The 72089-nt window shown below is 42.0% G+C and overlaps 4 protein-coding genes across 5 annotated transcripts; all 4 read right to left on the bottom strand.

Moving 5' to 3' along the window:
- Positions 1 to 2422: 2422 nt before the first annotated feature.
- LOC308282490 (methylsterol monooxygenase 1) lies at positions 2423 to 9396 on the bottom strand (the record flags this gene model as incomplete). Its single annotated transcript, XM_080722855.1, has 6 exons — positions 9378 to 9396; positions 7239 to 7525; positions 5711 to 5859; positions 4993 to 5119; positions 3799 to 3953; positions 2423 to 2612 (listed from the first exon to the last, which is right to left on the bottom strand). The coding sequence occupies exons 2-6, from the start codon at positions 7491 to 7493 to the stop codon at positions 2423 to 2425; spliced, it is 876 nt and encodes a 291-aa protein (XP_080578981.1). The 5' UTR covers positions 7494 to 7525; positions 9378 to 9396.
- Positions 9397 to 13042: 3646 nt separating this feature from the next.
- klhl2 (kelch-like family member 2) lies at positions 13043 to 30855 on the bottom strand (the record flags this gene model as incomplete). 2 transcript variants are annotated; one of them, XM_080722851.1, is made up of 14 exons in its annotated part: positions 30762 to 30855; positions 29971 to 30077; positions 27251 to 27372; positions 25240 to 25402; positions 24257 to 24366; positions 22565 to 22681; positions 19734 to 19883; positions 19144 to 19261; positions 18342 to 18539; positions 17487 to 17588; positions 15535 to 15663; positions 15036 to 15176; positions 14489 to 14632; positions 13043 to 13071 (listed from the first exon to the last, which is right to left on the bottom strand). In XM_080722851.1, exons 1-14 carry the CDS (start codon positions 30797 to 30799, stop codon positions 13043 to 13045), a joined length of 1668 nt encoding a protein of 555 aa, XP_080578977.1. In that variant the 5' UTR covers positions 30800 to 30855. The 2 variants fall into 2 exon arrangements, with proteins under 2 accessions (XP_080578977.1, XP_080578978.1); XM_080722852.1 differs by having other exon boundaries at positions 27233 to 27372.
- A 3522-nt stretch (positions 30856 to 34377) lies between these two features.
- On the bottom strand, positions 34378 to 38052 carry med28 (mediator complex subunit 28; the record flags this gene model as incomplete). The annotated part of the gene is made up of 4 exons (XM_080722866.1): positions 34378 to 35255; positions 35928 to 36040; positions 37083 to 37149; positions 37888 to 38052. The coding sequence occupies 4 exons, from the start codon at positions 38050 to 38052 to the stop codon at positions 35052 to 35054; spliced, it is 549 nt and encodes a 182-aa protein (XP_080578992.1). The 3' UTR covers positions 34378 to 35051.
- A 5358-nt stretch (positions 38053 to 43410) lies between these two features.
- On the bottom strand, positions 43411 to 52169 carry LOC308282480 (cytosol aminopeptidase-like). The gene is made up of 13 exons (XM_080722839.1): positions 52001 to 52169; positions 51232 to 51347; positions 50412 to 50466; positions 49542 to 49647; positions 49066 to 49228; positions 48150 to 48314; positions 47228 to 47386; positions 46644 to 46768; positions 46263 to 46351; positions 45855 to 45957; positions 45540 to 45619; positions 44884 to 44996; positions 43411 to 44129 (listed from the first exon to the last, which is right to left on the bottom strand). The coding sequence occupies exons 1-13, from the start codon at positions 52094 to 52096 to the stop codon at positions 43943 to 43945; spliced, it is 1557 nt and encodes a 518-aa protein (XP_080578965.1). The 5' UTR covers positions 52097 to 52169; the 3' UTR covers positions 43411 to 43942.
- Between the last annotated feature and the right edge of the window lie 19920 nt (positions 52170 to 72089).

Below are 72089 nucleotides of genomic sequence, written 5' to 3' on the forward strand. Positions count from 1 at the left end.
TACACTCTCACCAGCATGGCTTACCTGTGCAATCTGTACTGTAGCTATGGATATAGCAGCCTCAAATGGGACACAGTACATGTGGTGAAGAAGGCTCAGCATCGCCTCGGCTGCCAATCAAATCAGGGTGAACCGCTGCATCCTCAGTGTTTCTCAACAGCACCGTCGAGAGCATCCTGACGAGTGGCATCACCGCCTGGAAACCAGCACTACAGCAGGTGGAGCAGACAACCAAGCCCTTCATAGGAGAGGTGAGCTTCTCTCCCACCAGGGAATACAGGAAAAAAAAAGGTGGTAGTCAAAGGTGAATCATAAAGGACATTCATGACCCCAGCCAGGCAAGCAATACTGGAGTATCAGAAGTAGCACCAGCCTTCTGAATAGTTTTCATGTTCCAACCATGAGACTGCTCTGATATTGTTTTACCTGCTGCAATTTTCATATACTGCACGTGTTTTCCAAGACATTTCTGCCTTCCATAGTTCCACTGCCACCTAGCCATTGCAAAGTTTTTAATCATGCACCTTTCTTAGTCTTCTCTATGATGGACTTTTTGTATTTGTATTATTTGATTTGTCCGTGCCTTTCTGTCATTTGACCTGTTCTGTGTTCCTTTCCTCTCTATTCTCTCTTCCCTCTTCTAGCTCTTCCTGTAATTGCAATGTTGAGAGATTCACACGAAAAACATTATTGCACCCATTCTGTTACACCTGCAATTGTGTGATGTAAAAATACATTTGATTCTATTTCTTGATAATAGTCAGTGGTGCGCCAGAGAAAGAGATTCTGAGAATATGAATTCATGAAACACGACAGATATTCATACAACATGTTCCCAGAATGTGAAAAATATTCAACAAATAAAAATAAATCACAGCGGACAGTACACATACACAATAATTTGCATACATATGGACGAACGCTCTCCTAGTAGACAGCTTGGCATGATGCCATAAAAAAAAAAAAAAAAAAAAAAAAAAAATATATATATATATATATATATATATATATATATAATAATAAAATACATACGTTGGTTCGATGAAAAGGCAGGCTTTGGGCCATTTAAGTAAATCAACTAAACTAATTGAGATTACTGGACCATCCCCATGAATCCACAGTACACCCAGATTCAACATGGTGGCCCTACCGTGATGGCTCCACAGGGAGCTCCACAGGGTGCTCCCTCCTGTCCCTGATGGACAGTTCCGGCAGCAGCAGGTGCTTTAGGAGAACAAGAGGAATGACAAAAGACAGGAACCACCCTGGAAACTGACTGTTTGCGAAAATGAGGTCTGGTCTCTCAAAGCCCAGGGCTCTAGGCTGAGAGAGTTTGTTACCAGGCAGCTGTTAGAGCCCTGACAAAGGACATGGACGATGAACAAAAAACAAACTGTGTTGAAACTGTGATTAATCCTGTATACATATGCAATTTACTTTCAGGCTCATTTGTGATTAGGTGTTAGCTATGCACTATGCAATGCTGCCTTTTGATGGGTGGCTGTAGGCTACCTCTTGTTTGTTTTGCATTACTGGTTTTCTAATAAGAACACTGAGCATGATTTAATGGCAAACACAAAGTCAAACATCTGTTTAGGTTTGTATTTATTCCAGCAAGAGAAATACAGTACATCACAGAACATTTGGATGACTTTTTCTTATAAAAACCAAACTAAACGAAACATTTGCCCATACTAATAGTCATGAAATCAGGACTGTCCAGCCCAGCAGTTCCCTATAATCCATTGCCCTTTTCGTTTAAATGTAACATCAGCACACTTAAAAACATGCCTGTCTTCATTCCCAACATCTGCTTCCTAAACATGAGACAGCTGAACTGAAACCCCACTACAACATGAATAGCTGATCATAACTCATTTCAAATATTAAATCACATGGAAAATAAAAAGCTAAAGTGCTTTATGGAATCATTCAGGTCATTTCTCTTTGAGAAAATGGGCCCAGAGGTAAACGGAGGCATTTCACACCACCATGGCTTTTAAGCACAGCTTACTTCATTCGAGGACAAAGCAAAGCGACAGGTCAGATCTGTGCTCTACAGGGTTTTATTCATTCAAAAAGCCATGGAGAGAAGCAGACAGCAGACTTCTTTAAGAAGACAACAAGGCACGGAAATCCAAGTGAGATTCAACACCTAGAGGTGCAGTCACGCCACCACACTGCTCCTTACAACGCTCAGTCCGGAAGATACGTGTTTGTGTCACAGAGATGCACGTGTGCTGTGCACGTACATACACAGACAGTGTGTGTGTGTGTGTGTGTGTGTGTGTGTGTGTGTGTGTGTGTGTGTGTGTGTGTGTGTGTGTGTGTGCGTGCGTGCGTGCGTGCGTGCGTGCGTGCGTGCGTGCGTGCGTGCGTGCGTGCGTGCGTGCGTGCGTGCGTGCGTGTGTGTGTGTGTGTTTTACTCCTCCTTCTTGCCCTCCTGTTTCAGCAGGTGTTTGTTGTACTGGCTGTTTGTCTTCAGCAGCTTGTCCCACCAGGTGAACGTGGAGGCGTAGTTGCCCACGAAGTTCATGTGGTGGAAGTCATGGAAGCGAGCGCCGGCGTAGAAAGGGATGAGATGGAGGGGATTGAGAGGAATGTCATAACCACTGAGAGAGAGATGGAGAGATGGAGAGAGAGAGAGAGAGAGAGAGGAAGGAAATTTAGGGAACAAGTTATTTCACCATTTCTACTTGTTCTGTGCCCCCTCAGTGGGGAGCAAGCGATCACGTTTTTTTTCTTTCTTTTTTTTAATCGTTTTAGCACACAAACGACCACAAAACAAAGCAGATGTGTCCAAGTGAGTTCTGTCACTTATATTTGAATGAACTGGCTCTATTCATGTATTCCTGAATAATGCAATCGTGACATCATTTCAGACTCTGTGATGAAAGAGCGCATCAGTTAGGATTAATATACTGTATTTGTGGACATAGAGTTCGCTTGTCAAACTCAAACTGTATTATAAAATGAATAGTGTGTTTGTATTTAGGCTGCTGCCTCCTGAACCTTATATTCCTTGTTGAACAGTAAGAATCTTCCATTTCTTAAATTAGCCCATGTTCTGGCCTGTCATATAAAGGCTAATGAAAACTGGCCACTGCCAAACTTACCACATACCACTAAAGTATCTTGAAACTAAATTAGAAATATTTGAGAATGCATTTATAACTAATTTAAAGCCATATACATCTATAGTCAATCTGCTGACTTCTATCACCCTCTTGTGGTGGATTCAGGTAATGGCAAGTTCTTATCATTAGCATGTCTGCTGCTGCAGTGTTGCTCCATGGCTGCGAGGAAATGTAAAAAAATAAAGAAAAAGAAAGAACTCTAATTTTTGTCCTTGAGTCAATGTTTTTAGTTGACAGGTTATTGTAATAGCCGTGTTTTCAATTTCTATACACTATAGGTTGTTTAAATAAAGCTTTATTGTGTTCTTGTGCTTTTTTCCTTTGTTTTTAAATGGCACTGCTGCCTGTTGTGTCCCAGAGCTCCATTGGAAAAGAGATTTCTAATTTCAATGGTTAAATAAAATAAATAAAACACCAGCCATTTAGCCTTTTTGAGTTATTATCCGCTGGACTTCATTTGGACATTGGGCATGTGTCCTATTTAAATGTAATCGAGGAAGACACATGCCCTGTGTCCAAATGAAGTTCAACTGAAGACACAGGATCTGTCCAATTTAAATGTAATCAAGGAAGACACTAAACCCCTGCAAGCTCTCTCTCTCTCTCTCTCTTAAATTCTGGCCAATGAGGAAAGAAAGGATTTCTTTCTTTCTTCTTTTACCTGTGAACGTCGATGGTCTCCAGGAGACGGAAGGCAACCCAGGCCCACAGCAGTACCACGTGGTTACAGAAGATCATGATACCGATGAAGAAGCCAGATCCCAGGATCAGAGTCTCGGCCGGGTGAGCGTACTCTGCCTGCATGCCGAACGGAGACTGGAGGACAGAAATAAAAGAGGTCACATAGGTGTTTGTGTGGTTGGGCTTGTGGTACACTATGTGTGTGTGTGTGTGTTTGCATGCATTCAAAGCACAACTTTGTTTTTTTACAACAAGGGTTCATATTTTAGATTGTAATTAGAGAAGATGAGTGTTAAAATGTTTTCATTTACTGCTTTCAATTGACCGTTTGTCAGCCTTCTGATTGGTCCCTGAGACTCCCTGACTGGCCAACCAGAAAAAAACATTCACTTTTCGCTACCGGGGTGGAGTTATGCAGTGGGAGAAAGTCCTTTCGTCTGCCCTGGCTGTTTTGTCCCACGAGCAAAATGGGGCGGGATTTGACAAAGAGTGAATTGTTTTAGCCATTTTAATGATTTTGATTTCAGTAGTTGGGGGCATGCGTACACGTCGCTAATTATGTCATTTTAGACACAATAAGACCATTCCCAAGATGCACCTCAATCTTCCATGGACAGATGTGTTACTGTAAATAGTAATAAAGAAATCTCCGGCTTATTGTGTCTAAAAAGACATATTTAACCACTTGTACGCATGCCCCCACCCACTGAAATCGCTAAAATGGCTAAAATGACAGAAAGTACATTAGATTTGTTTTCTTTTTTCATCTTTTCTTTTCTCTAATTACCTTCTAAAATATGTTTGTTGTCCTTTAAAAAAGATCAGAGGATTTCTAGGCCTTAGTTTAAGCATTTGTTCTGCATTCCAATGATTTATACTGGGTCTCCCCCTAAGGGGAATATTTAGACTTTTAAGCCCCGGGCTACTCTGCTACGAGCTCCTAATGCCACCACCTGGAATCGAATCCGGATCTGCCACTGTAAAACTCAAAACAGGAATAAACCTCTCAGCTAAGGGAGAATCCCTCTCTAGCCACGGTTAAACTTCAGGGTTTCAGGCAGGACAACTCTGCTAGACGTACTCCATGGAGCTTGTTTGTGTGTGTGTGTGTGTGTGTGTGTGTGTGTGTGTGTGTGTGTGTGTGTGTGTGCGCATTATTATTAGTATTACTCACAGTAAACTCATGGTGGACCTTATGGATGTATTTGTAGATACGGCGGTGGTGCAGCGCCCGATGAAGGAAGTAGTGCCAGGTGTCCTCGACCACAGCACAGCCAAAACACTGAGCCAGCAGGTACGACCTGGTGGAGAGAGAGAGAGAGAGAGAGAGAGAGAGAGAGAGAGAGTATATCATTATCATTATTAAACTGTTAACATCAGAGATGAAGACGTTTCACTCAGATTCCTGAGCTCACTATATTGGTACCAGTGGTTCTCAACCTTTTCAGGCTGTTACCCCAAAATAATCATATTTTAACTGGGGACCCCCCTACCCTGACGAGCACTAAGAGTTGAGGAATTACATTTTGTCAATCAATTTCTGCCTTTGACAATTTGGCCAATGTTTAATTTGTCATTTAGAGGTATTAAAAAGCCCTTTAATTGTTACTTTAGAAATGTGCATAAACCCTCTATACACTTGAACTTTAAGTTGGTTTGTTTACTGTTGAGTGAGAAAACATCATTGTACATTAAGTTAATCATCTGGGGACCCCCCAAAATAATTTGGGGACCCCCCTGGGGGTCCCGACCCACAGGTTGAGAACCACTGTTGTACACAATCCCGACAGACTTTCGTCATATTGAATTCTACTCAACTCTAGGCATTGTGTACTGAATTGTAGCATATCACAACTCTGATGTGTACTGTATTATGGTATGTTGCCACTGACCAGCGGGGCATGGAGTCCCAGTCGTAGGGGATGTTGAAGAACTCAGTGAAGTAGTACGTGCCACAGATGAGAGGCAGCTGGATGCAGAAGTGGTTGAACAGCAACATCTTGAAACACTTCCATTGTTTCTCCCAAGTCTCAGGCTTGTCCTGCATAGCCATGCAAACACACATGCAGGGGGGGGGGGGGTCAGTTTAGTTAATTTGCACACTTACACTCAGTCTAAAGCCCTTTGCACACAGGCGCGTTTAACCGCACGGATAAAACGGACAATATAATTTTTTGAAAAGAAAACAATGATTCTCTATGACCTCATGCACACCGGCTCCGAATTAGCCGTCCGACGAGTGGCTGCCGCCGTGCGTTTTTTTCTCGATCGAACCCAGTTCGATTCGTGCATCTTGTCGCATGCGGTAAAAAACTCATCACTCCTTTTATGACTCCTTTTTGGATCCGCAGCGCCGATTCCGCACAGCCTTGCACACCAAATCCAATGCGTTTTATTCATGCCGCAAACGAAAAAAACGCAACTCTCCTGTGTGCAAAGGGCTTTACTCTCTAATACAGCATTCACGCCAGTGGCAGTCAAGAGTTCTACTGTATTTCTGCTAAATGGGTGTGTACAAACTAAGCATCTGAAACATCGGCCCGGACCACTGGCCAGGAGGTGCAGGCACCAAGGCTGCAAAGCCCGATCTGATTTCCAGTCTAAACTGTATACTATCAATAAAGCCATATAAAAAGCCAAAATGTGATGTGGATCGTGGGTATGCTTCTGCTTGGCTGCCGCTCTGTCTGACAAAGCTGAACAAATTGCCGCACAGCCTCCTGCTGTAGTGAGGAAGGTGGCAATCAGTCCTCTCCAAAGAACCTTCAGTTCAGTTCAGTTCTTGAGCCATACGACTGTTTGTGTGAATTTGATGTAAATGTCATTCTCACTCGGCGTGAAAGTCTAACATCTTAACCATCAGACCAAATAGATATCCCTGTGGACTGTGGGGAAATATTAGACTTATGAGGCCATCAGGCTGAGGCAGTGAGTCACTCTGCTACTAGTCTCGCGTGGCCAGACTGTTGCCTCCGCGATTTGGCCAAATGCTCCCGGCATACAGTCTGGCAAACCGGAATAGAAATGATGAGTGCGAGATAAAGCGGATGTGACGCAACCGCTCACTTGGTGCAGTAGCAATAACAAGTCCTACTGGAAGCGTTATGTCTCCTTTCTTTTTTTTGTTGGGGCATTATTTCGTCTTTCTCTGGTGTTGTTGGTGTTACTTCCATGTTGTTTTCAAATGTTTTCTTAAACAATACACTCATAACAAGAATAGGCCGCTCGAATGACTTTGTCTGAGCTATTGTGTTTCTGTTATGTTTCCAGTGGGACTACAGTTCAGTGCAGCACTGGCTACTTCCCATACTCGCCGTTCGGGAGCTGCCGTTCCAGACTCTATATAGCATTCGGAGATTGTGGAATAGTTGTCTGGCTACGCGAGACTACTCTGCTACACTCACACACACACACTCCTACCTGCTGGATCTTATACTTCTGCATGAAGGGCATGAACTGGAACAAGAAGCCAGGTACGCAGAACAGGAAGTAGATGAACTCATGAACGAAGAGCGACCCCCAGGTGGCGATCTGGAACTTGGTGTAGTTGTCCAGCATGTAATCCCAGGCCTGCTTCAGCGGGGGCTGGAAGGGGTTGGGCGGCAACACCGCATCTACGTACTCCACCGCCAGGTACGCAGAGCCCAGGATGTTGGATGTGCCGTTGACTTCCATGATGATGCAAGGTGAGTGTGTGAGGGAGACGACTGGAAGGAAAGAAACAAAAAGCTTTTTAGTAGGAAATCATTTTTAGTGTTTTCGGTGAGACACACAGTCTTATGACAAAGGATGTAAATTCAGCTTAAAGCCTAAGGTTTTAAAGCATCCTTTAGTTTATTATATAGTAGTACTGAGTAGGGGTCAGTTTTCTGACCACAATAGTGATCGTGTGATCACAGATTTTAAAGCCTACAAGCCCATGTGTTGTGAGCTTTTGGCATGAGTATATAAATGAAGCGTAACTGAAGACCTGTGTTGCATAAGTCATCAGCTCTCTCTCTCTTTCCGGGAGAGTGTTTTCTGCTGGTGATTCAGTCAGAGTGTATCAAAGGGTGCGTTCGTAAATGCGCACCGGGTGTGGTTAGGGTTAGGGGTTAGGTTTAGGCATAGTTTTACTGAGGTTAAGGTTAGGGTTAGGCATAGTTTTACTGAGGTTAAGGTTAGGGTTAGGGTTAGGCATAGGTTTACTGAGGTTAGGGTTGGATCCATATACACTCTCTGAGTTATGGAGGTCCTTTAAAAAAATTAAAAGTTTGAGAACCACTGACTACTTTTGTGAGTAAAATACTAGGTATTATACTCTTTATCAGGTGTGTATAATGTAGAATGCTCCGATATTGTTCCGATGAGTCCTGATTAAATTCTTAAGCATTCTACATTGGTCTGAATTGTATTGCACTGCTCCTAGTTTCCTAGGGGATGTTATATATATGATTTAAAAACACAAACACCTCACGTATACCAGTAATAAATAGTTAAAATGACAGCTGCAGGTGAACAAAACAGGAATGTACAAAGACTTGGTGAGGTGAGAGGTGGGAAACAAGAAACATTAGTCTATATTAATATAGGCCTACTTATATAAAGAATATAATATAGCCTACTGGCATACACCTGTAATAACAGTAACATCATGTCAAAAGCACTCATCCAACTCTCCAAAAGCATTCTTTCACAAAGCCTCGGCTTGGATCATGACGGTCATCGGTCATCAGTCTTGTGTCGAGGCTATCTTTCACACTAGCCATAAATTATAACTACAGGAGAGGATGCTAATATGCGGAGGTTATGAGAGACAAAACGTCCGAATATTAGCACCCTCTGCTGGAAGTTATAATTTATGGCTACTTTCACACAATGGTCTGAAAGGATCGAACACTGTGTACAAACTGTTTCACTAACTAAAACAAAAGAAAACCAGCAGGCTTTGCTCACGCACATGAAACACAATCGTAAAAATAGATAAAATGTAGACTACATCGACCGGTTAAACATGCCATTTACATAATTACATAACTGTTACTGTATAGTACCTTACAATGGGCAACAACAAGTCTATTTGGAATTCAATACATGACATTATCACACGAATTATAACTTAATACAGAACAGATACAGTTAATATTACTCAAGTATTTATCGGTAATATTCATCTATTAAATTGGGCAAACTGACAAATTCTGACAAAAGAGAATAGGCCTAATGCATATTGCATTTAAACATATCTAAAGATTAAAACACGCGGATGTTTCCCTTTTCCAGTTATTCTGTGGAGAATAGATCTGTCAAATCCAAATCCGAGTATATTGACTGGAGGCCGCGAGTACCGAGAATAACACATAACACACAACTTATTTTCAAACAATAAATTATTCAGTGTTTATATCACTTTACAGGCCGACATATGCAGTCAAATAGGCTATAATAACACGAAATTCACAGCCGAGCACCGCGATCAAGCTCTTCCTGTCATGCAACAACAATCAGGCCATCTAAATATTCCCGCATCAATGCAATATTCAATTAAATTCATTCATTTTGCACAATAAAAGCTCTCACCTTGCAGCGTCTGCTCGGTCTACCTGGAAGCGAAGAGACAGCCCGTGTGGCTGAAGTGCAGTAATATTCCGGATTCCGATTGGTCCAGAGGAGAGGAGACTGACGTCGGAGGGCCGAACGGCAGCGCTGATTGGCCAACGGTATGGACTGATGATAGTGAGCAGAGAGTTTCTACAGCGACAGCCAATCAGAGGCCAGCTGGGCTTTCATACCACTTGGAGTGATGTTTAGCAGCAGAGATGGGCTGGATTATTTTTGTTATGTAGCCTGTAAGGGGGGCGGGGGATCTATGTATGTAATTAATATGCCATTTAAGTTGATTACATTTTAAGTGAAAATGCTGTTGATGAAAAAGGTGTGTTTTAATTTGGAAATGAACAAGTTAACTTATTACAAAACAGCTGATACATGTGGAAGTGATGTAGAAATACTGTGGTTCTCAAACTTTTTTATCTTCAAGGATCTCCATAACTTTGAATGTACAAATGGAGCCAAACATGCACACATAAACATCAAAGGGGGCTTGAGCCCCTGCCCCTTTAAGTGCTCTCTCCAGACCATGAATGCAGTTTTCACTATGGTGAAGGAAATGCAAATGCTCTCTTTGCATGCCATACCTAAAGGCAGCTTTCAAGACAATTGCCTTGTCCAAACTCTCCTGAACTTGAATGCAGCATCTTATGTTGAAAGAATTGCCCTCTCTGTGTAGAAATCCATTTGGCCATTTCCAAAATCCTTTCCTGTGCGCCCACATTCAGCAGAACTACAAAGTATGGTAAATGAAACCAGGGGGAAAACTACAACTATACTCATGTGCTATAATATGCTTTTATGCATTTTCTACACATGGGTGGTAGTAGGGCTGTCACGATTATGACATTTTACATGACGATTAATCGCCACTCAAATAATTACGATTAACGATTTAATTGTGTCTTTGTCGTTGACAATTCCATTTCTGTTTGGCTTGTAGGCTTTGAAGTTGCACATGGCAATCATGACACATAACCTAAATATACAAAGACATTACTGACATATCTGATAATTTTATACTTAAAAAAGAACATTAATAGTGGAAATAGCCGATCTTCAAGCTCACAACGCGTCGCAATGCAGATCTGCTATTTCCACTACTTTTTGAAAGTGTTTGAAACAATATTAACATTTCTCAACATGGAAACGATTATGACGTTTATGCAAAAATAATTGCCATTACCTCGAATAATTGCGATTAGACGATTATGTAATAATTGTGACAGCCCTAGGTGGTAGTGAAGTATTAGGCGGGTAGATCCGTTTGCGACTTTAAATACAAGAAGCATATTTATTAATGATAATATAAAACAAGTAATGAAACATTTCAAAGGTCATTAGCCTACATGACATTCCTCAATACACCGATAAGAGACAGCGATATCAATACTTAATAGCAATTATCAAGAACAGTAGAGAGGCTAGAGAGAACAAAATCAAAGAATAGGTTTGGTCACGTTCCAGAGATAGAGCAAAGATAGAGGGACAGAAACAGCAGAGATAGAGATAGTCAGGGAATTGTAATAAAACCCAGGGAATACATTTGTTACCAAACGATTTATTCACCAATGTGTTCGTAGAGGTGTCTAGTAACATATCTAACAAAGATTGAAATTCAACATTCCTAGCAAAATATTTGACAGCTAGGGTAATTCTGGGTAATTCTGTACTATAAAGGGGAAAAATATGCTTTAATTAGCATGTTAGGGGTCTAACTAGGTGTTTTTAATTATTCTGAATCCATTGCAAGCATTTGTTTCGCACGAAAAACATGGTTTAGTGATGAGTCATCACTTTTCACAAGGTGTATGGGGTCCATTTTTGGCCCACGGAATGTTTTTCATGCAAAACAAATGCTTGCAATGGATTCAGAATAATTAAAAACACCTAGTTAGACCCCTCACATCCCACTTAAAGCATATTTTTGGGAGTGATTTTTTCCCTTATAGTACAGTGTATAGTAAGTGAATGAGACCCAGAATTACCCTAGCTGTCAAACATTTTGCTAGGGATGTTGAATTTCAATCTTTGTTAGATATGTTACTAGACACCTTTACGAACACATTGGTGAAGAAATTGTTTGGTAAGGAATTTATTCCCAGATTTGACAGGTATTCTGCTAATTTTCCCTGACTAATAGAGAATCAGCACACACACAGAGAGAGAGAGAGAGAGAGAGAGAGAGAGAGAGAGAGAGAGAGAGAGAGACAGACAGACACACACACACACACACAGGAGAAGAGAGTAATAAGAAACAGAAATAATAGAAGACATTGAAATTGGCACATTCATATTAAGTCAGAGTGTGCAGTAGTTAATAAGGGGCTGCTACACGAGGAGAAAAGATCAAGGGTTAGGAAGTTCAGTGTCTTTTTTTTCATGGTTCAAGGGTAGGAGGTCAGAGATTAGGACCATGCAGTTAGTTCAGCCCACAATCACCTGCTGTCAAACAGTGGCTTCGACGACAGCAACAAACATGGCTGCCGGCGGGCGACAGTTAAGCACAAATGAAAACACAACTGCTTTAAAAAAGCAGCGTCGGACAGTCACTTGTTTTGGCACCATGGAACGATATTTCAGCCTCTGCCGGAGGAGTTGAGTCCTTGGCTGCAATTTACCTCATAAAGGTCTCAATATATATATATTTTTTCTCTCTCGACTTAAGAAATGTACATTTCCTTCTACAACTGCTTTGTGCAAGGCGAACACATGCAGGCTCAGCCAACATCCTCTGGTAATCAAACAATACAAAGTGTTTTATCAGGAGAACGTTTTCCTTCAGAACAGCGGCACACACACCTGAAATCCCAGCACCCCTCCGTCAAACAGCACAAAAATAAACGGGAGGGTGGTGTGGTACAGGAAACTAAATAAAACACTGATGTCACTTGGCATTCAGCCACTTTCCTTTCTTTTCTTTTTGACACCAAAGAGTTTAAGAGGTCACGCTCTTCATCAGACCAGGAGGTGCACCTCTGCACATACATAGTACATACATACTGTACGACATACATACATGCTCACATGCGCAAGCAAGCACGTACTGTATGCATACATGCAAGCACACGCACAAACACACACGCATGCGCACACACACACACACACACGCGCACGCTCACTTCTCGGGAAGATGAAATAAACGGTAGAGGGGGGAAAAAGGAGAGAGATAATAGTCCTAAATGCTCCTCTTCCTCGCTCGCAGGACAAGGCTTAAGTAAGGCGATGTCCGACAAAGTTGGCTCAGTGACGTTACTTTTTAAGTACAGCAGGTCCTCAGCATCATCAGTAGTGTTTCGGTTACATGATTAGTGGTAGTCAGTGGTGCTTAAAAACTGGAGGTAAACTGCACCCTCCCCCCACTCTCAAATCTCCTGTTCGCTGTTGCAGTCCTGTTTGGCAAGAGGATAAAAAAAATCATTTTCATTCCCGCTTTTTTAAGTGCAATAGTCTTCATCGTCTAGCTACTCCTCATCAACATCCTAATCGTCATCATCATCAGTGCCCATGTGTGGACACAGAGCCTCAGGTGCAGACGTTGGCATCATAGGTATAGAACCCAGGTCAGCGGTCAGCGGAAGGAGATCAACTTCCGCTTCAAAAAAACGGTCAGCAGACAGCAGCACTCAGCGCAGTCATAAGGGCTTGTCAATCATAGTGACACCTAGGAGGGAAGAGAAAGGTGTTAACGACAAGGCTGCTTCTCTGTGTCCCTTTTATCTGCTCTTAAAGTTATACCATGTAACTTTTTTTATAAAACAAATCTTAAAATTGTCTTAACTGTTAAATCGCTAACGTTTTAGAACACCCACTCCATTATTTTCAGCTTCAAAAGCCTTCTCTTTATATGTTTTCTATGAGCCGTGAGGGGGGGAGAATTTCGCGGCAAAATGACGTCATCATACACTACCGGCCAATCACAGCGCATCTTGAAGTGGGGTCGCTAGGGCGTGGCCAAATAAATATCATTTTGGGGGTCCTTCACATGAAAAGGTTTGAGAACCACTGACATAGTAGTCTCTCAAGAACAAACTAACTGAGCTCCATTTAAGTGAAAAACACCTGTTCTTTGACGATGGCGAGCCAGATTGCGGACATAGAAACAGGTTTTTCAAAAAGTCTTGGAAGGATTGAAAAGAGACTTATAGAATCGGGTCAAAATTCAAATTTTCACGATTTTTCAAAAATAGCAGATCTACAAGCTGTGAGCTTGTATATCTGCTATTTTTCAATAGTTAAAGCATAAAACATTGATACACAATAATGTGTACCCGTTCTAATTAAGCCTCGTATCCACACGGCTCTGTGTTCTGTCCATCAGTTTATTCCATTCATTCATTATTATTATTCTTTTTTTGCCATACATAATTTGCTACACATTGCGTTTCAGGTAGTCAATTGCACTTTACATTAATTAAAAAATGATCATTAAGATTCATCCATAAAATTAATTCATTTTCCTTCTGTATACAGTAGAGCGTGAATTATACACTCAGCAGTGGTTCTCAAAGTGGGGACCAAATACATAATTAATTTAGGGGGCCCTTGACATTAAAACATTTTTGTAGTAGTTGTAGTAGGAATACAATCAACTAGAAGCGGAAGTATTAGTAACAGTAGTAGAAGTGCTAATGCTCCTGGTAAAAAGCTCCATCAGAACTGGATACTGAGATTTACCACTTGATGGTGCTATAGAGCTAGCTAAGGCAGAACAGAGCATGTGAAATTGTGAATGTGGACTTGCAGTGTATTCTGTGGACTGTATGTACACAGCTGCGTGTGAGTACACACCTGCTACTGTATGTATGGTTTCAGTATAAAGAGTGGACATTCCTGCTTAGTACAGTAGTTTTAGTAATTATTTTATTATATACAAAGCCTTAAAATCATTATTCAAAGTTTTAAAACAATTTTAATGTTCTAGCCCGTTGAATAAAGGACTTTTATTTCTAAATCTGTGCCTGAACCTGGATTTTTGTGCCTCTGTGGCACATTTTGTCCTCTTTTGCTCAACACACACAAATTGTTTTAAAAATTACAACTTTTTTAAAAATCAATAGCCGTTTGTGTATGTTGTGTACCTGCGTAGCTCCGTCCCGTGCTCATGCAGGCAGGCAGTAGTGTCCACTTGTCAGAGTTTGGGTTGTAAAACTCAACAGAGGCTAAGTTACAGCTGCCATCATCTCCTCCCACCACATACAGCAGGTTGTTCACAGCACACACACCTGAAATGCACACACAGCTACATAAAGATACTGTACACATTGACTCCCATATACACAGAGATATATTATATACTGTAGTGTACATACTATTTCACACATAAACATATAATCTGTTTGTTGGTATAAAATACATTTGGACTTGGCAACAACAACAAACATTACAAATACTAATACTACCACACGTTAAACCTTATGGTTAACTCCTAAAATCTTTTCGCTGAAAAGTGTGAGCTTGTAGATCAGAACATGTTCAAATGTTTGCCAATTTTCCCCGAATGTTTGCCTATAATGCCATACCCTTACGCTAGGGTTCACGTGGTGAATACTGACAGACCATGATCCTTGCTACATCCCTACGAGGTCTTGTGTCTGACAGCGTAGCAGTGTGACAGGTGAGTATTACCTGCGTTGCGTCGACACATGTTCATGTCTGCTACCTGTCGCCAGCTGTTGGAGGCGGGGTCGAACACCTCACAACTCTTCCTGACCAATGGGCCGTCATGTCCGCCAACCGTGTAGAGCAGGCCTTTCAACACGCCCACACCTGGAGACAGAAGTGGATTCAGCCGTGCTTCAAATAAAACCGTCCATAAGCCACACAGATAAAATAAAAATCCCAGAAAACAGGCTTCTCAATTATCCGAAATAGTAATTGATTGAATAATCGCTTAAATATCAGCTCAGTTTCTTTTTGTCCCATAACAAACCTTGTCAGGGTTGATGTAGGATAGATCACACATGACATTTAAATTTACATTGTAGTTATAGAGGACAATTATAATGTATTAAGGCATATTTGTCGTATTAGCCAGGGATCCCTTTAAGCGCATTTACTGGACCGCATAGAGGACTTTACTATTTCAATATCATTTGTGAAACACTTTGTCATATTCCAAACACACCTGCCCCACTACGTCGTGTGCCCATCTCAGTAATGTAACTCCATGTATTACTGTTTGGGTTGTAGGCCTCTACTGTACTCAGACACTGTCTGGTTGCTCCATCATAACCACCCACTGCATATAGGATACCTGGAAAACACACACACACACACACACACACACACACACACACACACACACACACACACACACACACACACACACACACACACACACACACACACACACACACACACACACACACACACACACACACACACACACACACACACACACACACACACACAGAGAGAGACAACAGACAATAAGCGAAACATTACAGGACTAAAGGTCTGTACAGACCGGCGAATTATCGAAAGCGACGTGAATAAGCGAACCAAAAAAGTGAAGTATTCGCGATTCGCCTTTTTCCATACACACCAAAAAGCGACGCGAATATGCGTATAATATTCACTTAATTCGCCTTAAAACGAGGGGGTGATATCTGCCTGTAGCCACAGGAAAAGGAGAAGAAAGGAGAGAGAGGAGAACGGAGACGGGGAAACAAATAAAACAATGGAAACTACATCCTCAAGTGATGATGACCTGGCCGTGGTTGTTAGCCTATTAAATAAGAAAAAGAAAAAGAAGAATAGGCGCACACAACCCATCACATCACAGAAGAAACAACACACGTTCACCGTTCCCCCTCCGCTCCGTTCCCCCACAGATAGGCAGCTCGCAGCAGCAGTGGTGTAAAGTAACTAAAAGTACATTTACTTGAGTAGCCTGTACTTGTAGGTATTTGTACTTGAGTCCAATTCCCAGTACTTTCCTTCTACTCCACTACATTTCGGATCCTATTGTATTTAATACCCAGCGATTTATTTGAAAACATTAGTCTTTTTGCAGATATAAATTAACAATAGAACATACATAAACCATGCTTTTACCAGAGTACTTTTTCCAAGCAGCCACACAGACGAGAGACACGGAAAAGAAACACCGTTCCCATCGGCCTTAATGCAAAGGGAAGGTCTCTCGACCATGCTCTCTCTCTCTCTCTCTCTCTCTTCAAGTAGGATAGAGTGAGCTTGATTTAATACAGAGAGAGAGAGGAGTTCACCAGCGAATGTTCGCTAAATTCGACACCGCTACTCACCAGTTAAGAGTGGGGTGGCTCAGAGTAGATGACAGAGTACAGCAACTTGCAATGGGCCTGGTGTACAAGATACACTACACCACTATGATACCCAAGTACCTGTCAAAATAAGGATGTCCATAATTACAACACCAGAGGCAGCGCCACAGATCACTTTCAACCCAGAGTCAAAACCAACAAAGGGTCAAACTTATTCTTCTGCTATACCACCAAAATGTGGAAAGCCTTACCGAAGGCCATAAAGGAGTGTGGATCCCTAGCATCCTTTAAAATTGCCCTGAAAAACCACTTACAGGCAGCAGCCGTTCGCAACTGGTAAAAAACAAACCTAGCCCAGCCCTACCCTCCCCTGCCCCTTCTTTGTATATACTTTCTGTTTGTTTAGACTTACTGTTTTCTTTTTGTTTTTTTTGTTCTTTCTTTTTATCTTCCTTACATATCTACTGCATAGTACTGTGTTCTATTCGTCTGTCATTCAATGTTATATGAGATACTTAAATGGTTTCCTGTGGAAATAAGCTTAGTCTTTTCATGGATCTCCTTTTAGTAGACCTTGTACCAGTGAACTGTACCGTCATGAAACTGCACCTTTTCCTATGCAAACTTCTAATAAAGTCTTCAATCAATCAATCAATCAAGGGCGAATAAAAAACAGACGCCTTTTCGCTTTTTCGAAATTCGCGTTTGTTGTGGACGCTTCCATTGACTTTATAAGGTTTAAAAAAAAGGCGAATTATACGCTAATTCGCCGGCGGTGTGTATGGACCTTTAGAAAACGGTAAAAAAAAGTTCAAAAATATGACTTATTCACCATTGACAACTCCAACTCCGACACTGCTGCGTCTCGTGCTCATGGGTAAAACGTGGAACCATTCATCTGTCTTTGGGTTATAGGCCTCAACCGTGGACAGACCTGCAAATAACGCACACAATCTCACATTCATAAGATAAGAGCTACTCATGTATCAATGCCGTCTTTAATAGGGCATGTCGTTTCTATCTAGGTGAGGGTAAATATACTCCTAACGCTGCTATACAGGGCGACATGGGGTGGAAAACGCCATGGCAAAACCAGTGGTCTTGTATCTTTAAAAACTGGCAGAGGCTTTGTAGCATGCCTGACACCAGACTATGTAAACGTGTATTTTTGTGGGTGGACCAGACCAGAAATGTGAAGAATTATTCCCATACTGTTAGAACTTTCTTTGGCTCGCTGCACTTACCTCATCTTGCCAAAACAGATACTGTTCTCTCAAAAGTGATATAAAGTGCCTTGATCAGGCTGCTGCAGTGGCAGATGAGGAGAAGTGGCTTCAGACCATTAACAAGCAAGAAGGAAATAAACTGCGTACCTACTGTCTCTTTAAGAACAGATTTGAAACTGAATCGTATGTACAAAGTATTATGTCCAGCGTGTTTGCCAAGTTCAGGTGTGGAGTGGCTCCTTTAACTTTAGAAACAGGCAGATACACAAACACTCCAGCAGATAGCCGTTTCTGTACACTATGCAATAGCGGTTCTATTGAATCTGAGCTTACAAAGCCTAAAAAGGCAAACAGAAATGTCACTGTTGCCAAAACCCACAATTCAGTCACACAATTATTAGAATGACATTCAATCATCAACTAAATTGTCATGATGGTGACAACCCGTCACGCGTACACACCTGTGCTGCCATCGAAGCCTCCTACGGCGTACAGCAATCCGTTGAGAACAGCTGCTCCGAGAGTGGAGCGCCTATCCTGCATGCTGCTCACGCATGTCCACCTGTCTGTTGCGGGGTCGAAGCAGTCCACCGTCCGCACGCGCAGGGAGCCATTAAAACCTCCAACCGCATAAACACACCCACCCACGTACACCACCCCTAGCACAGGGCAACACAGAGGACACACAGATTATCTACAATGACAACCAACCGCACAAACAAGTACGACTGCTCAAGAAAATGTATGGGCATACATTATCGTACATCACTACAGGAAAAATGCATGCTTTTATGCAGTTATAGTAGGATATCGTTGTTGTTGGCTGGAAACCATGAATATTCATATTTAAACTTTTTTTTTGTAAATGAATGACCTATTATTTCTTCATACTTTTGTGTCAGTGTACTAGCAAAAATAGATGTTCTACAAGCTCACAATGCGTCACAATCCAATCGCGACAAATTCTGACCTTGAAGGTTTGCTATTTTTGAAACCTTTTTAAGTCTGTCTGTGGATTTTATAACTATTTAATGACAAGTATTAAAAGGACTTGTGACTTAAACTCACTGGATCAATTGGAACACAGGTTATTTTCTCTATTTCTTGAAAACCGTTTCGACATACACGGTTTGTACACCACAGCGACGATATATATAGATATAGTAAGTATAGCATATATAGTATATACAATTCTGTGTGTAATATTATTGCCAATACGAATAACTGTTAAATGCAGATGTTGAAGTGTTAAATGTTTCCTACCTGCTCTGCACCTCCTAGTGGGGAGCTCAGCCACTTGGTACCAGCGCTGCTCCTCAAAGTCATAACACTCCACACTCCGGATGGCCTTGGGAGCCTGGCCTCCGACCACAATCATCACCTAGCATACAAACAACAAGATCAGAGTGTGTACTTCTATTTCTGTGAGGACCAAATGTGCCCAGGAGAGAAATGTGAGGGGAAATCACAATAAGTGAGGACATTTAGCTTGTCCTCACCCTTTACTGTAGGTCATACATGGGCAACTGGCGGCCCGGGGGCCACACGCAGCCCCCACATTCACTTAATGCAGCCCGCAGGTAAATATCAGAATACTGATATACTAGTAAGAAGCATAAGCATATTTGTGTGTGTGTGTGTGTGTGTGTGTGTGTGTGTGTGTGTGTGTGTGTTTATCACAAGTAGCTATTACTATAGTAACTTGTGAGGGCCAAACGTCCCCACAAGTATAGATTAATCGATGCTTAGTTGCGTGTCTGTGTCGCGCACCGAAAACATTCGATCTACAAGCTGAGCGTGTGTGTGTGTGTGTGTGTGTGTGTGTGTGTGTGTGTGTGTGTGGGTGGGTGTACCTTTGGGCAGGAGGCAGGGGTCCTCATGCGTGTGCGGGCGGTCTTCATCAGAGCGCGTTGGTCTGCTGGCAGCAGGTGGTACTTCATGGCCTCAATCAGGTAGTCTTTACACGCACTGCTGTTTTTAACTAGAGACTCCTCCTCCACCCGCTGACCCAGCCAATCACAGAGACAGAAAGAGAGACATACAATAGAATTGATGTACCGGTACTTAAAATCAGGGCTGAGGGCCTACAGTATATGGTGGCAGGGAGGCATTTCTATAGAATCTGAGGGTTGGTTTGTTGGAACTTATACACTCACATAGTGCAGTGGTTCTCAGGGAGGTCCCCAAATTATTTTGGATGTCCCCTAACTTAAAGGACAACTTTAGTTTTTTACAACAAGGGTTCATTTTTTAGATTGTAATTAGAAAAAAGAAAATATGAGTGTTAAAATGTTCTCATTTACTGCTTTGATTTCAGTGGTGGGTGGGGGCATGTGTACAAGTGGCTAAATATGTCTTTTTAGACATAATAAGCCCTTTCCCAACATGCACCGAAATCTTTCATGATTAGGTGTGACTTATGGGGGCTAGTAGTGTTGCTGTAAATAGTAATAAAGAATGTGTCGGCTCATCGTGTCTAAAAATACATATTTAGCCACTTGTACGCATGCCCCCACCCACTGAAATCAAAAGTTGTCCTTTAATGTGCAACATTGTTTTCTCACTCAACAGTAAACAAACCACCATAAAGTTTAAGTATATGCACATTTCCAAAGTGTCAATTTAAGGACTTTTTAATACCTCTAAAATAACAAATTAAACATTGGCCAAATTGTCAAATATTAATTAAAGGAAGAAATTGTGAAAATAGCCGATCTACATGCTCACAACGCCTCCCAACGCGAGGCGTTGTGAACATGTAGATCTGCTATTTTCACAATAGAACTGTGTTATACAAAATGTAATGCCTCAACTCTTAGTGCTCGTCAGGGTGGAGGGGGGTCCCCAGTTAAAAAAATATGATTATTTTGGGGGTCATGGCCTTAAAAGGTTGAGAACCACTGATATAGCGAATACTTATGTTGACAGACATATTATAATGTTATTAAATCTATTTCCTGGACAGCTATGCAATTGTAATTGCTGGGATGACAAAATACAGTGTGCGTCAGCACTGCGAGGACAGCCTATACTAATGTAAAAGGCAGGTACGGTAGACTCATGGTTATAATTGTTAACTTACAAAAACAAATTGCATTGTGTGAAGTTAGAAATTGCATAGCACTTGTGTCAGCGCAGCCAAATAACAAACTACCCACGCGTCATCCCTGCAATGTAAACATCTATGCAGTCTAACAATAATACACGCCATTCCTGTCTTCATCATCGTCTTCCTTCATAGGTCATAAACAAGCAACATTTCCTATCCGCTCTTTAAAGAAACAACTGGAATCAAACTGAGAGAAATATCCTCTTCTTTTTTATTAAACAACCGTCATAGAATCAAAATGAGGGTTGTATCTTCTTTAAGAAACACCTGGAATCAAAAACTGGCACTACTCTTTTGCATCTAAAAAAAACAAACAAAGACAAATCTTTCTTCTGATCTGCAGTTCTTGTGCCCCATCTCCACTGAGAGGATTTACACATAAAATGACAAAAACGTAAAAACTATTTATCAACGACAAACCTTTTGAACGCTAACTTTTGCGCAGATGGGTGAAAAAGCAACACAGTTTCAAACAGGTTTTGAAGCATGATGCAACAAAGAGCAATGGAGCACCTGAGCTTCTGGGACGATATCAACACCACTGTAGCTCTGAGACACAAATCAAAACATGCTGCAGACATCAACAATGTTGCTTGTCGTGATGAAACTCTCGACCATGTCAAGAAACATGTGTGTTGCATTTCATTTTTTTTTCTCTTTCTTTTTTTCATAATTTTTATCCCACGATTTTGAAACCCATTTTCACCCAGTGCCAATTGCCTATGTAATCTCCCTCTGCCGCGCCTGGGGAGACAACGGACTGACCTCATGCTTCCTTCAATGCATGAGTAGTCACCTGACAGGGGGGATTTCCTCGGGATGGACGTAGCGCGTGGAAGGAACACGTTATTCCAACCAGTTCCTTTCCCCTCCATCAAGCGCCCCGGCTGGCCAGGGGGAGGCATTATTGAGACCAGGATTACTGCATGTTTTTGTGAGGGCATCAACCCTAGGAGACACGGGGAGAACATGCAAACTCCACACAGAAAGGCCTTATCGCCGACCCCACCTAGGGTGTCGGCGCTGATGACGTCAGAGGGAGAAACACGCCCCCAGCACCCACAGCGTCCCCCGGCGGGAATTGAACCCAGGACCTTCTAGCTGTGAGGCGAAGTGCTAACCACTGCGCCACCGTGCCCCTGTGTGTAGGGCTGTCACGATTATGGCATTTTACATGACGATTAATTTTCTCTCAAATAATTGCGATTAACAATTTAATTGTGTTTTTGTCGTTGACAATTACGTTTCTGTTTGGCTTTTAGGCTTTGAAGTTGCACATGGTAGATATGACACATAACCTAAATATACAAATAAATTACTGACATATTTGACAACTTCATACTTAAAAAAGAACATTGATAGTGGAAATAGCCAATCTACAAGCTCACAACGCGTCGCATCTGCTATTTCCACTATTTTTGACATGGAAAGATTATGACGATTATGAAAAATAATCACGATTATGTCAAATAATCACGATTAGACGATTATGTCATAATTGTGACAGCCCTACCCTGTGTGTTGCATTTCAGCGCAGCATGCAGGGTGCACTGCAGAGCAACATAGTGTACGTACCTGTACCAGGTATTCCCTGGAGAGCAGCGGCAGGCGGACATGCTCCATCAGGTGAGCCAGGTGCTCCTGGCGGACGTCTTTGTCGTGGTTGACCCAAGCAATCACTGCTTCAAATACCTTCACATGAAGCACACAAGCATTCCAGAGCTTAACCCATTTAGGCCTAGGATTATTGACTGCTTTAACAATTGAAAAATAGCAGATATACAAGCTCACAGCGCGGCACCGAGTGCCGCGCTGCGAGCTTGTAGATCTGCTATTTTTGAAAAAGTTGTGAAAATGTGTGCAAATCTTTGAATATACTGTATGTATTTTCAAAGCGAGCATTTGTAACTCAAGTTTTGCTTCTGGGGGGTCCCTGGAACTAAATATTTTGAGATGCGCGTCCGTGGCCAAATAAATATCATTTTGGGGGTCCTTCACATGAAAAGGTTTGAGAACCACTGACAGAGTAGTCTCTCAAGAACAGACTAACTGAGCTCCAGTTGAGTGAAAAGGACCTTTTCTTTAACGATGGCTGGCCAGATTGCTGACATGGAAACACAGGTTTTTCAAAAAACCTTAGAAGGATTCAAAAGACACTTATAGAATCGTGTCAAAATTCTTTAAAAAAAATAGCAGATCTATACAAGCTCGCAGCGTGGCACTCGGTGCCGCGCTGTGAGCTTGTATATCTGCTATTTTTCACTGGTTAAAGCATTCAATAATTTTATGCCTAAATGGGTTTTAATCTATACTCCATCACACGAACATCTGTTTACACCAAGCGACACCGTCATGTACAGTACAGAGAATAAAAGATAACTGAAATGGTGTTTGGAAAACCCTGGGGTGCTCCGAAATTAATAACACCTGTACTAATGAGGCGCATACACACAGCACTCTAAAATGTATTAGCTTTAAATAAAGTTGTGAAGAACAAGCATAGAACTGCCTTGCAAAGGCGCATTTAGTTGAGACCTTTAAAAACAGCAATTAGAAAATGTAGAAAAGCTGACACATGATTAGATAGAATAGGAGAAGCTCCCCACCCCCCACCTCTTTTAATGACACAAAAAACTCACAACGAGACAAGAATTATCTGAGCTGGCTGGCACCAGTGATTCCAAAAATAACAGCTACATCCCACTGTTTCAATGTAGGTCAAATGAGAGACCGAAATAGTATGACTATTTTAATGCTTTATTTCAGATAGGACAGTGTGACAGGAAACCAAGGGCAGAGACACGATAGAGACAAGGGGGTGGTCCTTACACTCAGTATGGTCGACCCACCTGAGCCAGCCTAATTTAACTCTCAAAATGTCATTAACACTCTGGATTTGATTGTGTATGCCAGGGGTCTTCAACAGGGGGTCCGGGACCCCTAGGGTACTACAGGGGGTCCTCCAAATCTTTGTGAGTGAAAGGTCAAGTTTATTAACTACTGAAGGTTCAAGTGGTTAAATATCTGAAAACACAAATTGACATGAATCCAAAATTCACTGATGATCGATCGTGCTGTCAAACAATGAAGCTATATGGAATCTATGAAAAGGTTGTGGGGGTCCCTGCTTCATCTCTCTCTCAGCTAAGGGGCCCTTGGCCTGAAAACGTTGAAGACCCCTGGTGTATGCTGTGTGTGTACTGTGTGTGTTTGTAGCGTGTGTGTGTGTGTGTGTGTGTGTGTGTGTGTGTGTGTGTGTGTGTGTACCTTCTCCTCGGTGGGGATGGTGAGTTTGTCACTGGCAATGAGGCTGGACACCTGCTCCATGCCCAGGTTGAGGAACTCCTCGGTTCCAACCAACTCAGCAAAGTGTTGTTCTGTCAAACCAAACCAAACATGAGCGTTCTGATCAACACCAACCTCTGCCCTCCTTCTTTCTCTCTTGTGCACTCTCTTTTCTCTCCATCTCAACTTTACTGATTACTACTTTTCATTTTCCAGTTCTTGTCTCTCTAGGACTCCAACCTTCACAGTCACACACAGACACACACACACACACACACACCACATTAAAACAGAGCATCTAGCATGGAATCTCGCTCTGTAGTAGGGCATTCACCAAATATTCGAATATTCGAATATCAAAGTCACTATTCGACGTTGTTCACAGAAGTCGAATATTCGCCTTTTTATTTTAATTTTTTTCAATGCCCCTGGTGGATGAATTGATGAATTTGTTAATGCTCTATACCAGGGGTTCTCAAACATTTTTAGGCTGTGACACCCAAAATACAAGCACTTGGAATTGTAGGTATTACATTTAATGTGACTCGTTTCCGCAGAATATTCAACGCCTGCGTTGCGAGGCGTTGTGAGCATGTAGATCGGCTATTTTTACAATTTTCGCCTCTTGCTTACTTAATATTTGACAGTTTGGCCAGTTCTGTCGAATATTCGACTATTCGAATACTTTGAGGTCGAATAATTCGAAAACTAAAAATCACTATTCGTGAATGCCCTACTCTGTAGTATTAACATTTGGTTAGATTCTCTCTCGCAGCTCTATCTCTCTCTCTCTCTCTCCTGCAGCTCTATCTTTCCACCTCCATCTGTTTCTGTATCGAACTCTTCTCTCGCTCACGTTCATCTTCACTCCTTCCCCTCCCCCTCTCATTCCCTCCTCCACTCTACCCCATCTCCTTCTGTCTATTTCAGAGACACATGCACACACACTGCAGGTCTTCACATACCAGCATAGCAGTTGGCCTGTGTGAGGAGTTGGGAGCAGGCGTGGAGGTCTGCGAAGGCTCGTATTCCCAGACAGTTGGAGGGGTGGAGCTGAGAGCTGAGGAACTCACAGCAGGCCTTCCTCACCTCCGTCAGCTGGAGCAGCCCTGCCGCGGGCAGCAGAGCCTGCACACACATGCACAAGCGCACAAGCACACACACACACACACACACACACACACACACACACACACACACACACACACACACACACACACACACACACACACACACACACACACACACACACACACACACACACACACACACACACACACACACACAGGCCTTTGTTCATTTAACCTGCAAACGTTTGGTGTATCGCTGTTATTATTGTCAACATGTAATCTTTCTTATGTGTTACTATAAAACGCACATTTTACAGTAACACAAGTTTTGTTTTGGAGAAAAGGTGTGTGACTAAAGCCCTTTGCACACAGGACAGTTGCGTTTTTTTCGTTTGCTGCATGAATAAAACGCATTGGATTTGGTGTGCAATGCTGTGAGGAATCGGCGCTGCGGATCCCAAAAGGAGTCATAAAAGGAGTGATGAGTTTTTTACCGCATGTGACAAGACGCACAAATCGAACTGGGTTCGATCGACAAAAAAACGCACGGCCGCAGCCACTCTTCGTACAGCTAATTTGGATCCGGTGTGCATGAGGTCGTAGAGAATCATTGTTTTCTTTTTAAGAAATGAAATTGTCCGTTTTATCCGTGCGGATAAACACGCCTGTGTGCAAAGACCTTTACTGTAAGTACACATCGCACTGCATTTGGGGGGCATTATTTGCAGGCATGGAACATTTTATCATTACACAAACAGTAGCATAACTATATGCCTGAAACCTGCATGTTTTACTTGTCTTGAGGTATGACTATATACTGCACCTTTTTGTATCACCAAAGGGGAAACTGACAAACTGAGACCTGCCATCAGTATGGGTACATACACTGTATGTGCCGAGTATATCTACACAGTGTGTGTGTGTGTGTGTGTGTGTGTGTGTGTGTGTGTGTGTGTGTGTGTGTGTGTGTGTGTGTGTGTGTGTGTGTGTGTGTGTGTGTGTGTATCTACATAGACATGGTATCTTCTACATCAAGGGTATTCAACAGGGGGTCCGGGACCCCTAGGGGGTCCTCAGAGTTACTACAGGGGGTCCTCCAAGTCCGAATCTTTGTGTACTAGAAACTTTTTCTCCTTTTTTTATGAACCACTTGAAACCTAACGTCCATATTCTGAGAACTTTAGCCAAAAATAGCAGATCTACAAGCTCACAACGCCTCACGCTGCAAGAAGTTGTGAGCTTGTAGATCGGCTATTTTCGGCAAAGAGGTTTGGTGTAGAGGGGAAAAGAGAGCAGACTAAGTACAGAGTGAAATGTCAAGTTTATCAAGCATTGACCGTTCAAGTGGTTAAATATCTGAAAACACAAATTGACATGAATCCAAAATACACTGATGATTGTGCTGTCAAATAATGAAACTATATGGAATCTCAGGTCGTGGTGGTCCCTGCTTCATCTCTCTCTCAAGTAAGGGGTCCTTGCCCTGGAAACGTTGAAGACCCCTGTTCTACATTAGGGCTGTCACGATTATGGCATTTTACATGACGATTAATTTTCTCTCAAATAATTGCGATTAACGATTTAATTGTGTTTTTGTCGTTGACAATTACATTTCTGTTTGGCTTTTAGGCTTTGAATTACACATGGTAGATATGACACATAACCTAAATATACAAAGAAATTACTGACATATTTGACAACTTTATACTTAAAAAAGAACTGATGGGACGCGTTGTGAGCTTGTAGATCGGCTATTTCCACTATTTTTGACATGGAAACGATTATGAAGATTATGAAAAATAATCACGATTATGTCAAATAATCACGATTAGACGATTATGTAATAATTGTGACAGAACTATTCTACATTGTACACTGTGACACTAACTGTGTATGCATTCAGTACCTGTACATTGTCCTCAGTGACCTGTATCTCAGCAGTGTAAATGTAGTCCACCAGCAGACCCAGAGTCCACCCATCCATCTCCTTAATCCTCACCCTCTTTGCTCTGCTCTCTGCCATCTCCCCTGAACACACACACACACACATTCAAATTGAGCATATCGTCGTTGTCGGGTGTAAACCTTGTATGTCCAAAACCGTTCGTTTTGCATTTTTCCTTTTAAAAATGATTCAAACTAGTGAAAACAGCCGATCTACAAGCACACAACGCCTCGCACCGCGAGGCGTTGTGTGCTTGTAGATCTGCTGTTTTCACTACTTTTGTGCGACGGCCTTGTATGGTGAAGCAGGGCTTTACTTTGCGATAACATGTGTACACATTTGAAACTTGGAGATACGAGGTTTCTGCCCGACAGTGACGATATAGTCCTCTGTAGTGTTTTTCCACGCAGCGGTTTCTGGTTTAGCGTGACATATGTCACCCTGTATGTATGTACACCACGTATATACGTGGTGTACATACATACAGGATGTGTTGGCCTTCCAAGGATTTGTTTGACATACATTACAGCCAGGATATGATAGCGTTCCATTAAGACAAAGCCACCACACGCAGGCTGTTATTATGGTGCAGTAAGCACATACAGTACACATTAATGGACTTAGCACAAACACAGACACAACACACACATTTGGAGACACACACATAGCCATAGAAAGACAGACAGACAGACAGACAGACAGACAGACAGACAGACAGACAGACAGACAGACAGACAGACGCATGTAATCCTTCCGGATGTCTGACTGTGTAAATACACATTACAGTTATGTTAATGTTTCAGCCCTTCGTTGGCACTCTCATCCAAAGCCACTTAAGGAACAATAATCTTCAATTCCCACAGCAGCACCTCATCAACATTACCAGCAGCGAACAGTAAAGCACAGTGGGATCAGAGAACTTGGGGGCCAGACAGTATTCGCATCATCCTGAGAATGATGATATTAAACAATATATCTTGTACAAAGAAACTCTCTGGTGGTAATAATCTTGTCTAAGTGGAGTGAGGGGCTTGAATGTGATTGCAGGGTGTGTGATTCTTTTTACCCCAACTTCTTTGATTTAAATCTGTCATATATTTTCCCTGCGATCTTTTGACATGTTGCTGCTAGACACTAGGGTGGGGATCCATTAGGATTCGAACGATTCCTAAACAACTCCCTCATGAACGGTCTGATTCCTTAACGATTTCTATCTTTTAATCAATATAATTTTGGTCTTCGTTTAATTTAGGCTTATACTGTACATACAGTATTGCATACATATTATTGTGAAAGTGAGGTCCTGGGTTACTTGACGGGGTTCCAAATAGACCCTTACAACTGTAACCGGCGGCGCTGTTGACTATGGGGCTTTGGGAGAACGTCATGTCACAGAAGAAGCGTCTCTTGGCAGAATTTAGAGTGAATATTAAAGTTTGACTGTGTTCCTGACACAGTGGGACTTCGCCCTATGAGTGCGATAAACCAGTTACAGACACGGAAATCATGGAACCGATTCCGGTTCCTCAATGTTGGATCCGGTTCCTTCGATTCCGGATCCCAACCCTAGTAGGATGTGATCCAGCCTGTGTGTGGTAGGGCTGGGACGATAATCGTTATTATCCTTTATCGTGATAAAAAACACTCACAATAATTGTATCGTGGAGATTTAAATTCATCGTGAAATGACTTCCTCCATCATAACATTCTATTATTGTCGTTTATGATTTGAAAATGCAGACACTTCACCTTTTATTTGCCGAGCTGCATATCCAGTACCATTTAAACACTCTATAGGCTGATTTCCTGAGCGACACCCTGTAGAGGGCACCGCCGCCATTAGCTGTGCTGTAAACAGTAGTGTGAAGTAACTTGTAGCCTACACTCACTTAAGTGCTGTACTTAAGTACAATTTTGAGTATTTGTACTTTACTTGAGTATTTCCCATGTTCAATCATTTTACTTCTACTCCACCACTGGATTCTGTTTACGGGAGAGTGTTTTCTGCTGGTGTTTCAGTCCGAGTGTATCAAAGGGTGCGTTCGGAAATGCGCACCGAGTGTGTGCTCAGTGTAGTGAGTGCCTAAACCCAACCCTAATCCTAACCCTAACCTCAGTAAAACTATGCCTAAACCCAACCCTAATCCTAACCTCAGTAAAACTAACCCTAACCCTAACCTCAGTAAAACTATGCCTAAAACTAACCCTAACCAGACCCGGTGCGCATTTCCGAACGCACCCTTTGATACACTCGGACTGAAACACCAGCAGAAAACACTCTCCCTTCTGTTTACACCACGGCAATGGCGGCGGCGCTCTCCACAGGGGAGAGCTCAGGAAAATGGTCTGTAATTGGTCAAACGGACCTGGAAATGACGTACTTGATACAGTCTTTTTTCCACTCTCTACCAAATTTCTTTGCAAAAAAATAGCAGATCTACAAGCTCCATAGTCCATACACATCACAACGCGTTGTGAGCTTGTAGATCTGCAAATGTTCCGCCCCCAGGACAATGGATGTTGGGGATATTTTGATTATCGCGATAATATCGTAAATCCAATTTCTTTGGTCACAATAATTGTGACATGAAATGTTCATACGGTCCCATCCCTAGTGTGTGGTGGCTTTGTCTTAATGGAACACTATCATACCCTGTAGGGTCAGAAACAGCAGCGGTTACCTGTAAACATGGCGTGGAAGTAAGGACTCCCCGCAGCCAAGACCACCCTGTGAGCAGCAATCTCCACATCCTCTGCGACTATGGTGACGTCACACAGCAGGCTCTGACTGGAGAGGCATGATGCAACAATGATGACATGATTACAAAACAGAGAAACAGAGAGAGAATACATGCAACCATACAGAAAACAACAAGAGGTACAGTGGGTATTGTATAGAAGAGGGGGCTAGATGTAAAGACAGAGTGCGTTCACGCCACGGCTGCTTCAAAGCTGCTTACAGGACAAATCTAACTAGAAATACTGTTCCTACGAAACAGTGTGGGCTTGCATGTAACACCATGTATGGGCATAAAGATCTACCCTTTGGTTTCACCTCATCTTTTATATTGTGTTTTGTACTGTACTGCCTTTGTACTGTCGAGGAGAACTTGACTCTACTGCCTTTGTACTGTCGAGGAGAATAGGTTACGTAATTTTTGAGGAGAACTTGACTGAAAACTTACGTAGTTTTTGAGGAGAACTTAATATATAAATAATGAAGATAACATAGTGTTCTCGCTTTCAGCGAGCCCACAATAAACGATAGCATGGGCCTTTCCAGGAGCACACTGGAAATGAGTTGTAAGACTTATTTGTGAGAGTGAGTCTGTATTATGAAAATATTCACACGTTTTAAGTCTGATTTATACATAGCTGCACATGGGGTTTGCGCACATAAAGTAGCCAACCTACAAACTCACAAAGTGTCAGTCACAGAGAGAGTGAGAGTGTACTCAGATGTGCATGTTACCTGCGCAACTCATTCATGACTTTGAAGGCTTTTCGCATGTGTCGTGGGTTGAGAGTAACAGGGCCTTGTCTCTCTACACCATCCTCCTTGTCCAACGGATGTGGACAGAGTCTGGTACAGCTGAGAGAGAGACACACACGCACACGCACACACACACACACACACACACACACACACACACACACACACACACACACACACACACACACACACACACGGACCCAAATATTATGGTGCAGCAAGGTTACATCCACAAAGTCAAGGCATGTGTCATGTCAACCAGCCCTCCATGGGCACAAACAGCAGTGTCTCCACATGGCGGCTGACAGTTATAGCAGAGACAACACAACACTCTGCAAGCCCTCTGCCTCGTTTCTGGGCATCCCAAGTTAAGTTGCTGAAACCCCCTCTAACAACCATTCTGTGGCCATGTCCCATTGTACCAGGCTGGACCACCAGAGGAAACAAAGTTCCCAGTCCACTACCGTACAGTACCGTAGTGCTGCCCGGTGTCAAAGCGTTCTCCGTAGCTGCTCCCATGGGCCTGAAAGTCCACCCATTGTTGTTCCGCAGCTAGCGGACAAACTGTGTGGGACATTCTGGCACAGTAGCACTACAGACTACAGGGTCTAATTTTTAGGTAATTATATATCTGAGTTTCTCAGGACTCCATATTAGGGCCTCTTCTGTACGACAATCTACCTGCTCACCCTGGCTCAGATTATGGGAAACAACAACATAATGGCCAAAGCGCAAAACCTCCTATCTGCAAATTTCATGATTTTTGGGTTTCACTTGAAATGAGGACAACAGGCTATGCTGCACATGGTCAGTCTGTCTGCAACATCGTTCTGCCCCTCATTTTGCCAAAAATGTCATGTGACTAGAAATATTAGATAATTAGATTTAATGTTGAACACACATTTTCTTTTTAATTTTCCCAACAAAGTGAATTTTTCAGATAGGAGGTATTGCGCTTTGGCCATCGAGAATTATGCTACAATACATGAGCAGATCATGCATAAATTATTAAGTCAGCGCTTACATCGGTAATGTAAAAAAACATAACCCAAGTTAGAAATCTTATCTAGAGATGAATTTCAAGCCACATAAGACAATTCCAAAATCAGCCTACTATAATCACTTGAACATATCAAGAATGAAAGGACTTGGGCAAGATGAAAAAACATTCCAAAAACATTCCAAATTTGAGTATGTTCATTCATAGTACTCAACTACTGTAAAGACACCTTTACAGTAGTTGAGTCTCCCTAAAGGAAAATCGATCACAGCAGTTGATCCAGGCGCTGCAGCTCAAGTCAACATCCTTATAAGTGTTCATTTTTGTTATGCTGTTGATACATTGAATACATGAGACCACACTGGAAACAAGTCCACACAACTTTTTGGGGTTATCTTTTTAGCCTTAATGTCTTACTGTACCACATGCTGTTTACATTGTTGGACTAATAAAGTATTCAATCAATCAAACAAAATCAATCAAACAAAACTAATATCCAGAAGGTGGATCACATGATTAAATGGCTCTCTGTCTTTGAAAGAATTGATTTCAAAATACAACTTTTCTTCAATAAAACATTAAATGGTTTATGGCCAAAATACTTGTGCTATACATCATCATAATAATAATAATAATAATATTTTTATTTTTAACGCACTTTATATTTTGAAACAAAATCTCAAGGTGCTAAAGATCTGGTAAACATCATGAACCATCCATACTTCTCAAGTCATCTGGGACAGGTCTGCATGCCTTACTGAAATCAGAGTGGGAACTAAACGTGGAGTAGCATAGTTTCTATGCACCAGATATCTGGAACAAACTCCCAGAAAACTGCAGGTCTGCTACAACTCTCAGTTCCTACAAATCAAAGCTGAAGACCTCTCTTGGCTTTTTTTTCAGCCAAGGTTTATTTTTTGCCATTTCCTCTGCATTGCACAATTGTATTTTTCTCTACAGTTTTATTTCAACTTCTTGCATTCAAATGGCGTTTTACAATGTGTTTTGCACTGTTTAATGCTCATTAATGTTCTGTGAAAACTAAAAGCACTGTTGTTGAAATGAGCTATACAAATAAACCATTAAATTACCCTAAATAGCCCTAAAGAGAATTAAGCTGATAAGAGATTGCATCCTTGTTAGGACTTTTAATTCAAGAGCGCACACAGTGAATTTGTAGATCATTGGTTCCTCATGACAGACATTAATTAATGGTATATGTGAGCATCTATTCTATTGCCTTCTCTCTCATTCAATAGACTATACGCACACATATCACATTCTTGCGTCAGAACAACAAACAATAAACATGACATTTTCAGAAACAATTAAACCAACATCCAAAAATATGTAAAAACCTGTTAATTTCAATCCGAAGGGGTACAAAATGAAACCGACCCTCCCTCCCTTTACCCGTTTGGAACTCTGAAAGTGCACATATGGGTCCATTTGTGCACTCTCAGAGTAAAATGAACACCCAGGATTTCACAGTGTCTGTACCAATGCGGCATCATCAGTCACAGCAGCAGATCTACTATGATGATGAACCCTCAACCCCTCTCTACTTACAGAGGATGAACATCCATGGTTGTTTGCTGCTGCCTGCTTGCTGCTGCTGCTTCTCAGAGTGTGGCAGCCTGCTGGAGCAGCAGCATGCACCAGTCCATATCCACCACGGCGTGTCTCTTTTGTTATTAGATCCCCTAAAATCCAGAACCCCGGGTCTAATTCTTTTCCTCGGGCGACGACACGGGCTCCTCCAGCCCGCAGCCTCCTCCTCCTGCCCGGCGTCTCATACAGGAGGGTGACCAGACCAGCCTCGCTGCCGTGCCGCGCCGGGGTGTTGGCCCGCCTGCTGTTGCAGCTGCTCCTCTCACGTTCACCAGAACCGGGGCGGACGGACGGAGCTTCAACTCCGAATGCTGCAGTCGAGTCACGGACTGATCCGTCTGTCTGGCTCCCAGGTGGATCGTAAGCTACCGGAGTGGAGGAGCTGCTGGCGGGGAGGGCTAGGGGAGGGGGGGGGGGGTATACCTGTTATTTTGCTATCGCGGATTGGAAATGCAGAGACAAGGACGTGACGGCAAAGACGTTCCTCCGGGTTGACCGGGTGTCCGTGAAGAAAGAGATGTCTCCCTCTAGCTGTGGAAGACTGGTGGTGAACCTGGCTTCATAAGTGATACACAGTATAAACATTGAAATACTTCTAGTAGTAATAATCATAGTAAAACTTTCGTTTAACCTTTAATTTGTTTAATTGTGTGTGTTATAAGCAGCAAACAGGACAGATATGATTGAGAACAATGATTATAAAAGGGGTATCACTGGATTGACTTTATGGTTGAGTAACACAATGTTAAAATTAAACTCTGTTATAAATAGCCTTAGTTCATTTGCAATAATATCCTGGTAAGAACGCATACCACATTATAATAATAAGGCTATAGTTCTTCCCGCAGCTGGCCTGGGCTAGAATTAGACAATAGATTCTTTGAATATTTGCTGAATCATGTCATCTCCTCCTGTCACTTTAGAAATACAGCACAGCAAAAATCCTTATTTGTGCATTCTTTCAGGTCACACGGGCAAGACAAGTACGATTCAAAAGACACATTTTATTTCGGGTAAAAAAGAAAATGTTCAGATATATTTACAAAAGCCATCAAAAATACAGAAAACAATATTTAAATAAAACAATCTATAACTGAACTTTGGCTAAAGACTGAAGTGTGGGTACATTTTTTGTATTATTATTTTTCCTCAGGTAACTTTATACTAGGGCAGTGGTTCTCAACCTTTTCAGGCTGTGACCCCCAAAATAATCATATTATAACTGGGGACCCCCACGCCCCGACGAGCACTAAGAGTTGAGGCATTACAATTACATTTTGTATAACACAGTTCTAATGTGAAAATAGCCGATCTACATGCTCACGCCTCGCAACGCGAGGCGTTGTGAGCATGTAGATCGGCTATTTTCACAATTAGAGACAGACATTTTCACAATTTCGATAACAATTAGACAACAATGTTTAATTTGTCATTTTAGAGATATTAAAAAGTCCTTAAATTGTCACTTTAGAAATGTGCAGATACCCTCTGTACACTTAAACTTTATATTGGTTTGTTTACTGTTGAGTGAGAAAACAATGTATCACATTAAGCTAATCATCTGGGGACCCCTCCAAATAATTTGGGGACCCCCCCTGGGGGTCCCGACCCACAGGTTGAGAACCACTATACTAGGGGTTTAGGTCTGCCCTGTATGTTTAGCTGGGTTTTAAGGGTGCAGGGGGCAGGCTGGCAGAGGCCTGTTCCAGGAAGGCCAGAGGTCCAGGAGGAGGCAGGTCAGAGGGCTTCCGATGCTGAAGGCTCACATCCTCCAGAACCTGCTGCCAGTGGTGCAGCTTGGACAGGTGCTTCTGGACCAGCAGCTCCTTCCTCTGGAGCTCGTTACGCAACTCTGACACATCCTGCAGACAGAAAGAAATGCATGGATGGATGTCTATGAGTCTACTGTCCTTACTCAGAGTCTGGTAGATTACAAGGCGGTCTTTATTATTATGTGTTGTTTACGGTACACAAGAGTTAACATTCCTTTTTGTTTGACTCCTCACTCAGAACTTTTGCATTTCATTTAAAATAACAACAATAAAGAAAACGTAAATAACAGTTAAACTGATAGTAGACAATAGTGGGAAAGTAATGGTCAGGAAAGTATGAGAAATATGCAAATATAGATAAATACAATGGCATTAAGCAAGATAAAAGGAAATAAATGCAACACAACTGAACCCACACATATTATTGGTCAGACTGCAGCTCCCACAGGTTTCACTGTCTAGACAATTACAATAACTAACAAAGAGAAATGGACTCACATTGATTGATTGCATTTCAATGCTTAGACATTCTGTTGCTTTGGAGGTGACACGGTACACAAGGAACTCTTACATTGATGCTCCTACATATTATCATGCAAGCACCAGTTAAAGTTACTTTCCATCCCTCATATACTATGTGTGCACAGTGCACACCCCATAACCCACACACTGCACATCATTTCGGAGCTCATATCTTTGAACGGGTAAGGGCTATAGCATAAATCCAGCAGATACAGGCAGTGTGCATGTACGTGACATTACCTCTTTCACAACCTGTTCTGGCTTCTGCACAGATAACTGAAGCCGTTTCTGCAGGAAGAAGCATTCCGTCTGTCTAGCTACATCCAGGAACTTCTGGATGCACTGGTCCACACCTTGGATAAACAGAAAGGCAGATGAGTGAGGTCATATTCTTACTAAAAGACAAGCATTGTTTTTATTTTAAATTTGATTTATATTCTTACTGTGGGTGTGTTTTTACAAATTTTACTCTGAGACATAACTCATTGCTTTTTCCCCCCTTCCTGTTTGTTTTCTTTTGTTCTTTCTCCAACAGAGAATTTGAGTACTTAAGAGTGCTAATGTGAGATATTATAAGGTGACACAACCAGCCATTCTCTGTATGGTGTTCGACAGGTAGGATGATGTTAGCTTTGGTCCAGAGCGTCAGCTGCACTGACACTCTGACAGGCGGCTGGCTAAAAGACTAGACCAGGATTTCTGTACCCCTACGAAGGCTCAACTTCAGTCAAAATAAACAAAACTACTTTGTTATTCACCCAACCAAAGCTAGTTTTGCGTTGTTGAAAGTCTATTCTCGGCGGTGGGAAACCTCTCAGCGCCCCACCCACTCTGTAAAATACATTATTTTTGTCATGAAATAAAATGCACCCACCTCGAGTTGGATGCACATGGGATGAATAATGACAAAAATTAAGTATTTTACAGAGTAGGTGGGGTGCTGAGAGGTTTCCCACCACAGAGATTAGACTTTCAACAATGCAAACTACTTTTGGTTAGGTTAGTAGCGAAGTAGTTTTGTTTATTTTGACTGAGGTTGAGCCCTCGTAGGGGTAGAGGAATCCTGGTCTTGTCTTTCAGCCAGCCGCCTGTCAGAGCATCAGTGCAGCTGATGCTCTGGACCAGAGCTAGGATGATGTCCTCATTCCTTGACTAGACTGTCACTGTGTGCTGCTGTATCATGATGTGCACCAGTGTGAAAGTGTGTGGTTATACAACAAAGTTCAACAGTGAACGAATGAGAGATGTCACACATGGTACACATTATAGTACATCTTCAATGGCATTTTGAGTTGTGTGCTTCGATTTTTTAATGTCATTTACAGCAAACCAGTGATTTATGTTGCTCTGGAAACACAACAGTGCACATTAAATGTAATTCTCTATGTAACTCACCGGTTCGAATCTCTTCCTGATCGGTTCCATTGACGTAGTCTTGACTCACCAAAGATGCAAAGCACGCCTAGAGGATGCACAGAGACAATCAATTAACATTAGCCTACTTCATTTATTTTAATCACAAGTCACCGTGATGACATCACACCAGTGTGATTTGCAATACAAACCCCAAAATCAATCCTCCAATTCTAGGCAACACAGGTGGGGGGTGCTTGCAACTCCTCTAAGGTATATTAATGACATAGTTCAATATTGAAAATGTGTGGTTTCCCCTTTAATTTAAGTACAATTTTGAGGTATCTATTTTCCAATTTCCAATACTTTTACTTCAACTCCACTACATCGCAGAGGCAAATATTGTACTTTTACTCCACTACAATTATTTGAAAACTTTAGTTACTAGTTACTTTGTATATCTGCTATTATAACAAAACATTAACCTTCAGCCCTGTATAAATGTTGGACATTTGAAAGTAGCCGATCTACTAGCTCACCGCGAGCTTGTATATCTGCTATTTAAAAGATTTGTATACATTTGAAAACATGTGAAATGGGACATTCTGCATAATGAGTACTTTATACTGTACTTTGTACTCTGTACGGTTACTTCTCAAGTAAAGTAATTCCGGACTTTTACTTGTAACAAGAGTATTTCTACATTGTAGTGTTGATACTTTTACTTAAATAAAACATTTGAGTAATTTCCCACCAGTGCATTATTTAACATTCAGTTAGCTTCTCGTTCAGCTAACGCAAAGCTAACTAGCTAGCCAACATCCAAGTCAGAAGTAGCCAGCTATACCTCAAATGAAGCCTCCAAATCATCCACCAGCGTGTTGTTTCCCTGCGGAGCCCTGTTAGCAGCACCGGGGAGTAGACCCGGCTGTCCCGGTCCAGGTCCACCGACGGGATGAGCGCCTGGCCCGGGCTGCTGGCCGGGGAACATTCCACCCATGGAGGACGCCATCTTGGATCCACTGTTTAGTGTTTATGGAGGAGCCACACAACCAAAACAGTACCCCACGACGCATGCTCTGCAGACAGCCCTGGGGTCTTCAACGTTTTCAGGCCATAAGGACCCCTTAGTTGAGAGACTGATGAAGCAGGGACCCCCACAACCCTTTCATAGATTCCATATAGTTTCATTGTTTGACAGCACAATCATCAGTGTATTTTGGATTCATGTCAATTTGTGTTTTTCAGATATTTAACCACTTGAACCAGCAATAGTTAATGAACTTGACCTTTCACTCTGTAATTAGTCATCTCTTTTTTCCCCTCTACACCAAAGCTCTTTGCCAAAAATAGTAGCGTTGTGAGCTTGTAGATCTGCTATTTTTGGCTACAGTTCTCAGAATATGGATGCTAAGGTTCAAGTGGTTAATATAAAAAGGATTGGAAGATTTGGAGGACCCCCTGTAGTAACTCTGAGGACCCCCTAGGGGTCCCGGACCCCCTGTTGAAGACCCCTGGTCTATGGGTCTTCAACGTTTTCAGGCCAAGGACCGCTTAGTTGAGAGTTTTGACCCTTGCTTCATTCTCCACTGGTACCAACCTGAAGGACATTTCTTTTATATACTTTCCTTCCCTCCCAGGCTATTTGCAAAATTTGTGTTTAGGCCCCAATGTGTCAAATATATAGACCTACTGTATGAGAACCAAAATGAAATGTCAAACTGAACACCTGAGCTGCTATTAGAAGTTTTACATTACTCTGTGAAACAATGAGAACTGTGAACGAATTGAACAATTTTGTCAATAGATTCATTATGTTTTATAAGAATCAGACACGGGACACAACTGACAGGATATAATATACATGAACATTTATTTACACAATAACCACCACCAACTACCAAACATAAACAACAACAACAATAGTAATAATAATAATCCAATAATAAAATGATTGAACTATTTACAATGTGGTATTAGGTGTGTGTGTGTGTGTGTGTGTGTGTGTGTGTGTGTGTGTGTGTGTGTGAGAGAGAGTGAGTGACAACAAGAATAATAACAGCAAAAACAACAATAATAATAATAACAATACAATAATAAACTGGTAATACAATGGGATGGATGATGGATCTATACAAAAAGGTTTAACTATTTACAATTGTGTACTATGTGTGTGGCATTTAAGTGTGTGTGTGTGTGTGTGTGTGTGTGTGTGTGTGTGTGTGTGTGTGAGAGAGAGAGAGAGAGAGAGAGAGAGACCAAGCAGGTCCAACAACCCGTGCGCACCACCACTTACAAGTGTCCACACTGCTCCCATCGGAGAATCGGCCTCTATCGTGACGATGATGATGGAGTGTGAGCCAGCAGTTCTTTACCTATATACAATAGGTTGAAAGTGGCTTTGCAGTTAAGGGACTGCAAATAAGCGCAGACCTCGGGGGTGGGGATCTTCGTCGCTGGGAAGTCCCGGGGTTCTTCTCTGGGACTGGGTCGCTGCAGGGAACCACAATAACCCTCGTCGATCTCATCCTCATCTTCTTCCCACTCCGGCCACTCGCACTCGTCCGCTTCGAAGAGGTCTGTGTGGGCGGTGGTGGAGGAATTCACCTGGAACTCGACGGGCACTGTCACCACTGTGAAGACCGGCTTGAAGTTGATAGTACCGTTGAGGACATCAACCTGCACAAAGGGTACCAGGCGGGATGAGACGGTGGTCCTGTCAGTAGAACGGGCTTTGCTCCCATGCTGACCCATGTTGATGCCGGTAAACTACCGCTGTCTGCTGCGTTAAAAGTCTGGTCTGCAACAGTAGGCCTACGTTGGAACAAACTGGAACAAACTGAACATAAAAACGCAGGGTGGCTGTAGGTAGTATCAAAGAGGATGGGTTGTCGTCTTGTCGATGTGGTGTTGTTGTTGGTGATGAAGCTTCGTTGATGAAAACAAGATAAACAGCTGATCCGAGGAGCAGGTGTGGAGTGTTGCACTTTACCAGAAGGATCAGAGAACACTGAAGGTTGAACTGCGCGCTGCTACGTTTTGTCGTCCAACGGCACAGCGGTTGACCAATCAGCGATCGACAGGTTTGATTTGGCCAATCATAATCAGAGAAGATGCCGCGCCGCGGTGTCCTAATAAGGCGTCGGATGTAACCGTTCATTGCGTTTAAAACTTAAAAGACCTGAAATCGCGTGAGATCCCGTTTTAAAGTGTGTGTGTGTGTGTGTGTGTGTGTGTGTGTGTGTGTGTGTGTGTGTGTGTGTGTGTGTGTGTGTGTGTGTGTGTGTGTGTGTGTGTGTACGCTCACTGAAAATAAATCTCGGGGCGACTTTAAAAAGCTTACGGGATCTCACGCGATTTCAGGTCTGTTGGACGGTTCTCCGGTTCTCGGACGGTTACATCCGACGCCTTATTAGGACACCGCGGCGCGGCGTCTTCTCTGATTGTGATTGGCCAACCCAAACCTGTCGATCGCTGATTGGCCAACCGCTGTGCCGTTGGACGACAAAAAGTAGCAGCGCGCAGTTCAACCTTCAGTGTTTGCTGAACCTTGGTAAAGTACAACACTCCACACCTGCTCCTCGGAACAGTTGTTTGTTGTTTCCAGCTTGTTTTCATCAACAACGCTTCTTCATCACCACCAATCATCATCACCAACCAACAACATCACATCGACGACCCGACCTCTTGTTTACCTGACAGCCTGCGTTTTGGTTTCCAGACCAGAGACTTTTTACGGCAGCAGAGAGCCGTTTTTTGGCATCAACATGGGTCAGCATGGAAGCAAAGCCCGTTCTACTGACAGGACCACCGCTCCATCCCGCCTGCTACCCTTTGTGCAGGTTGATGTCCTCAACGGTATCATCAAGCCGGTCTTCACAGTGGTGACAGTCGAGCCCGTCGAGTTCCAGGTGATTGAGGTGAATTCCTCCACCACCGCCCACACAGACCCCCAAGACCTCTTCGAAGCGGACGAGTGCGAGTGGGAAGAAGATGAGGATGAGATCGACGACGGTTATTGTGGTTCCCTGCAGCGACCCAGAGAAGAACCCCGTGCCTTCCAACCGACGAAGATCCCCACCCCCGAGGTCTGCGCGTATTTGCAGTCACTTAACTGCAAGGACACTTTCAACCTATTGTATATAGGTAAAGAACTACTGCACTACTGCACGCATAGGTAAAGAACTACTCCACACACACACCACCACCACCACCACCACCATCATCATCATCTCGATCGTAGTCGAGTATGACTGAACTCCCTGGTCCTTCAGGTGGGCATAGAGGCCGATTCTTCATGGACCCGATCTGGAGCAGGTGGGTTTGAGTTGGGCCTGCTTGGTGTCACACACACACACACACACACACACACACACACACACACACACACACACACACACACACACACACACACACCACATACTACACAAGTGTAAATAGTTATCAATCATCATATTTCATTACTATGTATTCGTGTATTATTATTATTGTTATTGTTGTATGTCTGAACATACTGTATATAGCTGAATTACACACACACACACACACACACACACACACACACACACACACACACACACCTAAACCACATTGTAAATATTTCAACTTTTTTTGTAGTCTATCAATCATCAAATTGTATTACTATTTTATTATTGTATTATTATTGTTGTTGTTTGTTTGGTAAGTGGTTTGGTTTGGTATGGTTATTGTGTAAATAAATGTTCCTGTATAATATACTATATGTCAGTTGTGTCCTGTGTCTGATTCTTATCTTATAAAATGTAATTAATCTATCACAGTTCTCATTGTTTCACAGAGTAATGTAAAACTCCTAATAGCAGCTCTGGTGTTCAGTTTGACATTTAATTTTGGTTCTCATACAGTATATATTTGACACATTGGGGAATAAACACAAATTTAGGAAATAGCCTGGGAGGGGAGGAAAGTCCATAATCATTACAAAGAAATGTCCTTCAGGTTCCATTGGAGATTGAAGCTGTTTGCAGAACAACGTGGGCAAAGATTCCATGTCCTGACCTGCAGTCTACATTTTGTAATCACATAAATTTACATAAGGCAGCAAACTTACCAGGGTTATGAAGAGTTGATTGATTTATCAGTGACAGTTATTTTGATCTTTTTGTCTTTTTTTAACCAGATCGCTAATATGAATTTTATTAGTCCTTGTCAGTTCAAACTTTGGCAGTGCAAAGCACTCAAGGGATTTCTGTCTGGTGGAACAACGTTATAGGAGATATGCAAAAATATAGACATTAGGCTGTGAACCCCAAAATAAACATATTTGAACTGGGGACCCCCACCCTGACAAGCACTTGGAATTGTAGGTTTTAAATTTATTGTGACTCGGGTTCCACAGATAAATATTGTGAAAATAGCAGATCTACATGCTCACAATGCCTCGCACTGTGTGGCGTTTTGAGCATGTAGATCTGCTATTTTCAATGTTCGCCTCTTGCTTACTTAATATTTGACATTTTGGCCAGTTTGGTATTAAAACAGTCTTGAAAATCCTTAAATTGACACTTTATAAATGTGCAAATACCCTGTATAGACTTATGTTGGTTTGTTTACCTTGAATTAGACATTATTTTTACATTAAGCTAATCATCTGGGGACCCCACAAAATAATTTGGGGATCCCACTTGGGGTCCCAACCCCAAGTTTGAGAACCTACTACTCTCATGATTATGATTGCACTTTCATTGTCATTATCAGTAAATGACATTTGAAGAACAGCAATGATATACAAATATGAAGCTTTTAACTAACATCAACATGTACAGTAACACTGATTTCTGTACTGTTACAATAGTTATATTGTAGTAAATGATGCAGGTGGCGGTGTACTACCACTACACATGGGGTTGGGGATACGTTTTCTTTATATTTAAACATTTAATGTTTACATTTTGGAATGGTTTTGGTGTGGCTACGGTGAAGATTAAGGTGCTGAACTTGCTTACAAGCTTAACTTACAAAATGACACATTCAGGTAACAAACCACACATGCTTTTATCAAAGGAACCTGCACTAACACTTTAAAGGTGAAACATACATTAGGTAGATATTTCTTTGGATTTCTTTCTGATGTTACAGATATTGAGTTTGCCCAGTTCAATGAGCACTTGTCTCAAGCTCATCTCCAGATCCCCAAAACAAAAACTTAAAGATAGGGAAGAGTCTTTTGAATGTCAAATAGAATGTGTTTTCGTTTTCAAATATAACCATCATTGTTTTAGGATATTCCTTTTTAGATTTATGAGCAGATAGTCACATATTTCAGTTTTGTACACTGCCATCAAGCAGGGAAATGAATACAAACCTTAAACATCTGTAATATAGGCTTTATTTGTAACATCTATTAGACAAATTCAGATGGCTATGAACTGATATCAAATCCAGAGGTCTTCCACAGGGGACTGCCCATAAGTCCGAAGGTTCATTAGGCCGGATTTAGTTAGGGTTACTGAGGTTAGGGTTAGGCATAGTATTCTTAACAAATTCGGACTAATGAACCTTCGGACCAATGCCATGGCACCCTTCCACAACATACTAAACAGGCACTATACCTGTATATTGACAGCTCATTCACACACACGTTCCCAAGTTAGTCAACGCTTGTCAAAACCTCCAAACGTAGCAGATCTACAAGCTCATAATGTGTCTTATTGTGATGCGTTGTCAGCTTGTATGTAGATGAGCCACTTTCAGATTATGTCCTAACATGGTAAGGTGTTCCTCATTTTGCTGGAGACCCCTTGGAACCTCTTCAAGGACCCCACCTTGAGAATAACTGCGGTAGTATTTACTCTCCTCATAACACATCAGAGGCAACATGCTCTTCAGCTCATGTTGTGCTGGCTGTGTGTGACTCCAGTCTCTCAGGCATGGCTGCTCAGTCCAGCAGCAAACTCCACCAGCGTACGCGTGGGTCTGCCCGACATGCCTTTCCTCAGGTAGGGGATCTCATCTTTGTTGGACATGACCCCAGCAATATCCAGGTGGGCCCAATGACTGGCTGTGACAAACTCTCTCAGGAAGGCAGCTGCTGTGCACGCACCACCAGAACTGATGAGATAAAGATTCATATAGTTTACACATTATACTGTATATATTTTATGTATATTTCCCCCTGCCATCACAACTGTTTATCAGGGTTACAGTATATGGGTTAGTGCAGGGGTCTTCAACAGGGGGTCCGGAAACCCTAGGTGGTCCTCAGAGTTACTATGGGGGGCTGCCAAATCCTTGTGTGATAGGATAATTATTTTAAATGAACAACTTGAACCCTCGCATCCCTATACTCTGAGTCTGAGGAGAACTTTAGCCAAAAAAATTGCAGATCTACAAGCTCTCAACGCCTCGCGCTGCGAAGCGTTGAGAGCTTGTAGCTCAGCTATTTTTGGCAAATAGGTTTGGTGTAAGAGGTAAAAAAGAGCAGGCCAATACAGAGTGAAAGGTCAGGTTTACTAAGTATCGACGATTTAAGAGTCTGAGTGGTTAAGTGTCAAACAAGTCTATGAATCTATCTATGAAATTGATGAGAATCTCCATCACAACATTTATACAATATAGAGGGGAGGGGGCCCCTACTTCATCTCCCTCTCAGCTAAGGGGTCCTTGGGCTGAAAATGTTGAAGACGCCTGGGTTAGTGATTTGGGTAAAACAAGACAATTTATCTTCATTTTGTACTGCCTTATTTTACTGTATTTTATTTTGTAGTATAAATACATATAGAACACATTGAATCAAACACTTGAGGGCCCCCTGTTGCTATGTGAGAGTGCTCAGGGTCAGTGTGTGTTGAGCTATGGTACTTACCGGCTGTACTTGCCGATGTTATTGAGGTCGGCCAGTTGGCTGTGAGTCACCTGCTTGGTGTAGTGTTGGAACAAAGGCATCCGCCACACCCTGTCACCTGTCACCACACTGGCCTACACACACACACACACACACACATTTAAAAACAATCACAAACTCATAAAAACACATGACAAATCGATCAGCTATAGCAGGGGTCTTCAACGTTTTCAGGCCAAGGACCCCTTAGTTGAGAGAGAGATGAAGCGGGGTCCCTGCTTCACCTCTCTCTCAACACAACCTGTTCAAAGATTCTATATAGTTTGACAGCACAATCATCAGTGTATTTTGGATTCATGTCAATTTGTGTTTTCAGATATTTAACCAGTTGAAGTGTCAATACTTAATAAACTTGACCTTTCACTCTGTACTAGTCTGCTCTTTTTACCCTCTACACTAAACTCCTTTGCCTAAAATAGCCAATCTACAAGCTCACAACACCTCGCAGCGCAAGCCGTCGTGAGCTTGTAGATCTGCTATTTCTGGCTAAAGTTCTCAGGGGAAAAAAGTTTCTATCACACAAAGATTTGGAGGACCCCCTGTAGTAACTCTGAGGACCCCCTAGGGGTCCCAGACCCCCTGTTGAAGACCCTTGAGCTATAGCACTGTGTGTGTACCTTGTGCAGCTGCTGCCAGAGCCAGTCAGAGTTTGTGAACACTCCAGTTGCTGCAGAGCCCAGAGCAACATCCATGGCCCCTTAGAGAAAGAACCAGCAGCCATTATTGTCCAATAGTGAATATCCCCAAGTGAGTCATATTTCTAATATTTCTTAAACAAAACTTAATAGCTGTCTCCCCCAAAAAAAACATTGTAATCACCTCATCAAATGAAGCTATTGGGAAATTAACCGTAACAGGAAACAGGTTTGCCACATTTTGGAAACCCAGGAAATACAGTTATGCACAGAGGCAAATGTTTCCATGTGTCTCACCTGTTAGCGTAGCGGCGTTGACGATGGCCCTGGGGTTGAAGGTGTGTGCATAACACAGAGCATCAGCCAGGATCAACCTCCCTTCTGCATCTGTATTATCAACCTGCACAGGAAAAAAAACTATCTAAATATCTTGGACATACAAATGAAATGAGTTGAACACATAGCATGCATGTCTGACAAGAACAGCAAACAACAGACTTGCTAAAATCCATTACAGCTGGGAGTGGTGCCACAGATATTCTGAAGAAAGCTTAGATGCACCAGCCTGTTGTCATTGATTGACCATCAGTAGCCATGTCCCACATCCACATGGCTATCAAATGCATTTGGAATCCCATCATTGATCATTCACACAACAGTTTAACTAGCGGTGAACATCTTAAATGCGCTGTGGCCCACACGCACCTGGATGGTTTTACCATTCTTGGCTCGAACGACATCGCCTGGTTTGGTGGCTTTTGCACTGGGCATGTTCTCACAGAGGGGAGCAAGACCTGACAGAGACAGTGAAGACTGAAAAGATAAGCAATCAAGTGAAAAACACGCAAAGATGTATTCCATCACATTTTCAGGGCAGTTGAAAAACTATCTCATAATTAATGGTTGTTATTTAAGACAGTGGTTAACTTCAATCCTTGCCTGATAAAATTAAATGTATTGCATTTTGGAATATGCCATGTATAAAAGAAATTCCATATTGTTATCCAAATATTCACTGTCTGTTTGTGGTTGATGAGGCACAACAAAGAAGTGCACACATCAGGGGGTTTGTGCCATCAGTCTCACCGATAATGTTGACTGGCAGCTTGAGGGCAGCTGCGGTGACGATGGAGGCACACACGGTGGCGGCTCCACCCATGTCAGCTCGCATGGCGTCCATTCCAGAGGACGGCTTCAGGGAGATACCACCACTGAAAGGAAGAAGAAGGAAATGTGAAAAATATCCCATGCCACATACAGTATGTCAGGTCTGTATGTACATGGGCTTTATCTGTAAGCCTGTGTTCATTATTTAATGTTATTATTAATGCATCACGTGCCAAAGGCAAAACTCCATGTATGGGGAGCGTGTCGCTGTTACTACATCTCATCTTTTCGACACCCGACTCTAACCCTCACCCTAACCTTAACCTCCGTGGAGTGAGTCGTTAACCCTCCGGTCGAAATGATGGGCGATCGCAAAAGCGAGATTTCCCCCATGTATGAACCTCATACTGGCCAAGAAAGTATTTCAGAATATGCTTCAGCCAACATCCAGGGTCTTAAATTAAGACATTTGGCTGGTAAACTATAAAGTTAATTTCGTAAACTGCAAACATTACAGGGCAGCATAGAAGTAACGGTAGAAAGGTTTTTGTACAATGGCTTACCTGTCAAAGGTGATACCCTTTCCCACCAGTAGCAGGGGTGCCTGTGTGTGATCGGGGCAGCCATTGTAGTGCAGCTCCAGGAACACAGGGGGCTCATCTGAGCCTTTAGACACGCTGAGAAATGCTCCCATTTCCTGCTCCTCTATCCAGGCCTGACCCCTGAAAAAAAGATACATAAGGCTCATCGTCTGTAGAAACTCTATTCAGGACCCTGTAACAGGCTGTATTACATCTGGTAAATGTACATCACATGAGAACACTTAACCCATTCAGAACGGGTACACATTATAGTGTATTATTATTTTATGCTTTAACTATTGAAAAATAGCAGATATACAAGCTCACAGCGCGGCACCGAGTGCAGCGCTGCGAGCTTGTAGATCTGCTATTTTTGAAAAATTGTGAACATTTGAATTTTGACCCGATTCTATAAGTGTCTTTTGAATCCTTCTAAGGTTTTTTGAAAAACATGTTTCTATGTCAGCAATCTGGCCAGCCATCGTCAAAGAAAAGGTCATTTTCACTTAACTGGAGCTCAGTTAGTCTGTTCTTGAGAGACAAGCCCATATCTTCAAGATATGGGCTTAAAATCTATGTCATCAGAATGCCCATATATGGACATACTGTGTCAGTCTCATGTGGTCAATGATGTCAGACATCTATAATGTCCCTCCATATTTGGGAAAAGTTAAATTTTTAATTAACACTTTTTTCTGCCAGGAGTTTATGATTTTGGTAACAGTTCTGCCTAAGAAGGTAGAACTTTTTTTTTTAGAATCATTATCAGCGTATTAAGATATATGAAAAAACAGAGATCTCCTTCTTAGGCAGATAATGGGTTTAAGTAAATGGAGAAAATCTATTCACAAATAAACGTATATAAAACGTATATAAATGATTACAAGTATATGGTAACACTCACCTCTTGTGGACTTGGACTCGGTCAGCGTATGGAGCCAGTTGCTCCTCGATGGTGTTGGCAAACACTGTAGGAGTAATGTGATTGGCGGGTGCTTCCATGAGTAGACGGGCCAAGTTCTGGCCTTCTCCATACAGGACTCCTTTCCGCCATGCCTCCATATCGACACTAGGAACAACACACACATACAGTATCACTGTGTTAAAGCGCCATACCAATGTTCTGGAACGTTTGGCTCAAGGTTTTATATTTGTGTGACAAAGTGATTGGATTCCATTCATTTCAATACGGTATGAAAATTAACAGGTAGAATTTAAAGTAACCTTGCTTCAAAAAGGTAATCCAACACACTAAATATCATTGGTTATCTTTTGTCAAAGCTATGCTATTGGTGTTGTTTTAAAGCACAGTTATTTGAAAAATCTAGAATATAAAGAATGTGGTAAACATTCACTCAATCATTCAGGTGTAGGTTCTGTAACATTTTAATGATGTTGGAGAAAATGTTAACAAAATAAAGCGAAAATGGTCCAATGACGGTATATGTACAGTACAATATATGACCAAAGCTGGAACTAGACAATGTATTGACAGTAATATTGTCCTTTTAAGTGTATTATGTTATGTAGTGCTTTCTGTTGTGTTTGACTTACTCTTGGGGAGCAACCACCAAACACTCTAATTGATTCTATTACATATGGAATATAATGATAATGAATGTATTTATCGCGCATTTCCAAACAGGGTTACAGAACAGGGTAATGAGCCTCTATGGTCTTTGTCACAGTGATGTCATATCCCATCCCTCATATGTATAATTATTTTGAGGCCTTCTTGCACTCATGCATTGATGGAACATGTAGGTGACATCCTTTAGTCAGGGAGGGTTCAGTTGTAATTTCATTGATGGGACAAATACCTTCCATCATGTAGCTTCGTGGTCACTTTGGTCTTCTTCTTGGATTTAAGTTGGTCGTATTGAAACAAGCCCAGTACTGCTCCCTCTGCTGATGACTGGGCGTCACCGCAGCTGTCCACCTCAACCTGACTCAACTCCAGGTCCTGTAGCAGCCTGCAGCCCGCTGGAGACACACGCGCGCGCACATACGCACACACAGACAGTCACTGACATGAACATTCTACTGATGAGCAGAAATTAAGAAAATAAATCACCTCCGAAATACTAAGTGAGTTTACACAGTTTACACAGTCATTATTGCATTCACTCATGGCTTATCCTCAACCTAATTGAATAAAAGTAAACATTAGTTTGTTGAATAATGAGACCACACGGATAACCTTTTAGATAATTTACAACCTACTGTTATTAAGAGAACATCATTTATTCAGAGCCAAATGACAAATACAAATACCAAAGCTGCTTCTACTTCTTACTTGATACTGCAGCTCTGATATTCTCCTTGCAGGTGTCCCAGGACTCTGCTCCACACACACTGGCTTCTTTCTTCCCCAGACCCACCAGTGCAACGCACGGAAAGTCCTGGAGAATTCACAGTACATACAGCTCAGCAATGTGAAGGGCACTCATGTGCCCACTGATACCACCCACCACTACCGTCTTAATCATAACGTCATTTACCAAAAGTATCAGCAGAAACTAAAGCAGGGGTTGACAGTAAGGCCTCAAAGGCACTTGCCCATCGGGCAAGTACACGTCATGTTCTACTTGTCCAAAGGTCATGACCACTTGCCCGAAAAGTAAATCGTCCATTATAAAATGATAGGTATGATTTTAATTACCACTCAATTTAACACTTATTTCTTTACTTTCTGGGGCTGTGCGATAAAAAAAATGTCATACTGTACGTACCTCAATACTTATAAATCGAAATACCAAATATAGCCATGACTAAATAGTCTACTTTTTAAGTGTAGCAACAGTAAAAACAGCACATTATAGGTAAACAGTGCTCTTATTTTACATTCCACAGACCAGAAGACATAGCGCGCTGGCCACGTTCAGGTGTTCAGATATCTCTTGTTCTGTTTATAGTCAGGTGGGCAAGCCCTAGTGTCAACGCCTGCTAAAGGGAGAAACCTGTTGTTAACACATATTGCTACTTGTGATATTATAGTGGCTATTTTAGAAGAACATTTTTTTTTCCATTTTCCGAATTTCCATTTTATGTAATTTAATAATGGACGATAAAATGTTCTTATCTCATCATAGGACACAATTCGTTTTACATACTGTACTACATGTACTGTACTGTCAGGATTCCTACAGTTGGTGCAGCACATTACCTCATGGAGTCCGTGGAATATTCTGCTGCCACCTTTCTTAAGAGGTGGACCAGAGCTAAAAGAAACAATGACAGAGACAGAATTTACTATAAATGAGACTATTCAGCAAGAAAAGTGCTAAAACCAAACATGCTAAAACGGGGTCATCATCTGCATCAAATGACAGTGATCTAAAACTGTGTTCCTCCACCAGTGGGTTGTGAACGAAAAATGAAGGTGGGTCACCATACATCCTGCAACTACAAACACTAAAGAACAGCTCTGCCTGAAAAAACACTTTCATGTAATGCAGTGGTTCTCAAACTTGGGGTCCCAAATTATTTTGTGGGGTCCCCAGATGATTAGCTTAATGTAAAAAAAATGTCTCACTCAACGGTAAACAAACCAACATACAGGTAAGTGTATAAAGGGTACCAAACTGGCCAAACTGTCAAATATTAAGTAAGTTAGAGGCGAACATTGTGAAAATAGCAGATCTACATGCTCACAAATGCCTCGCACTGCGAGGCGTTTGTGGGCATGTAGATATGCTATTTTCACAATATTTATCTGTGGAACCGAGTCACATTAAATGTAATACCTACAATTCCAAGTGCTAGTCATGGTGGGGGTCCCCAGTTCATATATGTTTATTTTGGAGTTCACAGCCTAAAAAGGTTTGAGAACCCCTGATGTAATGTATTATATTGTAACTTCTTCAAGATATAGGCCCATAGAAAAAGCAGCCTCTTCATTTGTCCTGTGTTAACCGTTCATCATTTATGTCAATGTGCAAGGCCTGTTGTGATTGTTTGGTTCTGGTTCAGTGCAGCAGACTCACATTTTCAGCACCTCTGAGAGTTTTCCGGACACATTGTTGTCAAAACCTGCTGCAGTCTCTGTCAGATGTGGACTGGAATCTTCTCCCTCCTTCTCATACACACCCAACACAAGACCCTGAGAAACAGACAGTGAATAGTTAAAACATAACATAGAATAGATTATATATTGCAGAGCTCATCCAAAGCTCTGCACCTCGGACCGAAACAGAAACAAGAGGAAAGAGCACCAGTTTTAGCTGTTGTGCAATGACTGCACTGTGGTCATCTGCTACTGGGTGTTCCCACAGCAGCAGAAAGATTTCATCATACATGTCCCAAAGCTATGGAACACCACAATGGGAGGCTCTCTCCATTCCGACATGTATAGAAATCAGGGAATCCAGCTCTCTAGAAAGAAGAGAGCTTCTGTGAGAAATCACTTTACTTCAGCCACAAACTAGTTTTGCACTAATAGCTGCCAGACAGTTGCACTTTGGTATTAAATGCACTTTGATTATTGTTAGTTAACGTAAGATTAAACCAGAGTCTCCTGAGTCTATATGGGCCAGCCCTAGTCTTAAGAAATTAGAATGAAGATGTGACAGATGTGACAGTGCTCCGTACACACGTGTGCAAAATAGGAGAAGAATCTTTCTCAATCATTGTATTTCACAGCTATTGATAAATGTACAGTACACACATGCTGTGGACTAGCCTGAGTACACAATCAGATCAGATGACCCCTCTGTTGTTTGCTAATGCTATCCCAACTGACATTAGGCTACTTACCTTTCTGGCATTCAGTTTGGCTTGAGAAGCAGAGAAGAATCTACACGTGTTGGTCCGTACTAGTGCTATCGGGATAGCTCTTCTTAAAGGAAGCATTGTCACCTGTTGTACAAAAGTATTATGTTCAAAATGTTGATCAAGGTACAAGCGACCTCGGTTCTCTGTAACATGTGTACTTGGACTACGAGAGAGTGTTTTTTACTGGTGATTCAGTCAGAGTGTATGAAAGGGTGCGCTCGTTTTATTGTCCACGACATTGCAAGCGGCGCGAAGGCCAGCGGACCTTGGTCCTGCTCTTCGCCCCCGAGCGCCGCAGGCGCGAGTGGCCGCGAAGAGCGGGCCAGGGCCGCGCGGCCGGCGGAGCGCCGCGCGAGTTACGAAGCCGTGGTGAATGCAATCGTTATATTTATGCCCAGGCCGTAAGGCCTGGGCAAGCCCACGATAAACGCCCGCGCAGTCCGGTGCGCATTTCCGAACGCACCCTTTCCCCACACTCGGACTGAAACACCAGTAAAAAACACCATCCCCTTGGACTACACTTCCTAGTTATGTCATCCACAAGCGACTGGACCCCACGCTCGCCACCTGGTGTCATTCGTGCGATACTGCAGTGAGTGAGTAGTGGTGAATTTGTTATAGTGTCTGGTGAAGCAAGGTTAGTGATGGAGAGGTAGGCTAATGTGACATAAAGCATTACCTACCTATGCTATGTCATATGATCAAGACTATCATCTATGTATTTTATCAATTTTTACATTTGCATTACTAGATCCTAAAGTAAAAGTCAGACTCGGTCTTGATCCAAGACTAGTTTAGAGGCAGGGTTGAATTTGCTGGGGACTTGCAGGAAAGCTCTGAATCTGTTACCATCCATTTTTATACTGTGACCTTACACCCTAGGGTGCAGGCCTGCCTGCCTTCATCACAGCTTTCACCACTGGCACTGCACTTTGATGTTCCACAGATCTGAGCATCTAGCTCTGTGTATTTGGAGCACTCTATGATCAGATGCTGCACTTTCTTCCTTCCCACATTCACACAGTCCGTCTTCATGTTTCCCAATGCAAGATACTCCTAATTAAGACTAATTTATCTTTATCTATTAATTAGTTCTCCCCTGATGTTCCCCAGTGATGTTCCCTATTGTGTATGATGTAATAAAACCTTCCTCTCTTTCCCCTCTCCCACTCATTCTGAGGATGCCAACTCCTAGTTATCTCCTCTTTTATTATTTCGCAATACTCAGAGATCCCCAAAGATTTATCACAGAATTGATCCCCAAAGATTTATCACAGGATGTCATAGGAATGCCATGTTTTCAGCTTTTTATGCTTTTTAGGCCCTACTCCCCAATTTAGTTTTATGCCAATTAATTCCTTCCTACACACATTTCTGTGTTTTGTCACTGTTGGGATGACATGTTTTTGTAAGCCAACCCAGATGTTCCTCCCACCCAGATTAACATGGGTTCCCAGTGCAGATTTCACAGATTTTGGATCATTTACAAAAATAGGCACTATAGTAGACAAAGGCTTATGATATTAACATGTTTTGTTGTCTTGGGGTGGTGTTGGATGGACTGGAGCATTTGCTAGTGTCGATTCCATATGCTCATCATGGATTATGAGAAAATGGGTCCCTGACTTATTATTATAGCTCTATGGTCCCTGACTGGGCACGACTTGCTTTTTGGATTTCTCACCACAGACTTGTGACCCATAATGCATGGAGTCAGAGTACAGTATATAGGCTACTCAGCCCCTCTAAAGTCTGAGTCGATAAACACGTGATCACTTATAAGGTTGTCATTGTGGGCTCGCCTGTAAGGCGAGCACACTTTAGATATTGTCATTGTGGGCTCGCCTATAAGGCGAGCACACTTTAGATATTGTCATTATTTATCTATCAGGCAGGCAGGCAGGCAATCAGTAGATGGGAACTTCGGTTCCTTTCTACTCCAACATACTTAGTGAGAAAATGAAAATAAAAACATCAATGTGTTCAGTTTACAGTGGCGAAGTGTGCTATTATTTTCTATAGCAATCGGCCAAATGGTGGCGCTGTAGGAAGCCTTCGAATGTGTGAACTTTGAACAGATAGAGCTCATGCTCTGTTTGAGGTACAGCCATGAAACCTGTATACACGTATGCATCTCCTCATGCCGAACAACTTTTACGCTCTGACTTTTGACCTCTGACCTTTAGATCCCCCAGAATTTTGAATTATATGAAAAACAGTAAAAATCTATCTCCTCCTGGGATTTTTGCATAACGCGCACAAAACCTTTTTCACATGAACTTTGGACCAATACGGTCAAACTGTCTGGTCGGATTTCTTTTAAAGTGAAACATTATTTTTTAATAATTCAATCAATATTGCGGTTTTATGCAAATTATTCTTCTGCCTCTAAATCATGCATGCAAAGTTACACGTTCATGGCAATTTTATTCCAATCGGCCAAAGGGGGGCGCTATACGAAGCGTTTGAAAATTCAAACTTCAAACAGGCATAAGTCATGACTCGTTTCGTTTGATGACATGCAACTTGTTACACGCGTGCTTTGACTCAAGCGGAAGACATCTGTGTCGTTGTTAAGTAAGCTCCGCCCTTCGATTTTCCGCCATTTTGAGCAGTTTGTAAAACGCGTAAACCCGCTTTTATTCTGGAATTTTCGCTCCACGTGCACAAAACGTTTTTTTACGTGAACTTACTTTGGACCGATATCTAAAGATCTGTCAGATCGGATTTCTTTAAAATTGAAACATGCTTTTTTAAATAAATTCAATGGATATTGCAGTTTTATGCAAATTATTCTTCTGCCTCTAAATCATACATGCAAAGTAACATGTTCATGGCATTTGGCAAAGAGATGTAGAGTGTTAGTCCAAATATCACTAAAACCAATCTTACCCCAATTGGCCAAAGGGGGGCGCTATATCATTTTGAGCAGTTTGTGAAACGCTTAAACCCGTTAGGATTTTTTTTTTGCAATTTGCATGAAACATTCTACACACAATCTAAGGACCTTTATCTAATATGCCTATGAAGTGCACACACACAAAAAAATAATAATAATGAATATAGCTGCAAGCAGCGATAAAGTGGCCAAAGCCAAAAACACCTCAAATCATGAACACAGCCTGCAATGTGCGTGAAATTTTGCAAGCACATTCCCAATAGGTCAAGGAACAGATACCACCCTTCTTACATTGGCCTGTTATAGCGCCACCAGCGGGTCAACTTTTGCACATTTTTGGAACAAAATGGACCAATCTTTGACGTCAGTAACGTCAAAGAGAGCACTGCCTGCGATCTTGACATTTTGTACTTTTATAGCCATTGTTTTCTGGCTTGAAGCGAGCCCACAATTGTTTCGAAGGAACAATATTTTTCTAGTCTATCAGTCAGACAGTTCTCCTCAAAACTTGGGTTCCTTTCTACTCCTACATACTTAGACAGAAAATGAAAATAAAAACATCAATGTGTTCAGCTTACAGTGGCGAAGTGTGCTATTACTTTTTACAGCAATCGGCCAAATGGTGGCGCTGTAGGAAGCCTTCGAAAGTGCGAACTTTGAACAGGTAGAGCTCATGCTCTGTTATACGTACAGCCTCTGACTTTTGACCTCTGACCTTTAGATCCCCCAGAATTTTGAATTATATGAAAAACAGTAAAAATCTATCTCCTCCTGGGATTTTTGCGTTACGCGCACGAAACCTTTTTCACATGAACTTTGGACCAATACGGTCAAACTGATCAACCAGATTTTTTTCAAAGTGAAACATTATTTTTTAATAATTCACTGAATATTGCACTTTTATGCAAATTATTCTTTTGCCTCTAAATCATACATACAAAGTCACACGTTCATGGCATTTGGCAAAGATGTAGAGGGTTAGTCAAAATATCACTGAAACCAATCTTATTCAAATTGGCCAAAGGGGGGTGCTATACGAAGCGTTTGAAAATTCAAACTTCAAATGGGCATAAGTCATGACTCGTTTCGTTTGAAGACATGCAACTTGTTACACGCGTGCTTTGACTCAAGCGGAAGACATCTGTGTCGTTGTTAAGTAAGCCATTTTGAGCAGTTTGTAAAACGCGTAAACCCGACTTTAATTCTGGAATTTTCGGGTCACGTGCAAAAAACTCTTTTTTACGTGAACTTTGGACCAATATCTAAAGATATGTCAGATCGGATTTCTTTAAAATTGAAACATACTTTTTTAATAATTCAATGAATATTGCAGTTTTATGCAAATTATTCTTCTGCCTCTAAATCATACATGCAAAGTAACATGTTCATGGCATTTGGCAAAGATGTAGAGTGTTAGTCCAAATATCACTAAAACCAATCTTACCCCAATTGGCCAAAGGGGGGCGCTATATCATTTTGAGCAGTTTGTGAAACGCTTACACCCGTTTTTATTCTAGGATTTCTTTTTAGCAATTTGCATGAAACATTCTACACGCAATCTAAGGACCTTTATCTAACATGCCTATGAAGTGCACACAAAAATAATAATAATAATAATTGCGACCGAAGGTCGCATATACTCTGAAGAACCGTGTCGCTTGAGTGTCCTTCCTTCCTTCCGTATCCTCGTGACCGTCCGTATCCTCTGTGATGTCAGTGTGATGTCAGCGAGTTGTGACATCACCTCCTGTACAGGGCGGCTACACGAAATGTGGATAACACTATATATGGAGATAGTCCAGTCCATCATGTCATATGGGACTACCGTCATAGAAAGTTGCCATTGTTAGGCCGGAGTCATTGGCTGTCTAAACATGGAGATGTGGATAACACTATATATGGAGATAGTCTAGTCCAATATGTCATATGGGACTACCGTCATAGACAGTAGCCATTGTTAATCCGGAGTCAATGGCTGACTGTCTGTACAGGAAGTGATGTCACATGACATACTTGTTATGCCCATATATGAGTCCTAACATGGAGATGTGGATAACACTATATATGGAGATAGTCTAGTCCAATATGTCATATGGAACTACCGTCATAGACAGTAGCTATTGTTAGGTCATGGTCAATGGCTGTCTGTCTGACTGTCTGTACAGGAAGTGATGTCACATGACATACTTTTTATGCCCATATATGAGTCCTTCTGTACCACATCTCCATGTTTAGGCAAACTCCACACAGAAAGGCCCTATCGCCAACCCCTACTAAGTAGCATACATTTACAACATACCTTCTCCAAAAACATCAATATTGAACTCCATATGTATATGGATACATACATGTATTTTTATTAATAAAGGATAAAATAAAATTAAAATGCCATAAATGGGCATTCCCAAAAGCAAAATCCCTTTATGCCCATATATGGGGATTTCTGATGTCATCAATCTCTGGCCCTAACTAGCTCAAAAGCCTGCTTTACTCTGATTTACACCCTACCTTTCCAGATAATGACCTATTGGGTATAATAATAATAATAATAAAGCTTTATTTGTATAGCACCTTTCATGACATGAAATGCAGCTCAAAGTGCTTTACAGAGCAGAAAATGAAGCACAGTTACTTAACAGAAAAAATAAAATACACATGAATACAATAAAGCAGAACAATAAAAACATAAAACATTGAAGAACAATTTCAGAACAGTGTGGACGTCAATAGCATCAAAGAGATAAAAAAAATAATTCAGCTAAAAGCAAGAGTAAAGAAATAGGTCTTGAGCTGTGCTTTAAAGCTATCCACAGAGGCTGCCTGTCTTAGGTGTAGTGGGAGTTTATTCCAAACTGTCGGTCCGTAGAAGCAGAAAGCTGCTTCACCATATTTTTTATATTTCATTTTAGGCACATCGAGTAGGTCAGCACTAGAAGACCTGAGTGGGCGGTTTGGAACGTATCTATGCAGGCAGTCATAGAGGTACGAAGGTGCCAGACCATTTAGAGCTTTATAAACAAGTAAAATAATTTTAAAATCAATCCTAAAAACAACCTGGAGCCAGTGTAGCGACGCTAAGACTGGAGTAATATGTTCTCTCATCTTAGCTTTAGTTAAAACTCTGGCTGCCGCATTTTGAACAAGTTGCAAACTGTCAGTTGTTTTCTTTGGCAGACCAGAGAGAAGTGCGTTGCAGTAATCAAGCCGAGAGAAAACAAAAGCGTGGATCAGCGTTTTTGCATCGTCCAATGTTAGATAGGCTCTAATTCGCGCAATATTTCTAAGGTGAAAGAAGGCAATCTTGGTGACATGATTAATGTGTGTATTAAAATTCAATTCAGCGTCAATGATCACTCCCAGGTTCTTTACAGAAGTGTTACTTTCTTTAGACAGGTTACCAAGTCTACTTATTATTGATTCTCTCTGCGCAGTAGAACCAATTATGAGAACTTCTGTCTTGTCCTCATTTAGTTTGAGAAAGTTCTCACTCATCCAGCATTTTATGCTAGACACACACGTCAGCAATGGGTCTAGAGCACAGGGGTCGTCCGGAGCTACCGAAAGGTACAGCTGGGTGTCATCAGCATAGAAATGGAAATTCACACCGTGAGCGGAAATAAGTTCTCCCAGCGGCAGTATATAGAGGGAGAATAATAAAGGACCAAGAATTGAGCCCTGTGGAATACCAGAGCAGATGTTGTGTTTGTTTGACTCAAAGTCAGCTAGATTAACAAAGTAGCTTCTGCCTGTTAGGTAGGAGTAAAACCAGGACAAAGCTGTGCCTGACAGCCCTACCCAGTGTTCAAGACGTTGTATTAGAATTGTATGGTCAATTGTGTCAAAAGCCGCCGTTTGATCCAGCAGTAGGAGAACGGATACATTTTTGTTATCAGCAGACACCCTAAGATCATTAATTACTTTTAAAAGTGCAGTTTCTGTGCTGTGTCCTTTCCTGAAGCCGGATTGGAATTTGTTGTGCACCTTATTGTTCTGCAGAAATACATCCAATTGATGAAAGATAATTTTTTCTAGGACCTTGCCCAGAAAAGGCAAATTGGAAATGGGTCTATAATTACACAGCATGGACGGGTCGAGGTTGTGTTTCTTGAGTAAGGGCTTAACTACGGCCGTTTTCAGTGTTTCTGGAAAGACACCTGATTGTATAGAGTTATTTACTATTTTTAGGATATCTCCAATCACACAGTCTACAGCCTCTTTGAGAAATGGCGTGGGTATTGCATCCAGCGAGCAAGAAGACGATGTCATTTGCGATATGGTTTTACGAAGTTCCTCTTCATCAATTTCACAAAATGATACTAGGCTGCCCCTAGATTTATCTACACTTTTACACATGGCACCATTAACCGCATTTGCATTTGTGACAGTATTATTCATAATACCAGCTCGAATGTTCACAATTTTGTTGTCAAAGAAGGATGCAAACTCATTACACTTTGCTTTAGAGGCAAGGAGTGACTGCTTGTAGGACTGGGGGGGGTTTAAGAGGCGTTCAATAGTGGAGAATAAGACCCTAGCATTGTTCTTGTTCTCATTAATAATTCCGGAAAAATAGGCCTGCCTAGCCAGACGCATGGTTTTATTGTACGTGGCTGTTAATGACTTAAAAATCTGTAGATGGATAGTTAGTTTATTTTTTCTCCAAGCTCGCTCTGCTTTGCGGCATTGTTTCTTGAGTGAGCGTATATGATCGTTTATCCAGGGTGTTTCTTTTACTTTATGTTTCTTTTTAGTTTTCATAGGAGCCACTATATCCAGAGCTGACTCTAATTTAAGATTAAAATGTTGAACCATATCATTTACTGAGGGAATATCAGGAAGGGGGGGTGCACATGCAAGATGGCGAGCAAACTCTTCTGCTGCCGATGCCCTGAAAAATCTCTTTTTTATAGTATATTCTCTATTGTATTTTTCTAGATCAGAGACAGTCATATTAAAACACAGTAAATAGTGGTCCGATAAGTCAGGCTTAGCGATGATCCTGTCCATAGAATTACTTAGCCCTTTAGAGATCACCAGGTCTAGGGTGTGGCCCTGATTGTGGGTTGGCCCGGTAACATGCTGAACAAAATCAAGGGAATGTAATAACTGTAAGAAACTCATAGCAGTAACATCTGTAACAATATCCACATGTAAATTTGCATCGCCAGCAATCAAGGTTCTCTCATAGTCAGTGGAACAGATAGATAAAAGTTCTGATATTTCTGTAAGAAATAAGGCTTTGCTACATTTTGGTGGGCGATATATGGTAATCATTAGAACAGAGGATTTACTCTCAAATAAGTTAGCTTGGTATTCAAAGGATGAAAAACTTCCAAAAGACAGGTTCTTGAATTTAAAGATGTCAGAGAAAATGTACGCCAAACCTCCACCTCTTTTTCCTTCGCGCACTGATTGAATAAAATGATAGTTTGGTGGGCAGGCGACGCCAAGTGCAACAGCTCCATCTGTGCCCAGCCAAGTCTCTGTTAAAAAGATTATATCTAGCTTCTCTTCACAGATTAGATCATTTACAGAGGAGGGCTTGTTTAAAAGTGACCTGATGTTAAAGAGGGCCAGATTTATTTTTTGACATTCTACTGTACTATAGTCCCTACAGGGTATGTAAGTTAAATTTGCTAGATTAGCAGAGCCACTGCTTGTCCTGGACACTCTATTTGAAATTACAGTAGAAATATTGTGAGCCTGCTTAGTAAAAGCGCCTAGAGGAGCATCGGGTCCAGATACGGTTGTTGCTGGGTATAATATCGGACCCAACTGATATCAGTGGCTGAATGTATTGTTCAGCTGGGAGGCCATGTATTGGCCCAGTATTGTCCCAGCACGTTGAGGTCGTGGAGCCATGTTCAGCTGGGAGGCCATGTTTTGGCCCAGTATTGTCCCAGCTCGTTGGGAGGCCAGGTTCTTCTTTCGTTTAGGTCGTGGAGGGATGGGTGGGGGTGAAAGAACCCAGGCCACAGATTTCTGGGGCATGGCAGGGTCAGTTTCGTCCGTTTTCAAAGATGGTGGTTGTGGAGCCGGGCATTTGGCCGGTGGCGGTTGTGGAGCCGGGCGTTTGGCCTGGCGTCTGGCCGGGGTCATTTTAATCCCTTTGTTAATTAATTCATTCATCCCATTCGTGAAATCTAGAAGGGGCATTGGCGATAGGGAGAAAGAGAAAGATTGGGAAGATGGGGCTTGTTCTTCCACGGTTGACTCTCCAGCCCCTTCCTCTTCCTCTGTCGACTCATCGGTTGACTCTCCAGCCCCTTCCTCTTCCTCTGTCGACTCTCCGTTGTCTGTTGACAGTTCACTCTCATGGTTCGAGCCAGCCACGGCTGAGGCAGGGAAACCATAGAACGTTTCTTCGTTACTCTCCTCTTCCTCTGTCGACTCTCTGTTGTCTGTTGACAGTTCACTCTGCTCATGGTTCGGGCCAGCCACGGCTGGGGTAGGGAAACCAGAGAACGTTTCTTTGTTACTCTCCTCTTCAAATATTTCCCTGATCAACCCAATCTCTGCATTGACGTCATCTGCTTCTTCTGTGGAGTCTTCCACATTCTCGTCTTTGGCAGAGAGGGCTTTGGCAGGGACAACGGTGTCTGTTGTTGTTTTGAAATCTCCTCCGTTCGCCAAGGCCGTTCCCCCCTCGGCCGGGGGGGGCACTTCGGTAGCCAAAACACCATCTTTTGCAGCTTCAGCAGGGGCAGCTGTGACTTCAAGGGTAGCAGATAAAGGTTGCTCATCACTATCTGTTGTTTTGGATTCTTGTGTTCTGGCCGAGGCTAGAGCATGGAAAACATTTTGAGTGAATAGTTTCACCCCTTTTTTGTTTAGTTGTTTCGCATCAGCGAAAAGGTGTCTTCTGTCATAAAAAAAGCTGAAATTGTCAATAAAATGCACATTTTTGTTGGTGCATGCAGCTAAAAGCCATTTGCTCAGAGAAAACAGTCTGCTGAAGTTCTCATCTGTGCCTCTCATAGGCGGTAGGGGGCCGCTGATGCATATCTCTATGTCGCTGAGGGAGCTCAGTGTGTCGAATAGAGCCCTGAATCTCTCCCTTAGGATTTCCGACTGGTTTTCTTCTGTGTCACATGTGCCAGTATGTAGAATCAGCGTTTTCACCGTTGGGTGTTCGTTGACAAGATCCAAAATTCTGTCTTTCATGTCAGAGATTGTGTCTTTGGGAAAACAAATAGCTTTTGCCTTCCTGTTTCTTATGCTTTTGACATCTTTTAAAGCGGCATCGCCCACAATCAAAACATCAGGATCAGTCATTGAGGTGCTTCTTACCCTGCTGGGTGGGACGTTCTCTCTGTCAACAGAGGGACTTCGGGGGGCTTCTTGCAGCTGTTCTGTTAGCCAGCCCGGGGAAATGCTGCCCCTGTCATCGGAGAGGCATCTTTGGTCCTCGGCCAGTGGCGTGAATCTGTTAATCAGCTGCACACTCGGCGTTTGTGGAGATTTGACTGCATTTGTGTTTTTAGCAGTCTTTTTCCCCTTGGCAGTGGCCCATTTATGAAGGGGTGTCGAAGCAGCGCTGTGCCGGGGTAGTGCCGGCCAGTCATCATCGGTGATAAGAGGGCTTTGGGAGGGAGTCCTGCCCGTTATACGTTCTTTCATCTTCTTTGGCTTTTCGCCAAGGGAATTCCAGGCGAGTGGTTTATCCAGTCTTCGGATTTGTTTGAATTGAAATATTTCCGTTTCCAGTACTGCCATCTTCTGAAGCAGTTTTTGATAGTCCTCTGTGGAAATAACAGGGGGCATCCTGGTGCTAGTTAGCTTTAGCTAAGTGCCACGTAACCAGTCACTGGAAATACAAAGTAAAAAAGAAAATGTATTTTGAAACGGCAGAGCAGTCCCAGACGTTTATAGCGATCCACTTGTAGTTTCCCAAAGTGAAAAAATAAAATAAAAAATCGTTATCAGCAGAAGAAATGTAAGCATAGCAAGCATAAGCAGGAGCAAGCAAGGACACGTCCGCACACGACCAAAGCAGCGTCATACACTTATGTCCAAATATAGAAATCCCAAGGCATCAAACCCAAGCTTGGCTTTACTAATTAACATACGTTTTATGCCCATATATGGAGATCCCTGTCCCAATGTTATCAATATTAAGGACATATCTGGAAATGCCCATATTTGGTAATGTCCACATATGGGCATGTTTTGACATAACATAGTCAGGGCCCTATCGCTCACACCCTAGGTTGGGTTGGCGTGTTCTCCCCGTGTCTCCTAGGGTTGATATCCTCACAAAATTGGTGCAAGTCAATGGCAGCGTTTCCAGAATATCAACAATACCAAGGGCCACCAGGACCGTAGGGCTGTGGACAAGGACTTGCAGCGCATGAACGCCGCACTGGAGCGTGAAAACCAACAGGCCTGATGGAAAATGCTACATGGCCGCAGGCTTTGTGACGTCCCACATCTTATGTGCTGGGCATACTACTAACCGACGCCAAGGACCTCCAGAGGCCATACAAAGAGTATCTAACCCGAGGCCCCTTACTAAGTAGCATACATTTACAACATACCTTCTCCAAAAACATCAATATTGAACTCCATATGTATATGGATACATACATGTATTTTTATTAATAAAGGATAAAATAAAATAAAAATGCCATATATGTATCCATATGGAGTTCAATATTGATGTTTTTGGAGAAGGTATGTTGACATTGAACAGGACAGGACATATATGAAGCGTGTACCACTGACAGATGCAACAGGAAACTTAGAGACCTGGAAAAGGGATCCTACTATTGTCCCAAATACGAAAAGACCTCTCCAAACGTTAAATACAGACTTCGGCTGAAGGTAAAAATTGAAGAATCTGGAGATGTTCAATGGGTGACATGCTTCCACGAAACAGCTGAGGTACTGCTGGGTCACAACATGACTCAGGAATCACTGAAAAATTTCAAAGAGAATGACAAAATTGCATTTGAAGACATATTGAATAAAGTAATCTCAACAAGTCATGTCTTCATAATCAAAGTCAAGGTGACAACATACCAAAATGAGAAACAAATGAACCACACAGTACTGAAAATCAACTGCTGCTCTGGAACACAGGGTAGTGTTCCAAAGATCTAGGCTGATAATCCAGCTTTTGCAGCGTCACAGGTTCAAGTCCTGACTTGCGACCTCAAGTCCCCATCTCTTCCTGTACGGGGCGGCTACACAAGACTAAGAAAGACAAAAAAAAAAGAGAAGGATACACAAGATTAAGAAAGACAAAAAAAGAGAAGAATAAAAAAGAAAAAAAGAAGGAGGAGGATAAAGATACCAAAAGGAGAGAGAAGAAAGGGTGGATGAGGTACAATGTGCGGTATCCTCCTCTGATACGGGCGGCTGGACTTAGATCACCTATGAAAGGATGTCCATGAAAGAATGTCCATCCACCTGGAGAAAAGAAAATGTAACAAGGAGGTGGCAACGGGGTGGCCAGATAAAGTTATTAGGCCTGGATCCAACTTTAAGTCGACGCACATGATTCCAGAAGTGTAGTGCTTATTCGCTCTTGTATCAAACCGGTACTCGAAACGTACTTAGAATTTAACATATTTTCTAAAGTAAATATGGGGGCTGCTGTGTTAAGAACGTTTCGTTGTCAAGCTCAATGTTGGGCATTTGGACCTATACATGGAGAAATGGAGCGAATCTGTTTGGCCTAAACATGGAGATGTGGATAACACTATATATGGAGATAGTCTAGTACATCATGTCATATGGGACTACCGTCATAGACAGTAGCCATTGTTAGGTCGGAGTCAATGGCTGTCTGTCTGACTGTCTGTACAGGAAGTGATGTCACATGACATACTTTTTATGCCCATATATGAGTCCTTCTGTACCACATCTCCATGTTTAGGCAAACTCCACACAGAAAGGCCCTATCGCCAACCGAACCTAGGGTCTGAGCGATAGGGCCTTTCTGTGTGGAGTTTGCGTGTTCTCCCCGTGTCTCCTAGGGTTGATACCCTCACAAAAACATGAACAAACTCCCCCCAGAATGACAACAACTAGAATCGTCAGAGAAACGACAGACAGACAGGTTACATAAGTGATTCACATAGATTGGTGGCTCCACTCCTCTCAGCTGAGCAGACAGTTAATAGGAATTCAAAGGACTGTGCTCCAGTCAGCTATTAAAGCCCCTGCCTTACATAAAACACCACCTTATGCAATACCTGCTCTCACGCTGCTTATACTAACCCAGGGGTCTTCAATAGGGGGTCCCAGACCCCCAGGGAGTCCTCAGAGTTATACCACAAGGGGTCCGCCAACTGTAGGCTAAGGTTAAAGCCATTGTGAGCTTGTAGATCCATTGTACACTCCTTTCCCATTGAAAAGCATTGTCAGATAGTAGTCTAGGACCTGGCTAAGATATGTAGGCCTATGCACTTCATTTAGGAGAGAATATCTCAACTGCTCTTGACTAATATGACCCCAAGGAACAATGCAAGAACTCCTCACTGGCCTCCCAGCATGTGCACTTAAGCCTCTCCAACTGATCCAAAATGCCGCGGCACGACTGGTCTTCAACCAGCCAAAATGTATCCCCCCCTTTCCAACTCCCTGAATTAGAACTACAGACCCGTTTCTTGTTTACAAACATTGAGACTAAATGCACAGGTGACTGTATCATGTAATCAATTCCCACCAATCCCCAAACCTGTTGTTTTGGGGAGCGCTGGTTTCATTGGCTAATTTTGGTACCGACCTGCGCACGCATCTAGTTCTTATCAGTGTAACGTGGACCAGAAATGCGTCTACAGACTCACTCCCTAACTCCAACTAAGCACTACTGTAACACTTCCCTTCCTTCGGTGACCACACATGAATCTAGGGAGCATTTTTAGGTTTTAGAAAAGTTTTTACTGATTGGGTGCATGGTCTACCTATGTTATTGTTTTTCTAGATTGATATTCCTATGCATTTGTTGCATTGTTGACTTGCTTATTATAGTGATGCATTACCTGCTTGTTGTAAGTCGCTTTGGATTCAAAGCGTCTGCTAAACTGTAAACTGTGAGAAGATCTTTATCCGGGACAAAATACCCAGAATGACCACACCCTTTTAAAAATGACCACAACTTCCAACATGGCTTTATCTTGTAAACCGTTGGGGCTACACATTTTCGCTGGAAATATTCAGAAGACCAATGTTTAGGGGGACCTCTAGGTTTATGACATGTCAAATTTAAATATGTTATGACAAACTAAGAAACGTTAAAAAAACGTCAACTTATTATTGTCATGCAGGGCATTAGGTAAATATTTTGCACTAATCAGTGTAAAAGCATGAAATTATGTTTTTGTGAAAGTGTCTGCTGTGTTTGACATGTAGGCCTATGTTATCAGTATTGTATGTAATTGTTGAGTCCTACATGCACTTGGCCGTTTCCCTAATCAACTGACTGCACTGGCATTGTTTATGTCTTTTGTACGAGGCATTCTTGTACTTCTCTTCATGTGGTCATGAATAAACATGTTGTTCCAGGGAGCCCCCAGAGGCAGAGATTTGAGTTACAGAAGTTTGCTTTGAAAAATATACATTCAAAGATTTGCTAATATTTTCATGATTTAAAAAAAATAAAATAGCAGATCTACAAGCGTGGCACTCGGTGGCCCGCTGTGAGCTTGTATACCTGCTATTTTTCAATGGCTAAAGTATAAAATAATTACAGGTCTTAATGGGTTAAAACAGGGGTCTTCATCGTTTTCAGGTCAAGGACCCCTTAGTTGAGAGGAGACGAGAGATGAAGCAGGGACCCCCCACAACCACTTCATAGATTCAATATAGTTTCATTGTTTGACAGCACAATCATCAGTGTATTTTGGATTCATGTCAATTTGAGTTTTCAGTTATTTAACCACTTGAACCGTCAAAACTTCACCTTTCACTCTGTGATTAGTCTGCACTTCTTCCCCTATACACCAAACCTCTTTGCCAAAAATAGCCGATCCACAAGCTCACAACGCTAGAAGAGGGTCAAGTGAGAATTGAGGACTGACGGACTGATGGACAGACGGACTGACGGACAGCTGGTCGAGGTTTTGATAGTAACTGCGACCTGACAGTCGCAAATAAAAAAGGAAGGAAATAAAGTTTCTATCACTCAAAGATTTGGAGGACGCCCTGTAGTAACTCTGGGGACCCCCTAGGGGTCCCGGACCCCCTGTTGAAGACCCCTGGGTTAAAAGAAAAATACGGGCCTTTTGCAATAAGAGCTCCACACAGTGGTGGAACAAGTAGGCTACTCACACCTCGTATCAATACCACAACATAGAGTGAAACAGACTGTCATTGAACTGTCATTGAACACAAACACATATGCTTTAACCAGTGAAAAATAGCAGATCTGCTATTTAGCAGATCTGCAGATCTGCTATTTTTGACAAAGTCATGAAAATGTGTGCAAATCTTTGAATATTTTGTATTTTCAAAGCGAACGTTTGTAACTCAAATTTTGCTTCTGGGTGGTCCCTGGAAATAAATATTTTGAGATGGGGGGTCCGTGGCCAAATAAATATCATTTAGGGGGTCCTTAACAAGAAAAGGTTTGAGAACCACTGACATATAGTCTCTCAAGAACAGACTAACTGAGCTCCATTTAAGTGAAAAGGACCTTTTCTTTGACGATGGCTGGCCAGATTGCTGACATAGAAACGCAGCGGCACTCGGTGCCGCGCTGCGAGCTTGTATATCTGCTATTTTTCAATAGTTAAAGCATAAAATAATGATACACAATAATGTGTACCCGTTCTAAATGGGTTAAACTTAAAAGCCTCACATTGCAACTCAAGTTTCTTCTTTTGTTTTTAATATGTTGAATTTAGTTTTGCAACACATACCATCAGGCATGTGCACACATAGACACCAAAGGGGGCTTGAGCCCCTGCCCTTTTATCTTTCTGTAAAAAAGTACCCTCTCCACATCATGAATGCAGTTTTTAGTATGGTGAAATAAATGCAAATGCCCCTCTTTCCATGCCATACCTGAAGGCAGCATTCAAGTGAATTGCCTTGTCCAAACAATCTTTAAATAATTGCCCTGTCTTTGTAGAAATCCATGCTCTATGCCAGTATGGACTCTAGTATTGACTCCTGTATATATGCTTAGTTCAGTGTGGTATCAAGCACCCAAAATAGCCCACCTCCAAGCCTGGAGGTCTGCTATTTTCGATATTTCCACCAAAAGGCCCTTTTAGAAATGGCAGCCCCTGCCTCTATAACATTCTCTGCACGTCCCTGCTCTACCATTGACAGACCTGTAGCGCTGCCTGCGCTGGCCCTTTAAGGGTAGTCCATACAAGAGGTGGCCATTTTGTCAGCCATACTGTTTGGCCAGAAGTTTTGAATGTTTGTTGTGGACCTGGAAGCATGAGGTGTTTGATTCCAGTGGCAGCCTTGAATACATTGACTGGGTATGTTTTGGTATTTTGTTGTATTTGAGTCATGTTGCTATATTTTGTGTAATGTAATGAATCTGTATTGAGGGGTAACCAGATGTAAGCTAGTATGTGATCTAATGTAGGAGGACAACAAACCAACCTAACCTAACCTACAGCCTTTCACTGTTTCTCCCACCTTGCCATAGTATGTTTGAGACGGGCTTTTGTCAGATTGTGTTTGTTGTGCTGAGGGCATGGATGTATGGAGGCCATCCATTCATATTGCATGGTTTGGATGTTGTTTGCTGTGGTTACTTTAATGACTTGAATTACTTTCTTTGCTTTTGGTTTTGCATTATATTTGAATTTGATTTGTTTATTTGCTGTTTATGTTTAGTTTAGAGCAGATGTGCAGCATTGTTTTCTCAACAGTAAACAAACCAACACAAAGTTTAAGTGTATGGAGGGTATCTGCACATTTCTACAGTGACAGTTTAAGGACCCCGGTTAAAATATGATTATTTTGGGGGTCACAGCCTGAAAAGGTTGAGAACCACTGGTTTAGAGAGGACCCAGTAGGCCCTGAAGCCTTCACTCCCACTTTTAGCATCACGAGTTCCCACAGCTATAATAAACCCTCTTCCCTTCTGTATTTTAACATTCTTTTTCTACATAAACTTGACATGTTTGTTACATCAGCCTCTGGTTCTGTTCATTCTGAACCCATACCTAATAGACCAGGGGCCGGCAACCTTTTTGACATGAAGTGCCATGTTTGTATCTTCTTGATAGTCAGTGTATCATATTATCAACATTTAGTTTAATTATGATAGTCAGTGTGTCATATTATCAACATTTAGTTCAATTATGATAGTCATTGTGTCATATTATCAACATTTAGTTTAATTATGATAGTCAGTGTGTCATATTATCAACATTTAGTTTAATTATGATAGTCAGTGTGTCATATTATCAACATTGTGTCATATTATCAACATTTAGTTTAATTATGATAGTCAGTGTGTCATATTATCAACATTTAGTTCAATTATGATAGTCATTGTGTCATAGTATCAACATTTAGTTTAATTATGATAGTCATTGTGTCATATTATCAACATTTAGTTTAATTATGATAGTCATTGTGTCATATTATCAACATTTAGTGTAATTATTATAGTCAGTGTGTCATATTATCAACATTTAGTTTAATTATGATAGTCATTGTGTCATGTCAACATTTAGTTTAATTATTTATGACACCAAAATGTCACATTTACAATTGATTTTGACAGGCTATAAATAACAACCATTATTGTTGTTGTTCTTTAGAAATATATTCTTTTACATTAGGATGTAGGCCTAATGATCATTAGAAACAATAAGCAATAGCCCACTTCTCTCCCAGACTTTCTCCCCAGTCAAAGTTATCAGTTTGAATGAATGCAGAATTCTATGCAGGTTGTAAATTGCATATAGATAGGAGTGTACTCTCTCATACTTCTGCCAGTGTGCCAGTGATCACCTTCCCCTGTGCCAATGTTGGCACTGTACCTAAGGTTGCCTACCCCTGTAATAGACTACAGTATATGCACAGCAGCCATTTTGGAGAGAAGTTGGCAGGGCTGGATTAACACCTCAGAGGGCCCCTGGGCACTGAAGCACTAAGGGGCCCCGGTCCGCACGCAAAATGTTTTGTAGGCATACGTAGGCATGTAGGTCCAATATTACATCTGCAGCAGTAGTTGGCACTGCATGGCCCGGCGGAGTTTTAATCAGTTGATTTGACTTTCATGAAATATTGTACATTGTACTTAACACACAATCAGCACTTTTCAGCAGCATTCTTACAGCATTTGTGTCAGGGGTGGCGGATATCATGTATTTCATTCTGATTAAACATTTTTTTTAACCATCTTGGAGGGCCCTTGATGTCCAGGGGCCCCTGGGCACGTGCCCAAAGAGCCCATATGGTAGATCCGGGCCTGGAAGTTGGGTGTCTTCTCACTTCCTTCACATGTGTTACCAATGATACTAAAGCAGGCTCCAAACAGAATCAGTGTTACCAATGATACTAATGAAGGCTCCAAGCAGAGTCAGGGTGCTGATGTTGTTGCATGTTTGCTCACTGGAAACACTCTGCTACACCAGTGGGTCTCAAAGTGTGGTCCAGGGACCCTCATGGTTCCTTGGGGGCTCCGAATGACCCCTTAAAAAGGTGTGTAACCCTGAGAGTGTACAAATGGAACCAATTGGACCCGCAATGGTCCATTTCGTTCCATTTGTACATTTAGTTATTATGGGGGTCCTTGAAATAAAAGGTTTGAGAACCACTGTGCTACATGAAATGGAACAGAGCCTTCATGGAGATCATTGGTAACACCTTTGAAGGAAGTGAGAAGAGACCCAGCTTTTCTCCTATATGTCTGCCTGTGCATAGAGCCTATTGGGGAACTCTACCTCAGTGGCGTCAGTTCAGAAAAAGCTAAGGTATGGCAACATGACCGGTGTCTTGCACGCGCGTTAAGGCACGCGTGCAAGACACCAGTCATGATGCCATACCTTAGCAACAGGCATGATACATTTATTTTAAGGAGTACATTATATGTTTCCCCCGTTTCTGCTCTTGGGCTGAATATGGAAGCCTGGAATGGTTTTTCAAATGCAGTTAAACTTGGCATGTTAGTAAACGTGCCACAATTAACAATAATGAATTGCGCCTGGGAATATACCATTCTGTCAAGATGGGGAGAATATAATTATAATACCTTGTTAAAGTGACCATTTTGTTAAACGTTGCATTTGTAGTTATTTTATTGTAATTTAACAACATAATAACCAGCGCAGATAGACAAAGAGACATTCATGGATTTATATTTAAAACTGACTTTTATTTTACCCCCTGGACCCAGGGTATGGCAACTGCATACCCCTGCCATACCCAATTGACGCCCCTGCTCTACCTTGTTCAGTTACATTGTCCAGCATAAACAGTGTATGGTTAAAGTTGCACTCCACACGACCAAAGTGCGGTTTAATTCTCAGAAAAACGAATCTCTGATCAATAAAACTACATGGTGATCATTTTCCCCACCACCTCTAAAAATGTTCCTAAATTAACTTTATGGGATCTCAAACTTTGCCATATCTGTACCCTCATTTACAAAGCCAGGATCTATTAACCCATTTAGAACGGGTACACATTATTGTGTATCATTATTCTATGCTTTAACTATTGAAAAATAGCAGATATACAAGCTCACAGCGCGGCACCGAGTGCCGCGCTGCGAGCTTGTAGATCTGCTATTTCTTTTTTAAATCATGAAAATTAAAATTTGTACCCGATTCTATAAGTGTCTTTTGAATCCTTCTAAGGTTTTTTGGAAAAACCCTATGTTTCTATGTCAGCAATCTGGCCAGCCATCGTCAAAGAAAATGTCCTTTTCACTTAACTGGAGCTCAGTTAGCCTGTTCTTGAGAGACGACTATGTCAGTGGTTCTCAAACCTTATCATGTGAAGGATCCCCCAAAATGATATTTATTTGGCCACGGACCCCAATCTCAAAATATCTAGTTCCAGGGACCACCCAGAAGCAAAACGAAAAATACAAATATTCAAAGATTTGCACACATTTTCGCAACGTTTTCAAAAATAGCAGATCTACACGCAGATCTTGTATATATGCTATTTGCCAGACCCAGGGGGTCGGCCTACATAAGGCTTTGTCGGTCTGTCGGTCTGTCGGTCGGTCGGTCCCTCTTTTCC

This window comes from Nannobrachium achirus (genome assembly GCF_963921795.1).
Source record: "Nannobrachium achirus genome assembly, chromosome: 3".
NCBI lineage: Eukaryota > Metazoa > Chordata > Actinopteri > Myctophiformes > Myctophidae > Nannobrachium > Nannobrachium achirus.

What these genes read in the sequence shown, in the direction of transcription:
- LOC308282480 (XM_080722839.1), bottom strand. Translation starts at nt 52,096, where the DNA reads ATGCTTCCTTTAAGAAGAGCTATCCCGATAGCACTAGTACGGACCAAC. An exon ending in TATCAGAGCTGCAGTATCAA is followed by an intron (nt 49,229 to 49,541) that starts GTAAGAAGTAGA and finishes GTGTGTCTCCAG; the next exon opens with CGGGCTGCAGGCTGCTACAG. An exon ending in AGAATGGTAAAACCATCCAG is followed by an intron (nt 45,958 to 46,262) that starts GTGCGTGTGGGC and finishes TTTCCTGTGCAG; the next exon opens with GTTGATAATACAGATGCAGA.